Source organism: Miniopterus natalensis, chromosome 1, assembly GCF_054644295.1.
Source record: "Miniopterus natalensis isolate mMinNat1 chromosome 1, mMinNat1.hap1, whole genome shotgun sequence".
Classification (NCBI taxonomy): domain Eukaryota; kingdom Metazoa; phylum Chordata; class Mammalia; order Chiroptera; family Miniopteridae; genus Miniopterus; species Miniopterus natalensis.
Window position 1 is genome coordinate 113,035,144 of NC_142081.1, and position 72,089 is coordinate 113,107,232.

Here is a 72,089-nt window from a genome sequence, read left to right on the forward strand (position 1 = left end):
TGCCTCCTGTTCGCCCCCGAATGGGACTGAGCCTGAAACCGGGGCATGTGCCCTGACTGGGAACCGAACCCCAATTGCCTGGATCCTAGGTCGACACTCAACCACTGAGCCATGCCCAGCCGTGCTTCACTAACTATTTTGAATGATAGCCTTGTGGGATAGAGTATTCTTGGTTTCAGATCCTTGTTTTGCATTACCTTGAATACCTGATGATATGGAGTTCAGAATACTGATTATAATGATGCTCAACAGCATGAAAAAAGATACAGAAACTATGAAGGAAATTAAGAATGACATAGTAGAAATAAAATAAAAAGACATTGGAAGGAATGAACAGCAGATTAGGGGAAGCTGAGGATCGGATCAGTGAATTAGACGACAGGGTGGAAAAAAAATCACTCAATTAGAGAACCAAAAAGAAAAACAATTGAAAAACAGGAATATAGTTTAAGAGAGCTGTGGAACAACATGAAACCTAAGAAAATTTGCATCATAGTGGTGGCAGAAGAGGTTGAACCTAAGCAAAGGTTAGAGAACCTGTTTGAAGAAATAATGGCAGAACCTGTCTCTAACCAATGAAAGAAAAAGTCATACAAGTTTAGGAGGCACAGAGAGTCCCAAGCAAGAAAAACCCAAAGGTGCCCACACCCAAACACATCATAATTAAAATGCCAAAAAGTCCAAGGCAAAGAGAGAATCTTAGAGGTGGCAAGAGAAAACAAGCTGTTACCTACAAAGGAGCTCTCTTCAGCTGATTTCTCATCATAAACTACAGGTCAGCAGGTTATTTCTTTTTAAAGGGGTATATTAAAGCCAGCTAGCCAGCTAGATACCATTAAATATGTGATGCACATACACCTCACTGAACTCACCAGAGAGACGGGCATTTTTTCTGCTGATACTTATTTAGTAAACTTACTGAACACCTAAAAGGAAATGAAAAGGAAGGAAAGGAAAAGAAAAAAACCCTCCTCTAACACTGCAGGCCTGTCTTAGAACTGGTCTCATAAAATGCCCCGAGATTGGGACTGTAATCACAGTGGACCTTTGGGGCTGAAACTGACCTGTCCAATAAACATTAATGCCCTGATGGTGTGGCAAACTAACACCCTTATTATTTTTTTAGAGCATCATATCAAATAAATTAAAATTCTCATGTCAATTGACTCACTTGGCAGAAAGAAACCTACATGCTGTGAGAAGAGGGAAGATGGGAGAAGAATTCAGAAGGCTTGGAAAGGGCCAGGTGGAAGAGGCACCGGACAGTTTACTGAAATGTGAATATCAACATCATCGAATGCCCTACTTCCTAACAAATCTGGATTATAATTTTCTGAAGTTGGGAAGGAGAGTTGTTCCCCATCAAATCAGGTATAGTAATTCTTAGCATTTTTGTTACGTATGCCTTTGAGAATATGACGATGATGATCAGCTCAGCTCAGGAAAAATATGCATATTACTTACACACAAAATCCTTTTCTGTAAGAACCACTCGTTATAATCCTCAGGCTGGACCCCTATTAGTCACAATACCCATGTTCTATGTAATCCTGATCACTTGACTGCGGGAAAATCTTTCTTCTATGTAACCTAGTTTCATTTTATAGCTTAAACCTCTCTCCGCTGTTCCTGTCCTGTTTGCTTCAGAAAAGATTATTACAGACCTGCTGGTATAAAATTTTCACTTATGCTTACAAAAGGCTATGAAATTTTATCATGATTATTCCTGAAGTTGAAACTTTTCTAATCTTTCCTTACATATTGTGGCATACAGGGCTAGCTACTTTCCAATAATCACTTTTCTCTTCTGTCTTACTTAGTGAGCTATATGATTACATTTTTCGAGCCTCTCTTGCAGCTAGGTGTGGCCATGTGACTAGTCTTTAAGGCAGTAATATGTAAGCACTGTGCCATGTGGATATTCTGAAAAAAATCTCCCTTATCATTTTGCCCTGCTGTCTGTAATGAAGACAGAATAGCTGGAGATCAATAGCCATCCTGAGCCATGAGTTTGTGGTGTGATGGGCAACACTGTGTGTTGACTCTTCTACTAGAAATAAATGTTATGCGAATAGGCACCTTGTTTATCTTGGTGAAAGCAACATCCCCAGCACCTAAAAATGCATGTAGGCTGTGGTAAAGGCTCAGGTATTGAATGGGTATTGAATGAATGAATGAATGAATGAATGAATGAATGAATGAATGAATGAATGAATGGAGTGAGTTCACACCAGACCATGTAAAACACTGATCATACAGTCCTCCCAGGGGATATTCAGCCATCAGGAGCAAAACCAAGGTCTCCGTTTCTGTCACAAAATCAAACTCTGCCCTAACTCAAATCATATCACTCCTATTCACTTCCCTTTGCTCTCCCTGGTTTGCTACTGTTATAGAAGTAGAGGATTTTTTCTTACTGCTCTGCAATGTTTTCTTTAAACAAAATGTTTTAAAATCTACTTTCCTAATAATTGTTTCTATTATTTTTTGGCTTAACAAGTTTAAAATTCTTTAATATTCAAGGTCATGCATTTCTTTTTGTGTGGATCTGTTGATAAATGCAGGCACTACTTGGTCACATAAACTTAGGCATCCATCAAGTGTACAAGAGTCATCCAGAATGGTATCTAATGACATTCCTAGGACGTTAGACAATAATATTATCACCATGGAATTCGTTCACTAGGTCCTAAGGATTTAACTCCATGTTGTTTACTGAAACTGAACTTCATCGAGCCCTTTCCCACTCACTGTGGTCTCTAAGTTTTAATACATCGCTTGTTCTTGTCACTAAACCTTACTTATATCTTTTAAACTATTAAATATTAATAATCTCTGCTTCTCTGATTTTTGAGCTGACCTTTCCCTCCTGCTGTCCTTTTAATAAAGGGGAACACTCCCTCTGCTCCTTTTTATTTTTTTGGCACATGTGTGATTAAAGGGCTTGTAAAAGTTCACACTTTTTTCAGTTACATGTCATTTTTGTCTTAAATTTTTCTCTACTCTTCTCCAAAAGTTGGTGCTATTCCTGTTAATTATTTGGGGAAATAATTAGCCTTCTCTTCTACTTCTGTGACATCTATTTATAGTAGAGCTACTTGGTTTTGCTCAAATTTCTTTTGAACCCACCCACCTTTGAGGAAAGATGATATTTGGGTTTTGTTGGGTACTTCCAGCTTTTCTGAAGTGCACACTTCTCGACACCTCACCCTCTCCCTCCGAGAGGCTTTCCCTGTAGGAGCCTATTAAAATAAAGACAGAGGTCATCCGACGAGCAATTCCTAAGTCTCCCCCTACCAAAAATGTCTCTGTGGCCGCACAGGTCCTGCTCCCTCCTGGCGTCTCTGTCCTTCCAGAGCTTGTACATCCCTGCTCTGAGTGTGTCCCTCCTGCTCACGGGGGCCTTGCTCCTGTCATTCTCCCGGCTCCTCTGACTTCTGTTTTTTTTTTGCATTGGCTCTTATGCTTTAACATATAAATATACATGTATTTTTCATCTAAGAATAAACATATCCTAGCAGTGTGTTTCCCTCTCACTACTGCCACATCTCTCTTCTCAGCCAAATGCTCAGGAAGAGAAGCCCTCAGTTGCTGTCTTCACTTTCTCGCTTCCTGTTTACTTCTTCACCCCAATGCCATAGCCGATGGCATTTGTAGCTTTCCTGCCCTCCTGACAACATTGGACTTGGTTAGGCAATTATGTATGGAAGCTGAGACCGGGCCAGGCCTGTGCACTTGGTAAGGGGGTGGAGTGGGTGCAGGGCAGGGCAGGGGCATCCTGAACCACTGCCTTCCCTGTAAGGTGGGGGCCTGGATGGAACTCTGGGCGGGATTGTTCCCTCGTAACCAGGTGACCGCGGAATGTGCTCTGGTTGGCTGGTGCCAACCAGGTGAACTGCCTTCAGTTGAGAAGCAGCTGTGGAAGGAGGAGGAGCTTCGGCTGTGCTCTCTTCTTGCGGTGGCTGTGATTCTCAGCAGTTGTCTGATCTCCACACCTTTGGAATAAGTCAGGCTGCTCGCCGTCCTCACAGACTAGTCAGCTCAGTGGAGGCGGTCACAGCTGACAGCAGGGGGGGCAGCAGCAGGGGCACAGCCAGGCCTTGAGCCCTGCCCGGGGCCTGGCAGCCCAGTGGCCCCTGTGCTGTACAGGGCTTTGGCACTGTTGGGAGTTGGGGGGTGGGACTGTTGAGTGAAGGCAGTGACAGCAGCAAGGAGTGAAGGGTCCTCATGGGGAACAAACTGTCCTGCTGCTGCCTGAAGCCCAATGCCAGCCCCAAGCTGGGCCAGCACTCTGGGGGGCGGCCTCGGGAATATGAGACTCCTGTGTATGGGGTGGGCTCCAGGAACTCAGTGGCAGAACCACCAGCCACGGCTGCCATGGAACTTGACAACTTGCATTCCCTGTTCTGTGATGGCCACCCTATCCTGCGCCTCAGTGACGTGGAAATGCCCGATGGTAAGGAGGTGGCAGGTGTTCACTGCTCTCAGGAGTACTTCTGTCCTGTGCTGACCCCAGGGTCCCCTAGCAGGGAGCCACCCCCTCAGGCTCCTTGCCTGGAGCCGGCTTTCCTGGAGCTGGCTCTTCCTGGCATCCCCACCCCTTATTCCCTTCCCGTCCTGTCTGGCCAGTTTCCTTCCCTGTTCAGTACCCAAACGCCCAGTTCTTACTCCCAACCCAGCCTGAGACACTCCACCTTGGCCCTTCCTGTTTATGGCTCTGTTTAATGTCTCGTGGGCCTCTGTGAAGACTTTTGGGTATATTTTCTCCTTTTTGTCAGTGAAAACTTGAATACCGCAATTTCAGAGTATCCATCCCATCTCCCTCTCCTTACTTATCCATAAGGTACTTAAATGAAGGAACCAGGTAGGGGCTGGGGATACCCTGGCTCCCACCTGTTAAGATAGTTGATACTCAGGACAGTTCAACTGCAAAGATGTTAGAGTTGATTATTTCAATTCAAAATAGACAACTGACATGGACTCTATGTGGTGGTCTTAAGTAGGCTGTGTTCAGTTGGCTGCCTAGAAGCTGCTTTATTCCTCCCAACTGTAATTTGAATACAGAGGGAAATGGTGGGAGAGGGACTTGAAATTACTGAGTGATGTGTAATGTGCTGCCAGTGCTACCGAGAATACTATTTTGGTTGGTTGTTGTTTTACACAAAGGAGAACCCTCTGAGTCTGATTAATTTATTTACTTTGATACAAATATATCTTCAGAACGTTCGTCTGCATGGCGCCCTCTAGGTCCCCTTCCCTCCTGCAGGGAGATTCCTGTCTAACTGTAGGAATGTTGAGGTAGAATTTCTGAAGACCAGGTGCCTAAAGGGGGGTGGGGGGGGAGAGGGAGGAGAGAGGGAGGGAGAAGAAGTACTTGCTGGAAAATAAGCCTGATGACAGTGTAGCTAATGAAGACTGTGGTTTTGAAGTAGAAAACATTCTTTCACAAAGATGTTAAAACCCCCTTGGTTCATTTGTTTGATGTAAATGCCAGAGATTATTTCATAGAGCAAATGTACTATAGCTCTTATTCTATTTAAACTCTAGTTGAGCTTTTAATTTCTTTAAATGTTAGAATAATTAGCCGTGTGAATTCACCCCGATGGTGCACATGGCTTTGTAACTGAAAAGTACTTGCTTTTCAGAATATTCAAATATTGTGAAATAAATGAACAAATTACATGAATTAAGTGTAACTTTAAACACAAGGCAAGTAAGTACCTGTGAAAACTTCTGCTCGCTCTGCTTGGCGCTGCCAGGTAAGCCTCTGAGTGATTTTATAAACCAGTTAATATGGGTAGTGTTGGATGAGAGGCTAAAGAGGACCTTGATTTAATTCTTTTAAGGTGTACAACTCACTTCCATGTGTATCTCCTTTGGCCCTTCTAACTGCAAATAAGGCCCGTGTATACTCTCCCTCCATTGCTGCCGAGGAAACCGAGACTTAGGCTGTGAAGTGACTGTGGCACAGCTGCTGAGCAGAAGAGGCTGACGTGCAGGTGGAAATGTGCCAAATTCAGTTTCTGTGGTGCTTACAAACTCTTTAGATTGCAGCTTATATTTCATATTTCTCCATAAAGCGAGCCTATTTTAACTTCCTCCCATCGTGATTACTCCCGTTTGAAATCACTGTATACAACTCAGAAGCAACGGCTGCTCCCCCTGTGTCTATAAACTCATCACAGTGGGTAAGAGTCAAAGCAGAAGTCACGGGGGAGCAGGAATTTCCCCGGGTGCGAGTTGCTGTGTTTTAGGGAGTGTGTTCCGACAGCCTCGGATGGAAGCCGACAGAGCTCCGGACGCAGAGGGACCTTGTGAGAAGCTGGTGAGAGGGCAGGTCAAGGACCAGGGCGTGAGCACAAACCTGTAGTGAGTAATGTAAAGCGGAAAAGCTGGAAAGACAGGGTTCAAAGTATAGAATTGCCTTTTATGTTTAATGTGATAGATTTTCTATTTCAACTTGTTTTTAATTTTGAAGACACATTCAATACCGTGATATGAGAAACCTCAATTTCAGCATTTGCCTGTTATTAAGTTTCCGTAGAAACAAGGTGAAAATGGTAAATGTAAAGTCCAAGGACACTGAAAATTTGCTTTTAATGTCTGTATTTCAGACAATTTTACATCAATTTCCCTGGAAATAGGAAATACCTACTTAGATGTAAAACATTCTGGCTTTTCTGTGCTGGAGAATTGAACCATGTGCCTCTTACACAGAATCACGCTTGAATGATGCTCTGCCTTGTTCTTCTGGAACAGAAGGTGGTTTCTTGAAGTCATTTCCAGGGGATATTCTTAAGAGCCTAGTACAGATTTCAGACAGACTTAAAAGAATTTGTGTAGCACCTTGCCTTTATCTAACAGTATATCGAATATAACCGATGGTGGCCTCAGTAACACAAAAAAGACACTAAGGTCCTGTCATGCAGTGTTGTTATTACTCACCAACTGCTCACATAGCCTTTCGTGTCCTGACCTCATGAGCTTTGCTAATTTGCTGGCTCAAGGTGCTCTCTCAGGGGATCCTTCCTCCCGCTGCCCCTGAGGGGTACGTAGGAAGGAACTGGCAATACTATGAGGAAAAACCTCTGGGCAGCAGATCTTCACTCTTTCCAGGAGCTATTTTAAACCCTCTTTTTTTGGTGACAATATTAATAAGCATTTGATGTAAAAGATTGGAAAATACAGAAAAGTCACTCGCTTATGCTGAGAACACCCAGAACGTTTATTAATATTTCGGTGTTTATTCTTCCTGAACCTTTTGTACACATATAAACATAACATGTGATTCTACAAAAATGAAATCATTGTTTGTATGCTGCTTTATAGCTCTTTGTTATAAAGAGAAGTAATGACATAAAGCCCCTGGACGTGTGCCTGACCCCTGGAGGGCACTCCAAGGGGTATTTCTATGCAACTGCGTGGAGCTCTGCTGCAGGCCTTTTCATAACTGTCCCTGTACCTTCAGATGGTTGGAGCATCACTCAGGTGCCCAGTCTTTAGGATGGGCCATTGTCCAAAGTGAAACCATACACACTCCCATTATAATGCTTTATTCTGGGACCCAGATAAAAACAGATGCATTATACTGACCTGTAGACTTCAGATGGTATGCTTTCTTATATCTTGATTGGGATGTCATTTTGCAGTTAAGGTATTTTAACAGTAAATATTCTTATCCCAAAGTAAAGTCACCATTGGTTTTTCACTGGACAGCAGAACTTCTCTTTTAGGTTTTTGGGGGATTTTGTGTCTCTAATTCTGAGTAAATACGCAAAGATCTGAAAGAAGTGCTGATCTTAGATGATAAATCAGAAGATTGCATTAGGTAAAATCTTAGGAGTTATAAGAGAATTGGGAGAAACTTAATTGACTTGGGGTACACTGAAATAGTTAGATATTTACTGGGCACCATTCCAGATGCAGGACAAACAGTGATACTCAAGGCCAGGCTCACACCCTAGCAAAGGTTTCTACATTCTAGAGGATCCTAGGGGCAGACAGCACATGGACAGTCAAGAAAGTCAGGGTTAAAGACGGCTGCTCCCTTTAGTGACACTGAGCCGGTCTGAAAATGAGGGAGCCCTGTGAACACGCTCCAGGCAGGTTCCTCAGGTGGGGGTGCGCAGAGTGCAGGCCACGAACAGCAGGCCCCGGGGGGGGGGGGGGGGTGTGTGCTGAGGAGACTGACGGGCGCCGGGAGGAGGAAGGCAGTGCGTTCAGAGCTGCATGCCCGTGGGCCTTGACAGAAAATACGAATTTTAGTCTAGTAATGGGAAGCCACTGGAGGATTATATGTAGGGAAATGATGCTAATTGTATAGAGAGAGAGAGGAACAGCGAGGGAGAGAGAGAGAAGCTCCCGGGTGAGAAGGGGGGATGCAGGGGTGTCAGGTAGACGGCGGGCAGAGTAGCGCAGGGGAGTCAACCGTGGATTGAACAGAAACTGTAAGGGCCTAAAATGGGCCGAGTTAAGGAAATTAAGTAAATCTAAATGTAGTGACACAATAGGAATGACAAGTCACAGAAAAATAAACTAGTACGTCCCCACAGTCGACTACTATGGAGCTATAAAAAATAAAATATCTCTTTCCTGCTGTGTGGTGATCTCCAGGATAAGTTACATGGAAAAGGAAGGAGAGGACATCCAGTGATGTACATGACAAAGCAGGGGAAATATGTATTTGCTTATTTTACAAAAATGCTGAAATTCCTGCTAATTGTGTGACTTTGGTTCCTTTCCCTTCAACGGGCAGCCAAGGCTCACATTTACTTAAGATGACGTGGGGGTGCTGGTTAATGAGCGGGCACTTCATACACTTCCTGTGAATGATACTAAATGTTCATATTTTGCTTTTGAATTAATTTATGAAAGCTTTTTTGTCATTTCTTGGTGCTCTATATATAGTACATAAATTCCTCTTGCATTTCATTTGACCCTTACAGTGTTTTGAGTTCAGTAATATAGGAATTTTATCTGCTTTACATGTGAGGAGACAGGCTCTGAGTGGTATAAATTGAGTTTTCCGAGGTTTGAACATCAGGTTGCTGGAGCAGGAATGTGAATTTCAGATGGATGGACACAGGGATGGGACTGATAGAGTGACATGTCATGTGATCACCTTTTTTCACACACCCTTTTTCCAGTGTATTAGAGTAATTAAACTTCAGGGTTAAAACAGTAACATTCCATAATTTGAGATGAAATTGAGGTAAATTGTTACTGAGGAATGTTCCTAAAAGTCCAAGACACTGAGCAAAGTACCTTTAAAAATACATAATGGAAGAAGGGTGTACTTCACTGTGGGAACTGTCCCGTCTCGGTCACAGTCACTGACACGTGTTGAGGACTCCAACAAGGCAGCCCTGAGATCCAAGGCGAGCCAGCTGCAGAGGGGGTTTGGAAGCCAGAGCTGGGAGGGGCAGAGGCTTCCTAGGAAGCAAGGCTCAAGGAGCAGCAGCCTGGGGGCCCCAGGAGCGCACCCTGTGCCCTTGGGTGGGGCAGCCAGCTCCAGGCCCTGGGGAAGGAGCCACCTGCCTGGGGGGAAGTGCAGACTCAGAGAGAGAAAATCATTAGTGTATAATCCACTTGTTAGAGTCTAAATTTCGTGTTATGGGTCAGGAAACCAATACAATGTATAGTAAACACAATGTGTAGTTTAGGGATAGAGCAGTCAGTACATGCAGGAACCTTAAGTGAACAGGTGCCCAGCAGCTGGCCTAGAAACTTCTGACATTTCTATTTCATTGGAATAAATTGAAATCAATGTCTTTCTGAAAAATGCTGCTTAAAACCATACTATAAAATAGTGATGCAGTATTTGTCGTTAGCAAAAAGTGGAAGTTATACATATATATAAAATTGTTGGAGGCTATAAACAGAAAATATTTTATGAAAGGCTCATGCAAATTAATAACCTTAGGGTTCTCGTGGGCACAATACATACAGTACCTGTAAACAAAAGGCTACTCACCAAGGTGGAAATAACACTGTTAACTGTGGTCAAACCATATAATCAAAGAAATGCAAATTAGAGACACTGTGAGGTTCCTCATTCACATAACTAGGATTTGTTTAAGTATTAAAGCTGGGGTAGAAGCTAAAACTAGTATGTTTGGAGGCATTATACACTAGTGTGCCCTCACCTGTTTTAGAAAGCAACTTAGTTGTATGCATTGAGCCATAAAAACAACCAAACCTTTCGGCCTGGTCATTTCGTTTTAAAAAGCTTTTCTAAGGAGATTTAAAAGTTTAAAACCACTGACTTGTATGACCAGAGTTCACAGAGTAAAAACCAAGGTACTCCTTGATTCAGGAATTAAATGAGCTTCTCAGAACTCGCGTCAGTTCTGCTCCTGTGGATTTCTCCTGAAAAGGCTTCCTCCTCATGCTGGTAAAGTCAGCGCCCAGAGCTCCAGAGGCCCTAAGGGTCCTAGAGGTCAGCTCTGCCTTTCTCTGAGGTTCCTGGGAGGTGCCAGACCAGCTGGGATTGATCGGCCAGCCCTGGGGCATGTGCCTGCCCTAGGACCGGGTGTAGGGTAGGGGAAGCTCCAGCTTTTTGTTTGTTACTTGAGCTAATTTTGTTTTTTTCTGCATATTGTCATTTCTTTCATTCCAGCCTTCTTGATTTTTATATTTAGAGCCATAGCAGCACATCTTGTTTTGTGTGTGTGTGTGTGTAAGCCTGCAGCTTCCTTGACTGAAGTACATACTTTTCTTGGGCTTTCCAATGAAATTATTAATTTAACTATATCATGGCATAGGCATCTATACAAACATGGCTACTTATGCAAATGTGTTATTTTTTATTCAAATTCAGTATATTTGCATTATTTTTGGTAGGAAATAGTCTTGAATTCTCTCAGCACCTGGAGCTTAGAGGCTGCTCTGATAGTCTCTGCCTCTCACTTTGTACACAACTGAGTTGGTTTATTTTTCCAAATAGCTCACATTGTCTCATTTTTCAAATATGTGGGGAAAATCCTTTAAAATAATTGTATGAGTTTTTTACAAAAAAATGTTGAATAGAATAGTGTCTTCAAAAGCAATTTAATAAACTTGAAATTCAGGGAAGGAGCTTCCTTGAAGCACAAGGCAATTGGCTCAGTTATTTAATTTCTCTGCTGGCGGGACTGTCAAAGCCGACAGCTCAGATGTCTGCTAAACCAGCCAGTCCCCAATGATGTTTGGGCAACATTCTAACTGTGTTACTCAGAGGGGAAAGTCTTCTAGGTAAATACATTTGGACATGATGTTAGACTTTATTCATTACTATAGTTTTAACATATCAGTGAGCATTTTGATTCTCCAAGAACCAGGGCTATAGTCTTTATATTTGACCTCCAAATGTCCTTTTAAAAACAGGCCCATTATTATGTGACGTGGGGAGTGTCGCCTGAACCATTATTCCGTCAGGACCTTGGTCCACTTTCTTACAAGTTTGGTTAAATGGTTTGAGATGGACATTGCTAAGGCCTATCATAGGGTTTGTTTTTTTTAAATGACAACTTTATAATTGCATATAGTGGGGAACTGTGTGTTATTAAAATTCAAGTACATGTTTGTTATTCTTGCCTAAGTAGAAGATTATCCCACCTCGGTGCAAGGTGCGCTGCAGGGGACCTACTTTATGTGTTCACAGCAGATTTCATGTTTGCAAGCAGCCCTGTGATCAGGCCGAGAAAGAATTCTTATTGAAGCCCCAAATTAATCATGGGGCATGGAAGGAAGAAGTCAGAGTTTAGCTTTGGAAATTGAGAGCAGAACTAAAAAATCACTTTGTCAAAAGTATAAAAAGTCACTGTCATGAAACTATTCCTGTAGATTAGAGCACTGAGCTCTTATGCTGTCCTTTAAAATGCGCCACGATGAACAGCCCCAAGTAAGCCTCAGCTGACTAAGTAAGTTCATTATCTGAATGGAGTTAGAATCAGCCTACGTGTGTAAAGAACATTTTCCAAAAGCAGCTCACTTGATTTGGGCCTATTTGATGTATTAGCTGGTATCTGATGCTAATTGGCCACAGTGTAACTTGTTTCTTGAGACTGTTTCTGGAATGAGCTAGTAATATCAGCATAAAAGAGAGTGACTATATTTCTAATTGATAAGTGGAAAGGGGAAAGCACATATATGATATCCCAATTTAAATTAGATTACTTATGTGCAAGTTTAAAAAAAGTCTAAGATATAGCCTGGGTTGATTCCTCATATCTAGAAAGATCTTGCAATTTTTAATAACCCCGGTAGAATTTTTATGTTGTTGACTTCACTAAAATTGTCTTGTTACCATTACTTAAAAACTTTTTTGCCTGGCCGGGCGTTGCTCAGCAGTTGAGCATCTAAATGGGATCCAGGCGATCAGGGTTCGATTCCCAGTCAAGGCACATGCCCAGGTTGCAGGCTCGATCAATGACTCTCTCTCATCATTGACGTTTCTATCTCTCTCTCTCCCTCTCCTTTCCTTCCTCTGAGATCAATAAAGATACATTTTTAAAAAATGGAAAAAAAAACACAAAAAACTCTTTCTAACTCCGTTTAAGTGATTAAAATGGATGTATAGCTATTTTTTAAATTTTGTATTTTTCTACTCAACTAAATCAGTATGCTTATTTCTCTTCTTCCTATACAGAGTGGTATTTACAGTTAATCCCTTCCGACCATCCCAGAGCAACAACAATTTTCCTAAAGAAATATCAAATGCATGGTAAGTCAAGATAGAATTTAGGTCACAGTTAGGTTTTTATTTGAACAAATCAAAAAAATCAGTTGTTCATGTGTGAGGATTGAATTTGTGATTTTGGCTTTATTTTACATAGCGCTCAACCAAATGCTCCATCCTCCCCACATCTAGAACTTTCCAGCTCCTCCCAGCTCCCTCACCTGCTGCAGGGCTGCCCGGGGGCATCAGAGCAGACAGGCCTGCGGGGCCCCAGAAGCTCAGCATCAGCAGGGAAACTAGTGTCAGCTTCCTGTGCCCTGTTTGTCTTAGGAAAAGAGTCAGAACTGTAGGATTTTATCACCCTGCTTGCCTGCTTATTTTCCTTAATGTTATGTTAAATCGTGTTTACTTGCTTAAAAAGGCTCACAGATCAAGCTTTCAGTTGATTAGACAGCAGAGGCAGGAGAAGGGCAGGCTCCAGTGGATCTGAATTAACGCAGCACAGTAACGGTGGGGCTTTTTAACATGCCTTTTCACGGTACGTGTGCATTTTGACTTTCTGGAGCTGATCGTTTTCGGTAGGATTGCTGTATTTCGGTTTCTTCTGGGACCATGGGCTGCTCTCATGTAGAGAGGGGGAGACAGTAAAGGAAAAGCTGCCTTCAGTCCTAGGAAGGTGCCTGTGATGCCCCCCCACCTTCCAGGAGGCAGCGGGGGGCACAAAGTGCAGCCCAGGACCCTCTTGGAGCTTTTGGGTTTTTTCATATCTTTTTGAGAGCAAAACAATTTTGTGTTGTAGGTGTTTAGTTAGGTTAGCCACACTCATTTTACAATTTAAACTATGGGATCCTTTGCAGGATATTCCAGGTGGTTACCAGTCAGTGGTGCAGGATGCTTCCAGGGGCCTGGCCAGAAACTGGTTCTTGGAGCCGTCAACTGCTAGATGCTGGTGACTCAAGTAAAGTGGGTGTAAATGCAGAATTAGGAACCGGGGCTGAGCAGTGGCTCAGAGATGCAGCAGTTAAACTTGTTCATTAGCTGACTCTCACCCGGCCTAATTAGCTTTGCCTTTTCTTCAGTACATGGAGCGGCTTTGATTTGTACCAATACAGAATATCTTAGGTCAGAACAGTCAAACTGAGTTTAAAGATTCTACTTTATGGAACTCATCTTGCCAGGTGATTTAAATTATAAATTTTGGGGAAGTGATAAAAGAAATGGAGCTTAATTTGTCTTATTTTACATGTTGATATCTGTCAGGGAATCATAACTGTTTCCCTGCGGCGTTTGTATCTGCATTGATCACTTATTCTTTTTATTCTTAGTGCAAGGAAAGAGGAGGAACAGCTCTTCACACCATGTAAGTAAACACTGGAAAAGTTAAGTAAGGAATTAATAATCTGAATTTAAAATTGTCTGCCACGATTTTTAAAAGTATATAATGGACCCAGTGTCATCAACATGGCCCTTTTTTGGTAGATTTTCTAAATCATTTCTGTTATCTTAATTATCAAACTTACATATTCAGGAAAGCTTTTGACTTAGTAATCCCCACTTTTTAAGAGGTTCTGACCTTTAAGTTAAATTTCAATAACTTGGTTGTGATATAAAGATCTGCCTTAAATTTTTTCCTTAACTTTTAGTCTTGTTTTTTACAAAATAAACAATATAATAGCTAAGTCACTTTTTAGCACCATCTATTGACTTATTGTCATAGCAGCTGAAAGCTTAGCTTTCTCAACTCCAGGGTGGCCTTCTTTCCCTCCCCCTTTCCTCTCAACATGTAACATGGTTGTTATTAAATCAGAATCAATGTTTACATTATTATATTATGTAAATATTTTTTTACTGCTGAGCCATGTAGATCTGTGGCTGTGCCTCTTTCTTGTATACCCTTCATTCTTTTTCTCAAATACACAGTGTCCCAAAAGATGTACATGCACTTTGAATGATTATCAAGTCAGTGTTTGGTAACATATAGTTCAGTTTCAGAATTTGAAAAAATCTATAGAAGTGAGTAATTTTTTGGTCACTGCTTGTTCTCAAACTGATGACCGTTCTGGTCCAGGCACAGATGATAAGGCAAAGCAATGGAATCGCAAACAGCAAGAATTATTTGGTTCAGTATTTTGGGCCCTCAATTTGTTGACTGTTGGCTGGTTTTGTACCGTAAACTTTATCTTGTATGAATCCCCATAGAAGAAAGTCTGGTGGGTCTTTAGGATAAGTTTTCTCTGCTCAAAGCTTAGCCTGTCTTCCCCCATTATTTCAAATCAGTTAAACCTGGAAAGGAGTGAAAATTGAGTGTGTTACCAGCTGTTACAGTGTGTATACAGTTTTGGGACCCCTATGTGACTGAAACTTGAGCACTTCTCCAGGACAATCCCAACCCCTTCTTCCTAGTCACCATGACCTCACACAGCCAGATGCAGCAAGTAGGCTGGTCTCCCTGCTTTCAAAATAAATTTTTTGTTCCTAACAATCTGGTAGTTTGGCAGAGAAAGATGGCTATCAGACAGAAATACTACGTTTATGCTACATTAACATAATACCTAGTAAGTTTTCACTTTTGTGTGTGTGGAATTAATTTTTTGACTATATTCACTTCTTGTTTTCTAACAAATATTTTTTCCCAAAATTCTGTAACATTTGTCACAGGCCTGTCAAAAATATTTTCCATTTCCTAAACAGAGTTCCATGTTTTATTGGAAGCAATCTCCCCCCTCTTGTTATCCTAGTCTAGCAGAGACTTGCTTTCCCTAGGCCTGCTCTGTGCCTGTTTTGTGGCATATTTCTTTAAAGTCACCTGGGAGCTCACATAACTGTTCTCTTGTGTGGGGTCCCCTATGTCTTAGATCAGTGATTTTCAACCTTTTCCATCTCACGGCACACATAAACTAATGACTAAAATTCTGTGGTCCAAGCAGTGTGCCTCAGTGGTTGAGCATCGACCTATGATCCTGAAGATCAGGGTTCGATTCCCGGTCAGGGCACATGCCTGGGTTTCGGGCTCGATCCCCAGTTGGGGGCCTGCAGCAGGCAGCTGATCAGTGACTCTCTCATCATGGATGTTTCTCTCTCTCTCTTCTTCTCCCTCTCCCTTCTTCTCTCTGAAGTCAATAAAGATATATTTTTTAAAAAATATATATAATTTTGTGGCACATCAAAAAATATATTTTTTGTTGATCTGACAAAAAAGGTAGTTATAATTTTGATTAAGTCACACTGGACATCTCTTGTTGTGTTGGCTGTTGTCATTGTTTTATTTGAGAATCTAAGGGAATAGTCAGGTATTGCATGTTTTAAGAATTCTTGTTGCGCCACAGTGTCCTGCCCTTACACTGGTTGAAAATCGCTGTCCTAGGTGGTATGTTTTCCCCTGTCTTCTTATACTCCCTTGTTTTACTGGAGCAATTTTTCCTGGGAAAGGATACATGGGCAGAAATTTTTTAGAGATCTAGCCTCTCTGAAATGCCTCCTGTTTAATAAAATATAGAATTCTGGGTTGAAATTAATTTTTTCCGTTCTAAAGACATTTCTACTGTTAATCACTACAGTTCTTAAGTCTGTTGACATTGGATGATACGTTATATATTACCAATTTTAGTAATTCCCCCACCCCTTTCTTCCCTGGAAACTTTTAGAACCTTCCCTATTCCTGATATTCTGGAATTTATAATATGTTTTGTTATGTACCTTTCCTTTTTATTGTGGCCATCAAGGCTGCAGGTCTGATCTGCTTTCAGGGAATTGTTTTTGATTCTTTCCTATATCCTCTATTCCTTCTTTTTTTTGGTATTCCCATTACTCAGAAGTTGGAACTCTCAGGCCAGGATTCCTGCATGAGTCTGTAAGTTCTTCTCCCTCTTATTTCCCATTTTGTCTTTTTCTATCTTCTGGAGATTTCCTTGCCTTTATGCCCCAGCCCTTTATAATTCTCTGTTTTGTCCATCTTGTCTTTAATGTACAGTGTCTCTTACATCCTGTCATTCTTTTATAAAGCATTTTGTTCTTTTACCAAGGACATTTTTTGCCTTTCTGAGGTTAAGAATAATTTTTTTACGTTTTCACTTGCTCCTGAATTTTATCACTCCCATTAATTTTCTTTTCTTTTATGCAGTAGTTTATTTTACATAGGACAACTCATTTGCTGATACCATAGGTTCTAAGTTGCTCTATTAAAGTAATCACTCAATAAAGTGATGTTCTTAGCATGTAGATTTTAGGAAATGTTTTCAACTTTTGTTTATGAGTTCAGATTTTTTTAGTTAAATTCATTGGGGGGACGTTGGTTAATCGGGTCACACAGGTTTCAAGTGTGCATGTCTGTGATACATGATCGGTATATTGCACTGTGTGCCCAGCCCCCAAAGCCAAGTCACCTTCCCTCAGCATATATCTGGGCCCCTTGCCCTTCACCACCCCCACACCCCTCCCCTCTGGCAGCCACCGTGCTGTTGTCTGTGTCTGTGGGTTTTCGTTTTATATCCCGCACGTGAGTGAAATCGTGGGGCTCTTCGCTTTCTCTGGCTGCCTCGTTTAGCTGAGCATCGTGATCCCCGTGTTGTCGCAGTGGCAGTGCTTCCCTCGGCTGGCGGCCGAGAGCTGTCCCGCTGTGTGTGCCCACAGCTGCTTCACCCAGACCTTCACTGGAGGACACTTTGTTTCCTCCCGTGCCTTGGCCACTGGGGATAATGCTGCAGTGAGCAAAGGGGCGCATATATTTCTGCAAATGAATGTTTTCAAATTTCTCAGGTATATAGCCAGAAGGGGGGTTGCTGGGTCATATGGTAGCTCTGTTCTTAATTTTTGAGGACACTCCCTACTGTTTTCCATGGTGGCTGTACCAGGCTATGTTTCCACCAGCAGCGAACGAGGGTTCCTTTGTCTCCACAGCCTCTCCCACACTTGCTGTTACCTGTCTTGTTCATAGTCACCATCTGTTTTGATCTGTCCTACTTGTTGGCGTCCCTCGGATGTGTGGTGGTCCCTGACCGCCTGTTGCTATCTAACTGGAAGCACTAGGAGTGAGCAGAAGTTTCGCAACTGACAGAGCTGCACTGCAAGAATTTGGGGCGGATTCTGAGCCTGCCTTGGGTTCTGTAAGACACACTGGCTTCCTGACCCCTGTTCTAGCCACTCTCTCTGGGCACCAAGGCTGTGCTTCCTCCCCTTTGTTCTTATAGTGTGTATGGCTTTTTTTATGCCTTTAATTCTCAGGACATGTCTCTGAAAGGAAGGGGAGTGGAAATAGATTTGTGGGGAGTTTACAAATCTCAAATGTATAGGTTCTAACTCAAACTTAGAACCTATATTTAAAGTGTAAATCAAAGTTTAAAGTTTTAATTCAAGAAAATTAATATTAATCCATAGAATATTTTTGTTTCTCCCTATAATTAGCATACTACGCTTTCCTCCTAAAGTCTTAGTTAAGAATTCTATTCAGATCATGCACTTTGCAGTATTGTCCCATTTATGTGCAACGTAGATGGAGCAGCTTTCATTAATGCATAAAGTGCTAGAAATTTTCAAGTTAACTAAAAGTCATTAATTCTTACTATCCAAAACGTGTCTTGTGAAAAAGTACAGAGAAAACAGTAAACTTCAGCTTTATTTTTTAATGGGTTAAGATGAGACAGTGGGCACAATGGGCGGGGGCAGGATTTCAACAAGTACTTGACTTGATAGTAAGGTTGGGGTTGTCACTCCTTAAACTTCTAGGCTGGTTATTTGTCTAGTCTTTGCTATTGCACTTTAAGTCTACTAAGTAACCCCTTCCCTTTCTTGCAAAGATTGTAAAAGTCCATCCGTTCTGCCGTTTGTGCCGAGTGAAGGAAGATACAGCAGGATTTTTGTCTCTGTCCATTCTAGTGACCCACCAGGGGTTCAGATACCTGTGAACACTAAGTTTTCCGTAGTATTTTTGTATTTGCATTTTTTTGTATTTGCATTTTTTATCTTTATGTTTGTCACTGTAGTTTATTGTGGTTGTAAGCCATCAATAGTAAGGTTTTAACCACAAAGAACAATTGTTTTAAATTTTCAAGGAAGATGAGGGGAAAGTAACCTGCAGCCAGTATACCCAGGCTTTGCCAGGAGGCTTAATTGCGCCCCCTCTGGGGGATGCTAGATACTCGATCCTGGGAAGTCTGAATAGTTGGGAGGAGGCCTGGACTGATGGCAGAGTGTTGAGTGTTCCTTTGGTTGGATGAGGCCAGTAGACTGTAAGTTGTTGATTTACTAAATGAACCCCATGGAGCTTTGAGCCCATGCCTAATTAAAAATTTTCCATGTTTTAGCACGAATATTTTCAAATACAAAGCAATATACATTTATAGTAGAAAAAAATTTTAACTACAGGAAAAGGAGAGGAAATATCACCTAAAGTTTTACCAGCTAGTCTATATCTTGGCACATTTTTTTCCTGTTCTTCTCTCCCCTCCCCATATATAGGTTTTTGGTCATAATTGACTTTATTAAGGTGTTTTATATGCCATATTACACTTGTATAGCAGTGCTCTTAAAAGATAACCTTCCATTTAGAATAAAAGTATTCGAATGAGTTTTCACATTTTATGCTGTATTTGTCTTTTTGAGATCCCAAAAGTAAATTACAGGTTAACTGCATAGATTAAGGAACATATCAGAGTTTTAGCTATAGTTAGAATATTTGTAGCTTGAAAGAATTTATTCCTCCAAAGAGTGAGTCTTTTCAAATTATGCCCTCTGGAACTTTTGGCTAATGAGGAATAAGTGGCTTTGAAGTAAGACATCTGAAACTGGCAAAATTGTGTTTTAGATAATATAAAGATATTTCTGATTTTTGGCTACTGGCAGTTTTTAAATGCTCTGTATTTTAAAAGATATCAGCTAGGTGTTCTTCCTGTCCTGTCTTTGTGTATTTGTGGGAGATCCTGATGGGAAAGTGTGACCGCATGCTGAAAGCTGCTTTATAATAATATGAGAAAGGAAGGCTCATCTGAATTAGTTTATAAAAATTCAGCAGCACCGATACAGTAGGCAGTTAGGCAGAGATGAACAGAGCGGAGCGACAGGCCAGGTTTGTCACCAGGGTAGAACGCTTTTGTTCCTGAGATGGGGACCTCGCCCCAGGGTGACCTTTCCTGCCCTAGCATATCACAGGTCATGCTGTTTACACCCCCTGAGCTTTCATGTTTGATATTTTAACCAAGAAAAAGCATACTTTTCTTAACTTACTGTGATGTTTTCTTCTATTCCCCTTCCCCTTCAGGTATTTCCAGATCACCTTAGAGAAAAATATAGCTCATGCTCAACAATATTTTTAGACAACAGCACAATTTGCCAGCCCGAGACGAGAATCAGTGTGCAATGGTGAGTAAAATAGGCTGCCCGGGCTCAGTGACAGACACCTTATGCTACAGGCGCCCTACCCATGTGTGAGCTCATTTGATTGTTCTTTTCCATGATCAGGTTAAGAAACTGGTATCAGTTATTGTTGATTTCAATTTCCATTTCAATCTGAGAACATGGAAGACGGGAAAGCCAGTGAGCAAATATAAATTTCCCCCCAAAAGTATTCATCTTTACCTGAGGAAATACTGTGGCTGAGACGTTGTTGAACAAAATGCAAGGCGAGGTGCTTCTCATTGACTCTTTCTAGAGAAAAGTGTTTCTTTATGAGATAAAGGCCTAAAACCACATGTGCTACTCTGGAAGCTGCTCTTGGCAGGAGGACCAGCTCGGCCCCCACTGGCCCAGGGCATCTGCCTTTACATTTAGTTGGATTTGCTCAGATTTCCCCTGTTCTCTTTTTCCTGCAGTATTTCGGTATTAAAATTCACTTCTCCCAGGAAAAATGCACCAAACCAGGGTTAAGGAACAACTTCTCAAGGCTGATTTCTTCGTGAATAAAATTTGTTCATCTGAGGTTTTAATTTTATAGATGTTTTAAATTTAGTTATATATGTATATAGATATATAAATACACCTCTGAGACACTGTATTGATCCATATATAAGAAAATAAAAGCAGAAAAAAGTTACTTTGGTGAAGTTTTGGAAACGCAGCCACAGTTAGGTGTATACTTAAGCAAACATAACAGTGTCATGATGCTGCGGAAAATTATTCAGTAAGTTCTGCGAGCACCACATAGTCCACAATTGCAGATGCACTTTAAAAACACCCTAAGATGAAATTTTGAAGCTGCTTAAGAGTGAAATAAAACCAAAATAGGGTGTAGAGCTTCCTGAACCCTTTGGGGTTGTCCAAGGAGCATTATCAGTGTCTCCTTGGGATATGAGAGCTGATTTTCCAGAACAGTTTGGGGAATGCTACCTGAAATATTAGTACCATCATTCCTAATTTTATTTTTCAGCCCTAAAAACATAATTTGTTCATAAACTTAATTTTGTTTCTATTGTACCAGCCTTTTTACTAATTCTCAGTAACTTCTACTTTAATTAAAAACAGCAAGTTCACAATCATAATACTGTAACTTTCTTCTCTCACTTATAACAGTAGTTGAGGTCAAATTGTGTCTCATCAAAAATTGAGCCCCATCCCTCTCTAAAGTCCTGAGCTTTGGCACCTATGGCATAATCATTTAATCTTTTTATCCAGGCAGGACACAGATCCATCCAGGAGTAAGAAAACAACTCCACTCTGGCTGCATTCCATAGGTTCTTTTGAATCCCAGGTTCTGATGTTACAGTATATAAATCAAAAGTAGTTGTAAAGACTAACCTTGCTCAGACAAGTAGGTGTTATGCTTTTTTTCATCAAATTAGTCTAATTTTTGGAAGTACAGTAGGCTTTAATTTGCTCTCATCAGGTTTTGAAAATGATCAGTACATTTACTATTTGTAAAATAAAGGTTTTCTGAGAAAATTATTAGGAATGGTTTTGAAAAGATGTTTATTATGGGGCAGTAGCGCATTGTTCCCAATGGGGTGGGGAAGCCTTATTAGAATCACGGATGCAGCTTTTTTCAAAATGTGTGTCTCTAAACACACGCAGCCCCTGTCCCCTCCCCCAGCACACTCCCTCTCACAAGCCTTTGATGAGCTGAGGAAGGATGGGGGGCATCATTATATGGAGAAAAGCATCCAGGGTGATCCTGATTTCAACCCTAATCCATGTGTTCACATTGCAATCACCTGAGAAGCTTTCAAAGCAACCCAGAGTCACACCCAGTGCCGGTTAAGTCAGAGCATCTCAGGGCGGAGCCAGGCGGTTTTCAAAGCCCCTCTGAGGATCCCAATTACAGCCAAGCTTGGGCAGCACACTGCCTGGTGAGAGGGCAGGAGGGAGAGTCTGCCGCTCACCATTGCCGGGACCTTGAGCAAGTCAGTTTTCACCTTGGTTACCTTACCTGTAAAATGGGTTGTTGAATTAAATGTCATCACAACTTCCTTGGTTCTTTTCAGCTTATATGCTTCAAATTCTCTGATTTTAAAATCAATTTGAACATGAAACTGTTTGAAGCCCTATAGAAGTACCCATTAGATACTAACAATGTTACAGGCCTTTTTACAAGTGCGCATATTCTATAGACCTAGTTATAAAATTCAATTTTGCTTTCCCTTAGTTATTTTGAGCTTCATTTTAGAAACTGAGAGCAAAGAGGAAAAGCATATAACTTAATCTACAGTACTCCTTTGTTTCATATTACACGGAATCTGCGAATACCTTAGGAATACAGTACCTTACACAGTACCCGAGGACGTACATCTGCTCATTAAGATTGCACTTAAACTAATTTGGAAATAAATGTTATTAATATTACACTATAAAACTAATTTGGAAATAAATGTTATTAATATTACACTGTATACTGTTATGCTGTGTTGTTGGCACTGCTTGTTTTAGGAGAACTAGACCTGTTGATTTTGTAGGTTCTTAAATGATTTGGTTTGGTATAGAGAATTTTATTTACCTTTAGGGAAATGATGGAAGATGGGTGGGTGGAAAAACTACTGTATGGCTTAAATTTAAGCATGTGTACAAACAGGTCTATCTTGTACAGGATCAAAGATTCTATGGTGAAGGGGAAATGACAGGAGAAGTGTGTAATAACTTACATATTAAAATAACCAACCACAACATGTCTTCTAACAGCATATCCCCTAGCATTTTGGTTTTCCTAATTTTGCTCAAAGCCAGAGAACTGCAACAAGGTAAAACGTGCCCATGAGAAACTGTTCTGAATGAGGATTTCATGGCCACTGGGCCCTGGGAAGGCCCTTCCCCACCACAGTCCCTTTTAAGACATGCCTTCAGACCTAACATGGACTCAGTTCTTCCATTTTTTTCTCTCCACAGCCTGGTATTAGCAATATATTACCACATCAAGAAAAGGTGAGTTTTAAAACCTGTCTTGTTATTCTAGCTAATAAACTTACAAGATATAAAGTTTAGTATTAGTTAATAAATATAGTCATTATTGGAGTAAGCTGTAGAGTGCTTTTATTACATTATTAAAGTGAATCATTTTTGTCTTAGGACTCAACCCTTAAGCTATTGATCCCAAAGGATATTTGTTTATGTGGGCTGTACTGATATTTACTGTATTCGAAATTAGAAATTAAAATTGAGAATTTAGAAGTAACTCCCTTGTATGTTGAACCATGGTTTTTTGTAGCACTGTTGAAATGTTGAGCTGGATAATACTTTTTCCTGGGGGCTGCCTTGTGCGCTGTAGGCTGTTTGGCAGCATCCCTGCCTGTCCTCACTAGATGCCAGCAGCACACTCTCCCCGCGCCACACGGGGACAACAGAGCATGTCTCCAGCCGGGGCGGGATGCTTCCTGGGGACAAAACACCCCTGATTGGGAACCATAGTATTAACATAATTTTGTGTAAAAGAAAATTACTTTGCACAACAAAAACGTTGAGTGGAAATTGTGTCATTTACTTACATTTTTGCAAGTCTCCGTATGTCTGGTAATAGAAGGCAGCTGATCTCATGTATACCCTGTCTTCAGTCATTTGTGATTACTTCAGTCATCTCGATAATTTGTTTTGAAGAAACAATGTGAAGACCATGCCTCATGTAGCTGTATGGCTAGAAAAGGGTGTATTTTTAAAGCCTTCAGATAATTGTGCATATTCTTTGATACTATACCCAAAGTTCACAAATGCTGGTTTCTTAAAGTATTTTCAATGAAATTTTAAATCATATCCATGAACTTGCAGTAAGGTCTCTATTAAATTAATATCCATTCAGATATCTTATATGCTGAATGAATCTTTTTATTGTAAATAATTTTATGATAATATAATACATTGGTCATTTGGAAAGTATTGGTTCACATTTCTTTACACAGCATTAAAACTCACTGTTGTTAGTTAGCATCATATCACCACCAGTCTTCCCTGAAAATCCTTTAAGTATTGAAAAGCTGTCAGGCTCACACAAAAAAGATACAGGTTTTCCCCAGCCTTGATTTTTAGCTTGATAGCTTGAATTGTGTCACTGGCAGCATATATACAAGTTACTTTCCTTGAAGTGACATGCTCACTCTTCAGTTTTGAGAGACTGACAGTTGTACTGTCAAATAAACAAGTTATTCCATGAAAAAGTCACTTGTTCAGCTCACAACTAAGTCACAACTGCTCTTCCTTAACAACCACATTTCGGTATGCAGAAGTGCTTAATGCATACTTTCCCCCTTGCTCAGATAGAAATAAGAATCAGCGTTTAATAACACCATCCTTACTGCTTTGTCAAGGATGTTCTCCAGTGAAGCAGAATTTGTTTTTCCACCAGTGGCCGTGAGGAATAGAGTGACTCCTAGCACAGGGCGGTGCCCCTGCCTGGACGCAGGCTCAGAAGCCAGTTTTACTGACTTTTCTTTTATACAGTCATTGCAGTGTCAGTGTAGACACAGGCAATGCCTTAGGATTTCTATAAAAACAGTTTTGGCCTCATGTGTCTCCTGAAAGTGGTCTAGGGGAACCCCAGAGGCCTGCAAGACACATTTGGGGAACCACTGTGTGGAAAATTAAACTTAAAAGACTAGTTTTCCTGGCCAGTGCAGCTCAGTTGGAGCATCGCCCCAAGGGGGCAGGTTCCATTCCCAGTCAGGGCCCATGCCCAGGTTGTGGGTTCGGTTCCATCAGGCCACGTTCCTGGGTTTCAGGTTCGATCCCCAGTTCGGCGTGTGCAGGAGGCAGCCTTTCCATGTGCATTTTTCCCCTCACTCCCCCTTCCTCTCTAAAACCAGTAACTGGTCATTTTAAAAATAAAAAGTCAAGTTTTTAACTCAAACTATTTAAAAGAGACAAGAAGAAACACATAATAATAATATAGGAAACTAACAAGAGAAGCGAAACTGGGAAACATGAGTCTCGTATTCACACGAATGGCCCGGCTCCTGCTCGGTGACGCGCTCCTGTGTGGCCCAGGGCGAGGCAGCGGATCGCGTCTGTCTGGGTGACCAGCGTCGCCTGTCAGGGAGGGTCAGCGCCTGGAGGGGCAGCTCTGGCTGCTCACTGTGGAGGAGATTTCACAGAATTGGATGTGCTGGGTAAAAAGAGGCCAGAAACTTCTTACGGAATCTAAGAATTAGTAGGACTCTGTAGAAGGTTAAGCTTCTCCCTCCACCTCTCTCTCTATTCCCAGCAGATGTGTTACTAAAATATTAGCAATTCCTGGATTTGTTTTTAAAATCACCTTCTTATTTTATAGAGATGGAGACAGATCCAAGGACATTTTTGATGAGAGGCTGCACCCGCTGACAGTAAGTATCAGTTGTACTGAGGCTGTATTCTTTCTCATACAATTGTGTTTATTCATGATGATTTGCTTTGAAATTAATCACTAGAAGAAAATTACTCTCTCCAGCTTGAAGTCAAAATTATCTTCCTTTGGTTTTCTTCCTCATCTCATGTTCTACCTAATTATTTTGCAAAAAGAATGTTGTATAGGAAATATGTCAGTAAGAACTGAGCTTCAGCTTTGTACAGGTGGTGAGCTAAGGTGAGTAAACATGCCCCCTCCAGAAAAGTATTTCGTTTTAAAAGATAGTTTTCGGTAGCATCAAACAATATGAACATTTGTAAATAAACCTAACAGATATGTGAAGGTCTTTATGAAGAAAATTAAACAACTATTTAAATTTTGAATTAATTAGAATGACAAGAAAATTTCCAGTTCCCATCTTCTGATGCCCTAGAGCAATATGTGACTGCTGCCTGCTGTTTAGCACGGCACAGCCTTAGGGCCCTGTGGGTACAGGAAACTGGAAACACATTTTCAGAGTTGGTTGCAGAGAAGTAGGACATGAGGGTGAACAAGTCCTTTGAGCCTAAAGATAGTTTCCATTTAGATAGAATTCTGTATGGGGAAGGTGAAAAGGAACATGTAACTTTTCTGAGGTTGTGCCTGCATTCATCTTAAATGAGTGTAGGTATTGAATCACTATTGTTTTTTTAGGTCTCATTGTTTATATTTAAAAGACTAAAAGACATGTCACCCAATCAAAATTATTTTCAGGGGCACGTGGGCACAGGTAGGAGATAGGTCTCCTGAAAGCACTTCATGTTTATCTTCAGTGGATACTTACATTGCATTTTTCCTTCTTTCAGCAGGAAGCGGTTCCAGAGGAAAACTTTGATGATAATCCTGATCCCCAATCTATTTATACATTCATTCGGCCTTTTTTCAATGCCCTAAAGCTAACAGCTGAATTTTCAATAACAACTTTGGTAAGAGTTCTTTCAGAACTTTGATAAGGGAAACCTATCAAAGGAATTGAAATACACACATTTAAGCTTAATAATCATTATAATTTCAAATCCCCTTGCTTTTGTCATCCCAAAAGAATTGCTATTAAAGGCAGCAGGAGAGGTTTCCGGTTTCTCCCTCCACACCTCGAGACGTGCACATGCAGTGCACATATGTGCACACCTACAAGGTGTGCTGATGGGGCAGGATGTTGGCAATAACAAAACTTTGTGGGCCCCAGGCAGTGACCGAATCACTGTAGGCCTAAGCTGAGTCCCAGGCTGTATTCCCCAGGCAGTCCTAATGTGTGTCCTCATTGGAAACTAGAGCTCTAAATTATCTGTTCTTTGGATGATGGGTGTTCATCCATCCTTGCTGTCCTCTTGTGCCTGCCCATGAAGTTGCCCAGGATTCTAGTTGCCTGCTAAGCTGCAGCTGTGTGAGGACCTTTGTGTCATTCATACAGAATTCCTATGGTCAGATTGTATCATCTGGAATAGGTGGTCCTATTCTAGTGAGAAGTAATGGGATTGTACTAATTCCTGCTCCAGCAAACCTAAAGGGGAAAGCCTACTGCTTGGTCTGGAGGGAAAGATTCCTTAGGTCAGTGCCGCCTCCTTCAGTATTCAGTTCAAATCTTGGAGAGGCAGTGCGTGCTTCTAAATAGAGACCCCTGAATGGGCAATGGGTCAGATGCAGGACTTTTCATGGAGCTACCAGCCACTGGGAGTGCTTAGCACATGCTGGAGAAAGGCAGGAGTGGGGCTCCCATGAGGGGAGCAAGTGATACAGGAGGGAGAACATCTGGGTTGGAGGAGGCGAGTCCTTTGTAGACGAGTTAAGCTCGATGCACCTGGGAGACAGCAGAGTGGAGGTCTCTAGAAATCACTCCAATGCATGGAATTAGAGCATGGATCTGAGCTAGAGGTAGGGAATTAGGATTAGCTGTTCAAATGCAGAGAAAGAATGTGAATAAAAAGTGTATAGAAGACAGAAGAGTGACATGAGTAGATATTCAGTGGACATTTATGGAATGAGCAACTTCTTGGCAGCATTTAGCATTTTCACCACACTCTCTTGAACCTCACTTATCTTGACTTCTATTTATTATTTTCTCCTTTTGCCACCACTCTAAGCCAGTCCTGGGGCCTTCTCCCTTTAGTGTGATAGTCCTTATAGATCTAAGTGCTGAGGATGGAGAGACCTCACTGGACTGGGAAGATGAGGAGCTCTGGCCTTACAGGCAGAGGGGACAAGTGCAAGATTCTGAGATGAGTATGTGTTTTTTGTGATTGAGGAACAGTGAGGTATGGCCATTGTGCTCTGAGTGGAATGAAGGAAAGAATGTAGGACATGAGGCCATAGAAGGGCAAGTCCTATATTACAGGGCTTTGTAGCTTGCAAGCCATGGGAAGAAGTTACATTTTTATTTGTTTGATGGGAATCCTTTGGCTGATATTGAGCAGGGGAGAGAAGTGCTCTTAGTTAGAGGCCATCCTGGCTGCTATGGGGAGAAGAGACTGTAGCTGGGAGTCCAAGTGGAGGCCAAGAAGTCAGCAAACAATAACAGTGACTCAGGTGAGACGTGAAAAGTAGGAGAAAGCAGTCTGATTTCCAATGACAGGTGGAGATGACAAGAATTGCTAATCGATTTGAGCAGGGTAACTTTATTGGCGGGTTTTGGCCAAACACTTAGGTGACAGTGCCCTATATGATGTTAGGGAGTGCTTGGGGAGGGGGGATGAAGAGCTCTGGTTTGTATGCCAAAGGCATCGATGGCCTTAGCAATAGTAGCTTCAGTAGAGTGTCAGTGCCAGGGGCAGACTAAAGTGGGTTGAGGAGAGAATGGGAGATGAGAAGGAGCATCAGGGCATTTGCTGTGAGCAACGTGAGGAAGCAGTCTTGGGGCTGCGGGGGGTGGGAGGGGAACAACATAAACATTCACATTGGGGGCAATCTCTGGAAGACAGAGGATTCTTCAGAGAGAGGCAATTGTGGGAGGTGTTCTTCAGGAGTGGGACGAGATCGGCTTCACTGATAGAAGAGTTTCAGTGAGAAGAGAAATCTCAATTCCACTGACACGGGGGGGCAAGTGGTATAAATGAATGAATAGTGCCACATAGCACATCTGCCAGTGAAGGTGATGAGAAGCTGAGAGGTTACCAACATTGTATAAGTGCCTCTAATTATTCCCATAAAGTAGAAAGTCGAACTTTGTAAGGAGGTTCATTCTTAGAATACCTGACAGCGCTGAATTTTGGGAGATTGTCAGAAACTTTCACTAACAAATAATGTTCAATAGCCACTTGTGTTTTAAAATACTGTTGAGTTTGAAGACCTTTGGTAAATCTGAGCTGTCAATCTGATAACCTCAGACAGTAAAGATACTCTTCAAAATGGGACTTTCTTTTTTTTGTCCGATGGCACACATGCTCTACTGCAAAGCACCTTTTGAGGTAACAAGTCACCGCTTGCCTCTATAGCCTTTCTTTAGCTGTTAACTTCACCCAGTTCTTTGCAGAATAGACATCCACTATGTGAAAGAAATCACGAAACCTCACCAGCTACCTGGCAGGTTTAGAGGAGGACCAGGGATAGACGCTGGCAGCTCTGTTACCACCTGAAACCAATAGAATTGACTCAGCTTCTGGTTGTGTGAGACAGAGATGAATTTCATGAAATGATAATGGAGATGTGAAGCTTGGGGGATATAACAGGACTGTTCTTTGTGTGCGTGTGTGTTTCTTTCAAGGACACTAAGTCCAGGAATACTTGACAGCTGCTCGGACCTGCCTCAGGCACTCCTGTCTGTCCTGCCTGTCCTGCTGCACCCACAGCAGCCACTGGGGGTTTCTCTTGACAACAAGGTTTTTCCTTCAGCTTGTGCCACAAAAGGACTAGTCACTGTGTAAAGAAGATACAAATGTGCTCAGTATTTCCAGGGATTTACATACTCAAGTGCTCTGTAAAATCGCCCCATAACTACCAGCCAGGTATGAAGCAGCGCGCATGGCAGGCACTCAGGCATCTGCGCCGGGCCTGGGTGTGCTGCCCTTTACCAGCGGGATGGTAATAACATTCCTGCAGGGAGCCCTTTGCCAAGGTGTCCATTCATTCCTGTGACCGAAAAGTGGGCTGGGAATTCACATGGGCAAAGTAAGCAACCAAAGTATTTGGTTTGCAGCTGTGACTTGGCCTCTGGCGTTGGCTGGCCCAGCAGCCTCTGTAGAACCTAAGAGTAAAAGGCGTGTCAGAAACAGATGAAATCTGTCATTCCTAACAGTTCTTATCGCAGCAGCTAAACTGAACTAGAATCAAAGACCAGTGTTCTGCTTTTGCAGATTTACTTAGAACGACTTACAGTGTATGCTGAGATCGACATTTGCCCCACGAACTGGAGGAGAATTGTTCTGGGAGCCATTCTTCTTGCTGCCAAGTATTTGAAAGACCGGGCTGTATGGAATTTGCACTTCTGCCGAATCCACCGGGGCATCACACTCAAGGACATGTGAGTTGGAAAGGTTTTGGTGAACTTTCTAACCATTTTCCAATACCTCAGTTGCCCCCATAAAGTTTACATATTAAGAAATATTTTTAAAGGTTCCATTGTGCAGAGAACTGAATGAGGCATACAAGTACATTCAATTTTGATATACTTCACTAATCAGTAGGCCTTCATATGTTATTGTTGTAGTAATCTCTGTGATAATTTGAAATGTATTTCTCTGATGGTTATTGGCAAACATTTTCGAAGCTCACATCCTAAAAGAATAGTACTATTAATATCTTCATGGCTTTCTGAAAGCTGTCTGCCAGTTCCAGTCCTTTTTCCCCCTCTTCTTTATTATTTACTTCCTATTTTTTCCAATAAAACTTTACATTCAATATTATTTTGTATTATTCTCAGGTGTGCAGCATAATGGTTAGAAAATCATACGCTTTGCAAAATGAAATCATGTGGTATTTGTATTTCTCTGACTGACTCATTCCACTTAGCATAATCCCCTCTAGGTCCAGCCATGCTCTCTCACACATGGTAAGATTTCACTCTATGCTAAGATTTCTTTTTATGACTGAGGAATATGCCATTGCTTTTTCATCCACTCATCTATTGATGGGCACTTGAGTTGCTTCCATAGCTTGAGGATTGTAAATAATACCGCAGTGAACACAGAGGTGCATAGATTGTTTTGAATTCGAGTTTTGGGTTTCCTCAGACACATACCTAGAAGTGGAATCACTGAGTCATAAGGCAGTGCCCTTTGTAATTTCTTGAAGAAACTCTATAATGTTTTCCAAAATGACCGCACCAATCTGCCTTCCCACCAAAAGTGCAAAAGTGTTCCCTTTTCCCAAATCCTTCTCAACACTTCCTGCTTGTTGATTTATTGGTGATGGACATTCTGACAGGTGTGAGGGGAAATCTCATTGTGGTTTAATTTGCATCTCTCTGATGATTAGTGATGTTAAGCATCTTTTCATATGTCTGTTGTCCATCAGTGTGTCCTCTTTAGAGAAGTGTCTGTTCAGGTCCTCTGTCCATTTTTAATGGGATAGTTTGTACTTTTGGTTTTGAGTTATATTCGTTTTTTATAAATTTTGAATAATAACCCCCTTACCAGATATATTATTGTCAAATATGTTTTCCCATCAGTGTGTTGTCTTTTTATTTTGTTCATATTTTTCTTTGCTGTGTTAAAACTTTGTAGTTTGATGTAGTCCCATTTGTTTATTTTTTTGTCTTTGCCATGTTCAGGTGATCTATCAGCAAAAAAATATTACTAAGAGAAATGTTTCAGGTTTTATTGCCTCTTTTCTTCTAGGAGTTTTATGGTTTTGAATCTTACATTTAAGTTAATAATCCATTTTGAGTTTATTCTTGTATATGTTGTAAGAAGGTGGTCTACTTTCATTTTTTGGAAGTATCTGTGGAATTTACCCAACACCATTTATTGAATACACTGTCTTTACTCCACTGACTGATCTCTCCTCCTTTGTCAAATATTAATGTACCATATAGGTGTTGATTTCTTTCTGGACGTTCTATTCTGTTCCATTGATCTATAGCTTTGTTTTTATGCCGTTACCATGCTGTTTTGATTGCTATAGGCTTGTGGTATAGTTTGAAATCAGGTTACGTGATACCTCCAACCTTGTTTGTTTTTCTCTCAATTGCTGTGACTATTCAGGGTCTTTTGTGGTTCCATATAAAATTTTGGCTTATTTGTTCTACTTCTGTAAAACACCATTGGTATCTTGATAGGAATTACGTTGAATTATAGATCGCTTTGGGTAGTATGGATATTTTAAAGATGTTAATTCTTCCTATCCATGAGCATGGTATATGCTTCCATTTATTTGTATCTTCTTCAGTTTCTTTCTTCAGTGTCTTGTAATTTTCCAAGCGCAGGTCTTTTACCTCTTTGGTTACATTTATTCTTAGGTAGTTTTTGATTCAATTATATGTGGGATTGTTTTGTAGTTTGCCTTTCTGATAGTTCATTATTGGCACATAAAAGTGCAACTGATTTCTGGATATTTATCATATGCCTGGCTACTTTACTGAATTCATTTGTCAGTTCTAGTAGTTTTTTGGTGGAATCTTTAGGGTTGTCTTTACACAGTAACTTGTCATCAGCAAATACTGACAGTTTTACTTCTTCCTTTGCAATTTGGTTACCTTTCACTTTTTCTTACTGCCTGATGGCTGTGGCTAGGACTTCCAGTACTGTGTTGAATAAGAGTGGTGAAGGTGGACATCCCTGTCTTGTTCCTGATCTTAAGGGAAACTATAGCAATTTTTCTTCATTGAGTATGATGTTAGCTGTGTGTTTGTCATATGTGGCCTTTATTATGTTGTGATATGTTCCATCTGTTCTTACTTTGCTGAAAGTTTTTATCTTGAGTGGGTTATGGATTGTGTCAAATTTTTTTCTGCATCTCTTCATATGATCATATAGTTGTATCTTTCATTTTGTTTATGTTTTTGTGTGTCAGGTAAATGAATTTGCGGATATTGGACCAACCTTGTATCCCAGGAATAAAGTTCACTTAATCATCATGTATGACCTTTTTAATGTATTGCTGAATTCAGTTCGCTAATATTTTGTTGAAGATTTCTGTATCTATGTTCATCAGGGATATTGTTGTATAGTTTTCTTTCTTTTTAGTCTATTTATCTGGTTTTGAAATTAGGGTAATGTTGTCCTCATAAAATAAGTTTGGGAGTCTTCCATCCTCTTAAATTTTTTGGAATAGTTTGAGAAGGATTACCTTCAGTTCTTCTTTGAATATTTGGTAAAATTTATCTGTGCCATCATGTTCAGGACTTTTGTTTGTTGGAAGCTTTTTTTTTTTTAATTATTAAAACTTCTATTTCATTAGCTGTAATCAGTCTATTCAGATTTCCTATTTCTTTTTGTACACTTTTAGAAGATTGTGTATTTCTAGAAATTTATCGATCTCTTCCAGATTATCTAATTTGTTGAAATATAGTTGTTTATAATCTTTTCTGATAATCCCTTGTATTTCTTTGGTGTCAGTTGTTCCTACTCTTTCATTCCTGCTTTTATGTATTTGAGTCCTCTTTATCTTGATGAATCTGGTTAAAGGTTTATCAATCTTGTTTATTTTTTCAAAGAACCAGATCTAGGTTTATTGATCTTTTGTATTATTCTTTTAATTTTTATTTTGTTTATTTCCACTATGGTCTTATTATTTTCTTCCTTCTACTCGATTTGGGCATTGTTTGTTTATTTTCTCATTCCTTTAGGCATAAGGTTAGATAGTTTATTAGAACTTTTTCTTATTTTTTGAGGAACACTGGTATATGAATTTCCATCTTAGGACTGCTTTTGGTGTATTTAGTAGATTTTGGGTTGTTGTGTTTGCATTTTCATTTGTCTCAAGGTACCTTTCAGTTTCTTTCTTGATCTAATTGTTAACCCGTTGATAGTTTAGTTAAATGCTACTTCATTTTTTAAAATCTTCATCTGAGGATACGTTTTCATTGCTTTTTTAGAGAGAGAGAGAGAGAGAGAGAAACATTCCTCAGCTGCCTCCCATATGTGCCCACACCAGGGATCGAACCTACAACCTAGGTATGTGTCCTGATAGGGAATCGAACCCTCACCCTTTTTGTGTACATGACTGTGCTCTAACAAAATGAGCAACCCAGCCAGCGCAGTTGGGTGTTATTCAGCCTCCATATGTTTGTGTGTTTTTCAGTTTATTTTGCGGTTAACTTTTAGTACTATACACTAAAAAAGTTAATTTAGTGTATAATACTAAAAGATAATCTGAGAAAATTCTGGATATGATTTCAGTTTCCATAAATTTATTGAAACTTGTTTTGTGCTCCAACATTCCATTTATTGTAGAAAATATTCTCTGTGCACTTGAAGTATATTTGCTTCTTTGAGGATAAATGCTCTGAAAATATCAATTCAATCCATACGGTTTAGTGTGTCATTTAATATGGGTGTCTCCTTGTTGATTTTCTTTCTGGAAGATCTATCCACTTATGTGAATTGGGGTGTTAAAATCTCCACCTGTGACTGCATTGCTGTGGATTCTCCCTTTATATCCATCAAGATCTGCTTTATGTATTTAGGAACTCCTATGTTTGTGAATAAATGTTTGCAAGGGTTATATCCTCTCATTGGGTTGATCCCTTTATCACTATGTAGTGTCCCTTTTGCCTCATATTATAGCCTTTGTTTTAAAGTCGATTATGTCAGATACAAGTATTGCTACCCCAGCTTTTTTTCCCGTGTGCATGAACTATCTTTTACCATCCGTTTACTGTCAGTCTCCATATTTCTTTCAATCCTAGCTGGGTCTCATGTAGACAGTATATATATAAGTCTTGTGTTGTTATTCAATCAGCTACCCTTTGTCTTTTAATTCAAGCATTCAAGTCATTTACACTTAAAGTGATTATTGATCGATATATATTTAATACCATTTCATTCCTTATAACTGTATGCCTGTTTTTCCTTTCATATTGTTTTTTTTAAATTTATTTTATTTTTGTTTAAAATATTACAAATGTCCCTTTTTCTCCCCAATGACCCCTTCCACCCTGTCCCATCCCCCTCCCCAGTCCCTCTCCCCACCATTGTCCCTGTCCTTGGGTTGTGCATATATGCATATAAATTCTTTGGTTACTCTCTCCCCCTCCACGCACCCGCCCTCCTCCATCCCTCTGACATTTGTCAGTCTCATCTATGCTTCCATGTCATTGAATCTATTCTGTTCATCAGTTTCTTAAGTTCTTTAGATTCCATGTATAAGGGAGATCATGTGATGTTTGTCTTTTGCTGCCTGGCTTATTTCACTTAGCATAATATTCTCCAGGTCCATCCATACTGTCCCAAAGTTATAAGATTCTTCTTTACAGCTGTGTAGTATTCCATGGTGTAAATGTCCCACAGCTTTTTTATACACTCATCTACTAATGGGCACTTGGGCTGTTTCCAAATCTTGGCTATTGTAAACTGTGCTGCTATGAACATCAGGGTACATATATTCTTACTGATTAATGTTTCAGGATTCTTAGAATACATTCCTAGGAGTGGAATCACTGGGTCCATCAGGCAGTTCCATTTCCAATTTTTTGAGGAACCTCCCTACTGTTTTCCATAGTGGCTGCACCAGTCTGCATTCCCACCAGCAGTGGACTAGGTTTCCCCTTTCTCCACACCCTCGCCAGCAGAAGTCGTTTGTTGATTTGTTGATGGCAGCCATTCTGAAGGTGTGACGTGGTACCTCATTGTGTGTTTTTTGTTTTTTTATATATATATTTATTGACTTCAGAGAGAGGAAAAGAGAGGGAGAGAGAGAAAGAAACATCAATGACTCATCATTGATCCAGCCCACAACCCGGGCATGTGCCCTGACTGGGAATCGAACCCTAGTCGCCTGGATCCTAGGTTGATGCTCAAATGCTGAGCCACACCTGGCCTGGCTCATTGTGGTTTTAATTTCCATCTCTCTGATGATTATGGACATTGAGCATTTGTTCATATGTCTCTTGGCCATCTGTGTGTCCTCTTTGGATAAGTGTCTATTCAGGTCTTTTGCCCATTTCTTAACTGGGTTGTTTGTCTTCCTCTTGCTGAGTGCTATGAGTTCTTTGTACACTTTGGAAATTAGCCCCTTATCAGATACATCCTTGGCAAATATGTTTTCCCAGACCGTGGGTTTCCTTTGTATTTTGAGGCTGTTTTCTTTTGCTGTGCAGAAGCTTTTTAGTTTGATGTAGTCCCATATGTTTATTTTTTCTTTTGTTTGTCTTGCCCTAGGAGATGTATCAGTGAAAATTCCACTATGTGGGATGTCTGTGACTTCACTGCCTATGTTTCCTTCCAGGATTTTTATGGTTTTGTGACTTACATTTAAGTCTTTTATCCATTTTGAGTTTATTTTTGTGTATGGTGAAAGTTGCTGGTCTAGCTTCATTCTTTTGCATGTATCTGTCCAATTTTCCCAGCACCACTTATTGAAGAGACTGTCCTTACTCCATTGGATACTCTTGCCTTCTTTGTCAAATATTAACTGACTATAATGGCGTGGGTCTATTTTGGGGACTCTGTTGTGTTCCATTGATCTGTATGCCTGTTGTTGTACCAGTACCGGGCTGTTTTGATTACAGTGGCTTTGTAATACAGTTTGAGTCTGGTAATGTGATCCCTCCCACTTTGTTCTTTTTTCTCAAGATGGTTGCAGCTATTTGGGGTCCTTTTTGGTTCCATATAAATTTTTGAAATGTTTGTTCTAGGTCTGTGAAATATGCTGTCAGTATTTTAATAGGAATTGCATTGAATTTATAAATTGCTTTGGGTAGTGTGGACATTTTAATGGTATTAATTCTTCCAGTCCATGAGCATGGTATATTCTTCCACTTGTTTAAATCTTCCTCTATTTCTTTTTTCAGTGTCATGTACTTTTCCGAGTACTGGTCTTTTACATCCTTGGTTAAGTTTATTCCTAGGTATCTTATCTTTTTAGCTGCAATTGTAAATGCTACTGTTTTTGTAGTTTCTCTCTCTGAAAGTTCATTGTTGGTGTATAAAATTGCCATTGATTTCCGGATGTTGATTTTGTATCCAACTACCTTTCCAAATTCATTTATCAAATCTAGTAATACTTTGATGGAGTCTTTAGAGTTTTCTATGTACAATATCATGTCATCTGCAAATAATGACAGTTTTACTTCCTCCTTTCCAATTTGGATACATTTTATGTTTTCTTTTTGTTTGATGGCTATGGCAAGGACTTCCAGTACTATGTTGAATAAGAGTGGTGAAAGTGGACATCTCTGTCTTGTTCCTGTTTTTAAGGGAAATGGTTTTAGTTTTTGCCCATTGAATATGATGTTGGCTGTAGGTCTGTCATAAATGGCCTTTATTATGTTGAGGTATGATCCCTCTATTCCCGCTTTGTTGGGAATTTTTATCAAAAATGTGTGCTGGGTTTTGTCAAATGCTTTTTCTGCATCTGTTGATATGATCATATGATTTTTGTCCTTCATTTTGTTTATGTGATGTATCACATTTATTGATTTGCAAATGTTGTACCAACCTCGCATCCCCGGAATAATTTCCACTTGGTCATGATGTATGATCTTTTTAATATATTGCTGGATTCGGTTTGCTAGTATTTTAGCAAATAGACGGATCATACCTCAATATAAAAAAGGCCATTTATGACAGACCTACAGCCAACATCATACTCTATGGGCAAAAACTAAAACCATTTCGATTAAAAACCTGAATATATTAGCATCTATGTTCATCAGGGATATTGGCTTGTAATTTTCTTTCTTTGTAGTATCTTTATCTGGTTTTTGGATTAGGATGATGTTGGCCTCATAAAAAGAGTTTGGGAGTTTTCCCTCCTCTTGAATTTTCTGGGAGAGTTTGAATAGAATAGGTGTTAATTCTTCTTTGAATGTTTGATAAAACTCACCTGTAAATCCATCTGGTTCAGGACTTTTGTTTGCTGTGAGTTTTTTTTATTACTGCTTCAATTTCATTAGTTGTTATCAGCCTCTTCAGGTTTTCTGCCTCTTCTTGATTCAGCTTTGGAAGGTTGTATGCTTCTAGGAATTTGTCCATTTCCCCCATGTTGTCCAATTTGTTGGCATATAGTTGCTCATAATATTTTCTTACAATCCTTTGTATTTCTGTTGGGTCAGTTGTTATATTGCCTCTTTCATTTCTGATTTTACTTATTTGGGTTCTCTCTTTGTTTCATGGTGAGTCTGGCTAAACGTGCATCAATCTTATTTACCTTTTCAAAGAACCAGCTCTTGGTTTCATTGATTTTTCGTATTGTTTTTTTAGTCTGTATGTCATTAATCTCTGCTCTGATTTTTATTATTTCCTTCCTTCTGCTTCCTCAGGGCTTTACTTGCTGTTTTTGTTCTAGTTCTTTTAGTTGTTGTGTTAGATAGGTCATCACATCTTTTTCTTGTTTCTTGAGATAGGTCTGTAATGCTATGAATTTTCCTCTCAGGACTGCTTTCGCTCTGTCCCATAGGTTTTGGGTTGTTGTCTGTTCATTTTTGTTGTTCTCCATGAAGTGTTTGATTTCTTTCTTGATCTCCTTGGTAACCCATTCATTGTTTAATAACATGCTGTTTAGCCTCCATGTGTTTGAATATTTTTGAGTTTTTTTATAGTGGTTGATTTCTAGTTTCATGGCATTGTGATCCGAGAAGATGCTTGATATGATTTCAATCTTCTTATATTTTTAGAGACTTGCCTTGTGCCCTAACATGTTGTCTATTTTTGAGAATATTCCATGTGCACTTGAGAAGAATGTGTATTCTGCTGCTTTGGGGTGAAATGTTCTATAAATGTCAATTAAATCCATTAGGTCTAGTGGTTCATTTAAGGTCTGCATTTCCCTGTTGATTTTTTGTCTTCCTTTCATATTCTTAAAGAAAATACTTTACTTTTCTTGTAATTCTGTTTTGGTATTAGCTTTTTCTTGTTTAGGAAGCTCATTATTTCTTTTTCAATTTTAAATGATAATCTTGGTGGTTAGAGTAGTCTTGGCTGTAGATCCTCTGTTTTAATGTCTTTGAATATGTCCTGCCTGTGCCTGTGGCCTGAAATGTTTGTTGAGAAATCAGTTACCATGATGATCACTTCCTAGATATTAGCATAGGCCCTGCACAAGGATGACATGCAAATTTGTGCAGTGTTCCATATTTTTAGACAGTGAAGTATGCAGCAGACTGACGTATATCAAAAGAAAAGGCTGAGTTGGGAAGAGATTAAGCAAAGAACTTATAGGCATATATGCACAACGCATGGACACAGAAAATAGTACAATAAAAGCCTGGGAACAGGGTGGCAGTAGAGTGGAATGGATCTAGGGAGAGGAAGGAGACATCTGTAATACTTTCAACAACAAAATAAAATTAAAAGATAAAAAGGAAGGCTTTAAAAGTAAAAAAAAACAACAAAGAAATCAGTTACAGTCCTTTGGGAGCTCCCTTTTAGGTAACTAACTGCTTTTCTCTTGCTTCTTTTAAGATTTTCTCTTTGTCTTTAATCTTTGCCACTTTAATTATGATTTATCTTGTTGTGGGCCTCTTTGGGCTCGTCTTGTTTGGGACTCTCTGCACTTCCTGGACTTCTGTGTCTTTTTCCTTCATCAGGTTAGGGAAATTTTCAGTCATTATTTCTTCAAATAAGTTCTTAATTACATGCCCACATGCTCTCTCTCTTTTCCTTCTGGCATCCTTATGATATTGATATTGTTACCGTTTATGTTGTCCAGATGTCCCTTAAACTATCCTCATTTTTTACAATTTTCTTTTCTTTTTGTTCTCCTGATTGTTTTCTGCTGCTTTGTTTCCAAATCACTGATTCAGTCCTCTGCTTCATCTAAACTATTATTTATTTTTTCAAGCGTACTTTTCATTTCAGATATTGTATTCTTTTTGACTTTTTTTTTTCTGTTGTCGTCACCTGAGGATATTTATCCATTGCTTTTCAGAGAGAGTGGAAGGGTGGGAGGCAGGGAAGGAGGGAGAAAGGTGGAGAGAGTGAGGATTATTGAAGTGAGGTAGACACATCGACTGGTTGCCTCCTGCACGTACCCAGACTTGGGACAGGGAGTGAACCAGCAACCCAGGTATGTGCCTTTGACTGGGAATCAAACCCATGACCCTTTGGTCCTCATGGTGATGCTCTAAACACTGAGCAACACTGGGCAGGGCCTGACTGGTTCTATTTTATGATTTCTAGGTTCTTTTTCATGCTGTTGAAGTTCTCACTAAGTTTTTTCAGCATCCTTATAACCACTGTTTTGAACTCTGTATCTGGTAGATTGCTTGCATTCATTTTCTTTAATTATTTTTCTGGGACTTCTTCTGTTTTTTCATTTGAGGCATGTTTCTTTGTCTCCCCATTTTGACTGCCTCTCTATGTTTGTTTCTGTGTATTAAGTCATTCTGCTATGTGTCTCTGTCGTGGTGGTGTGGCCTTATGTAGTAGGTATCCTGTGGGACCCTTGGCACACTATGTGATCACATTTACTGGTGCTCCAGGAATGGTTCTTGTGTGAGATATGTAAAGCCTTCTGTTGTATTTTAGTTATGATTGCTGTTGGCCCATCTATGTGTGGAGCTGGCCCTCATGCTGGTTGACTGTGGAGATTGACCTTGACCACGGTGTATGAGCTGCTGTGCAGGAGCTTCCACATGAAGCAGAATTCACCTCAGCGGGGTCTTTGCTTCCTGAGATCTCCCTTTGAATGTGCTGCTTATGGAGCTAATTGAGTCCTGCTGTGATGTTGTCTGAAGCTTGCCACTGGGTGTGTTGGTTTTTACGCCTTTTGGGATTGACTCATGCAAGTCAGTGTCTGACTCTACCTGTGACTGGCCCTGGGCAATCATCTTGGAGCTATAAAGCGAGTCACAGTTTGCTGCTGCCCTTGCTTTGACTGGGAGTGCATGGGAAGGGCCAAGCTGCTCATCAAGGCCGCCTCCCACCAGCAGTGAGCTTTAGTGCAGGTCAGCAAAAGGCCCAAGGCGATTCGCAATGCACCTTTACCTGCCTCCACTTGTAGGCTGCCTGTTAAGTTGGGTCACTGAAAGAGCCTCTGGCAGCACCAAGTTAGGTGAGTTACGTTCTCAGTGAGTCATCAGGTAGGAGCCAGTGGTGTTCACCAGGCTGATACATATTCAAACTTGGTGTCCGTGCCGAGTCTCAGGCCACTCAGAAAAAAGTTCCCAAAGTACATCAAATCCAGTTGTCAAATGCTGGGTGCCCACAGACTTTTTGGTAGAGCAGTGTCTCAGGGAGTCATCTGGGGTCAACCAACAGAGTTTATCAGGCCCAAACAGACCAAGATTTGGTGATGTGAAGAGACGGTTCTAGACCAGTTGAATATTCGAGGGAAAATTGACCCCTGACTTGAAGCTACACAATTCAGCCTTCCTTGATTTAGCTGAGAGCTCCTGGAGACCCCAAGTCCAGTAGGGCAGGGCTCTTAGGATTCCAGACGGTGGAACTAGTGGATCTCTTAGGGGGGTGGGGTGGGACTTGTTAAGTTCTAAGGAAGGGGGTGGGGAGAAAAGGCCCCTGACCCAAAGCCACACAACTCAGTCTCTGACACACCCTGAGTCTGCCCAGACCTCCACACCCTCGGCCCAGGTAGCTGAATTTTCTGTCGGATATGAGCTCTGCAGGTTGAGAGGACAGGGATTGGAAGGGTGAGATTATGCTTTCCCTCAGTGTGATATCATAGGAGAAGAGTCTTCAACCCAAGAAAGATGATGTCTGTGGGCAGTGGGCTAGAGGGACTCAGCACAGAGATCCTGGCAGCTGTCCCTTAGCTCTCTGCTCAGAGCCACACATCCCAGTTTCTTTTCACTAGTGTGCACTGAGCCACCCTCCTTTTGTTTGTGCTTAGGGTAAGTGACCATAAACAAGATTTTGTGTGCTGGCTCTTGAGGACGGGACCTGGGTTTCTATGAGACTCCTGTCTCTCCCTGGAAGATAGATCCCTGATGATTTTCATAGCCAGCTGTTATGTGGGCTCCTTTTCCTGGCTCTGGTGCTCTGGGCTGGGGAGCTGGGCGTGGGGCTGAGACCCTGTGCTTTTAAGAGGAGACCTTTGTAGCTGAGATAGCCCTCTGGGTGCTTGGCCAGTGCACGTGGGAGCCGGGGCCAGCCCTTTTCAAGTCTCTACCCTTCCTACCAGAAGCCTCTCGATGTGGCTTCTTCATAAATCCTTGGTTATAAGACTTCTACTCAGCTAGTCTTCTATTGGTTATTCAACTTGATGGTTCTATATTTTAGTCCTAATTCCAGTTTTGTCCTGGGAGGAGTGAGGGTAACTTTTACCTACTCTACCACCCATTTGGATCCCAGTCAACATTTTTCTGTTGTCTCCATTCCGTTTTTAAGGGGCATACATTTGGCTTTTTAAATAATTTTTTGGCCACTGTTATGGCCTTAGCGCCACTAGACTGTTGAGTGGGTTACAGCTCAAACCTGAGTCACACATTGTATATTTGCATTTACTGTTTTTTTCCTCCTTTTATCTAAAGTTGTGTTGTTAAAGAAACCATGATAGAAGATTAGCCACATATACAGGTTTCAGATTCTTGTGCTCTCTCCTGCTCTTTAATGAGCATTTCACATGTTTAAAAATAGGTCTGTTGATTTAGGAAGGTCCTACCTCTCAGGCAGTTAGAGAAACATCACTGGCCTCTTCCAGTGCCCACCCCATTTGAGAATTTTCAGGGGCACTCAGCAACCACAGCATTGCTTTGTGGGAAGCTATAGGTTACCCATGAGGGTGCTCCTCAGAGCTGGCATGCAGAGATGGGAGTGGAACACCAAACATCACAAGGAGTTTTGATCGGGCCACATTAACTGCTGTGAAGGGCCCTGAGGGTGGTAGGCAGGATGAGCCCAAAAGGTATTTCCAGTAGACAAAGTGCCTACCTGACAGTGAAAATGTCTTTGTGTAACGGGGGTCCAATATCTGGTGATGAAAAAAGATTTGACTTTGGGTGGTCTGCACAGAATGCCATATACAGATGATATATCAGAGAACTGTATGCTGGAAACCTATATAATTTCATTAAGCAGTATCACCCCAATAAATTTAATAACGATTTTCAAAAATGTCTTTGTGGGTGGCATTTAAGAAAATGTGGGAAGACCCCCCTAGATTATATTTGACAGCATAGGAAATTGAGATGATGGTGGGCAGTAGCCAGAATTGGTTTCTGTTACCTTTTCTCATTACTCTAGATAAATGCCCTTTCAGAATGACCAAAATGCATATTGAGAACTAACATGAGGATACTTGTGATGAAGAGAAGGGTCCAGGGATTATCAGTAGCTCAAAATGGCTTTTGATAGAAAAGGACACTTTGATAATCATGTAAAATGAGTAGTCAGAGTGACCTTGCTGGTAATAATCTTAGCAAACATTATGACAGCAAATAATAAAATTGAAACCAATGGAATTAGTTTTCTGCAGGAAGTTGCAGAAGCTAAACTGACTTTGACACCACTGTCATCAGTCTTCAAACTTGTCTCTGGAGGGAAGGATAATTTGTGCTCATGAACAGTAGCCCCACTGTGGTGGCAGCTGAAGCTTTCTCAACACCTGCAGCTCACCCTGTGGGCCTCTGGCTCTCGTTATAACATCAGAGAACGTGCAGGAAGCTGTGTGACGTGTCATCGATGAGAGCTTCAGGGGAAATGGCGGCAGTGTCTAGGTATAGATTTGTTGTAGAGAATGCTCTTTGAGTATGAACAGAGAAACCCCAGGAGCTATGTTTATAATAGGCTGCTTTTGTTAATGATCTGTGGAAACTGGAAGGCACTATAACCGTGTTTCATGTACATTGGTATCATCCACCTGCTGTTGTCTCCTATTGGTAGTGATCTCCTTGGAGTCTAAGCTGGAAAATTGGTGTCTATCAGCTTTTTCTTAAAAATTTCCAACATCTATGTGTCTTTTGAGAATATGATTTCCCTTCAAAAGAATAAGGTAAACTGAACAGCCTGCTACTCAGAAAATTTGCTGTGCCCTAAATGGTCTGCCATCCAGCCATGTAGCCACTGAAAAACTAAAAAAACAACAGAGAATAAACCAGACGCTGCATGATCGGTAGGCATCACGCTTTGCTTCATGATTAATCCCTGTGAAGGGAAGTGGTGACCCTAGGAAGGTGCTGGATGTCACAGTTAACATGCAGTTGTGATGAAATTGTAAAAGGGACAGTAAAGTGCATCTATTCCTGTTGTAAGTCCTGTTTAGCTGGTTATCAGAACTTTATCTGATTTACATTTCTGTAGATTTATGGCCAATGGACAGGAAATTAATTTTGGAAGTAGGTTCAGTTAGGTTTAAAGTGTAACAAGTGAGGAAAACCTCATCTCTGCTCATATTCTGACTGTTCTCCATACCGGAGAACGTCAAGCTTTTGCTGACCTATCCAATGGATAAAATATTAAAGCTTTAAAACTAGGAAAGCAAATATGTTTGAAAAGCTTCTCTTATGTTTGTTGAGGTATTTATCATTTTATTAATGACTATCAAGGGATGACTGTGAAGTAGTACAATTTACTGTAATTTTATATTTATTGAACTTCTTGGCAAGTGACAGCACTATGGTCACATAGCAAAGGGACTGCTCCCAAATTTCCTTTCCTCCTTTATTGAACACACCTCACCTGGGAATGTCCCCCTGCTGTTCTGGGAAGGGGCAGGGCAGGCTGAACATTTCGGGATCTCATCCCCAGCGTGGGGAACACTGTTTGAGTTTGACTCTAGTGCTCGCTCAGAAGCCATATCATAAGGTGGGCTTAGTCCAGCCAAGACATCGATCTGTAATCTTCTGCCTTCCAAAGTTTTAAAAGTGTGTCCAGGTCTGTGAAAGTGACAGTTTCTCTCCCCAGTAAGGTTCAGGTGAACAGAAACTTGCATGTGCCCTTTGACATTAGCCCCGTGCACTGGGGGCGGGGAGGGTTCCCCTTTCCCCCTGAGCGTGGCATCTTTATTTATTTATTTACTAGAGGTGATTCCTTGTTGCCTCAAGACTTGTCCCTCTAAGATAATAGTGGCAGCTCTCAGTGGCCCCATTTGCTGCCGTGGCGATGTGCCCGCTCCTGTGTTGGCACATCTCTCCTTTCATGAGCCCCTTCCTGGCACAGGCCTGGTGAGGAAGCCCGCAGGGTCTCAGCTGAGAAACAGCCCCGCAGCTCCTGCCGCCCGCACCGCAGCGGGGCCTGTGCGCGGGGAGGAGCGGGAGCCTCCAGCTGCGCCGCCGGGACTCTGGGGAACGAGCCCGGGCCAGCAGCACAGGGCTCGGGGACGTCCCCTGCTCCCCCTTGTCCCGAACTCAAAGTGCTGGGGTGCGGAAGGGCCCCCGCCCTGCGCCCTGGGCGCTGTCTGAGCGTTAGCGCAGCAGCGCAGCGGGGCCTCTGCGGTCTCGTAACTAAGTCAGAGCAGCCTCGGGCTGAGCCGGGCCTGCGGGCGCCCGGGACTGACGCGCCCGTGTGGGTTTTGTGTTTTCCTTCTTCCTCAGAAATGAGCTGGAGACGCAGTATTTATTTCTACTCCGGTTTCGTCTGCACGTCTCTGCCAGTGTCTATGCCAAATATTATTTTGACCTTCGGTCCCTAGCAAGTGACCGCAAATTGCCTAATGAGTTTGCTTGTCTGCGAAAAGAAAGAGCACAGGCCCTGGAGGTAAGGCTGCGGAGTCACAGAGTGGGGTTTCCACCAGACACCAGACACCATCTGTGGGTAACTCAGATTATGTAGGACAATGAAAAGCTTTTTAAACTACCAGGGTGAAGAAGACTTACTAACTCTTTCACATATTTCCGGTATCTCTTATGGTTGATAGGAAGAATCCCACATTATAAGAAAATTGTCTTTTCTGTGACCATGATTCAGAGTATTTTAAATCAAATTTAATCTTTGATGGTTTTTTTGAAACTGTTCTTTTTTGTAACCATACATGAATAATTTCTTACAATTGAATCACTAATCATATCTACAAACATAACCTACTTACCACCTTAACTCACTTTGCAAGTTCATGCCTTTTCTGTATGTGTCACAGTTCAGTCCTGTGAGTTTGTTAGACAAGCTCACCTGAGGGACCTGTATTAATTGTGGAATGTGCGTTTCAAATACTCACAGTAGAAAGTACACGGGCTTTTAATGGAAATGGTAAAGTACATGGAACAGCCATATTTATGGCTTATGACCTTTGGTGATACAACAAAATTATTCACAACTGAAATGGACACTTTTAAAATGGACACTTTCTGTGGGACTTTGATCGCACTTTAGGAAACGGCGTGTTTCTACCATAATTAACTTGCAAGTGAAACAGTACCTTGTGGTGCTTCAATCATTAGATCTTTCCTACCTTTCAGGAAAGTACAGCAGAAGCCTGTCTCATTTAAATTTGCTTAGAGCAGATAATAGCTAATAAAGACTGGGTAGAATTTAAATAGCTGAGTAACACTGATTTTGCCCCCGTGTGTTTATTATATTTAAGGGACCAAGTGCGCAGGCAACAGGTGATAGTGTTGTTAGGAGCCTGTCACGCCTTAGACACCGTTGAGAAAACCCAAACTTTAAAATAAACCCTCCGTCCCCCTTTCCTCTGGCCGTCTAATCACAGCCCCTAAGAGACTCGCCTCAGTGAATTAGCTTAAAGGAGAAGCCCAAGGGCTCGGCAGGGAGCCCGCAGCTGCCCACGGGCAGGAGCCGTCACCCGCCTGAGGAAGCGGCATGTGCGGCTCAGCGGTGGTGCTTTCTGTGCTCAGGCTGCAGCCCTGTGATTTCTAACGTGTCTGTGCTCTCTTTGATTCCTGCTCCTAGGCCATTTCCAGATATTGTGAAAACAAAAACCTGTGCAGGGCGGCTGTAAGAAAATCCCGCAGCTGCGATAACTTTAGTGCTGCGCAGCGGGCCAGTGCCATCTTATCTTAAGTGAGGAGTGAGGGGCTGGGACATGGTGAGCCCCTCATGTGCCACGAATGGAGAAATGTCACCGCTCCTGCTCAGACCCAGCTAAGTGATTTCCTTTTAGGGGAGAAATGAGGGGAATTAACATGGTCAGCTTCTCATCTACAGTAACAAGGGCTGTGGAAATACAAGGTTCCTCTTCCAGCAAGTTTAGTATTTCCTCTTAAAACAGAAATGAAGATTTTCAACATCATGAGGAACTCTTTTAGCCTAAGCTTAATTCATGAGCCTTAGTATTTTTCATTTCCCTTTTGATTATTTTAATTACTAGAGGATATTACATTTGTTTATTTTTGCTTTCATTTTTGGAGAAAAGGGAAATGTGTATCTTAAACTTTTCTAAAGTTCTAGTTAACCACCTACATAACATTCTCTTTTGAGCCTTCATGCTCTCATTTAGAAAGCTTAAAGTACCTATTTCTATATACTATAGTTTTAAATGTTTTAATGTTTACTTTGATATTGGGAGGGAGGGCCTTTTTGGACATCAGAAATTTCTTAAATATTTTTTGTTGCTCCCTAGTTCAAAATGGGCACTTTTTTCCCCATTATGTGTCATTTCCTTTCCTCCTGAACTTTTTAGACATTGTTACTGTATAAGAATTATTTTAAAGTAATTTTATTTATGAGTTTTAATTTGAGTTTTTCAGACTTTGAAGAGTTCACTTTTTTTTAAATGGATATTAGAGAGGGAGGTAAGGAGAAGGAGAGAGAGAAACGTAGATGTGGGAGAGAAATGTCTACTGGTTGCCTCCCTTACAGGCCCGGAGACCAGGGATCAAACCCAAACCCGGGTATGTGCCGTGATCAGGATCTGAACCTGCGACACTCCAACAACTGAGCCACCTGGCCAAGGGAAAGATCCTCTTTAAAAGAGATTAAGTAACAACTCCTCTCATTATGAAAATCACATATTCTGTGGCCTTTATCCTTTGAATATTCTTATGTCATTGGTCTAAAAGCTGCCAGAATGAACTAGTAAAATGGAGATTTCTGGTGGTACAGAAGCTAGAGGAAAAGAGTGGCTGTTCTCTTTTTCTTTTTAGGAACTATCTTGCTAGCAGGTGGCCTTTGGTAATCGGTAGTTCCAAGGGCTTATATTGAATAAGTGACTTATTCTACCTATAATGCATTCCATCGACTATCATCTCTGGAAATTAGTTTTAAAGAAATTAGCCAACTGATTTCTAGAAAGTGAATTCTGACTGTCTGTGATATCCATCTCGCTTTCCCCGTGGGACTGTCTATGATGCCCTATTTCCTCCTTGAGCTAAAATGTGTCTGTGTCGTCAGAATCTCCTCTCCTGCTCTGCAGTTACAGTGGCAAATTGTAGGAGCAGCACATTGGCAAGGAAGAATTTATAAAATTAGAATAGTTCTATCACATCTCTTTTTCAGGCTTTTCAAGTATAAGCTTTCAGAAAATTTACCATTTTTAGAGTTGGTAATACAGTAGAAGAAAATGAGTAGAAAATATTCACAAGGATGATAGTAAAAAATGTCACTAATATTGTTTTAAATATTTTCTAGGTTTTACTGGGTTGCATGTAAGTATGTTTACTAGTTCACTAAGATTATCAAACTTTTGGCAGGAATAGTTGAACAAATTAAAATTTCTTTTAAAGATTAGGTGCTTAAAGCCAGTCTGTATTAAAATGTAAGGAAATAGTTAGATTTTTCTGTAACATTTTTTATTTGTATCTTGGAATATACTGCGGACTGACTGTAGACTGTGCTGTACATTCCGTCATGATAGGTTCCATGGCCTCGTAATACCTTAACTTTGGTTCTCCTGTAATTGGTGGGCATACTCTATTGAATTCCCCTCCAAAATATATACCTTAGTAATTTTCCAATTTACTTGGCCTTATTTTAAAAGTGGATATGAATAATACCATATTTTAAGTTTGTGTTTTATAATTGTATAAATTTGAAAAGTTTTCTTAGCTGAAAATGTGAGAATTTACCTTACATGTTGACAAGTTAAATTAACTTACATTGAAATTTTTTTCCAGGTAACAATCTATTTGACCTCTTTTTCCCTCTTTCCCAACTGTGTTCTTTTTTCTCATGTTTTATATGTTCCAGCATCCTGCCTGCCAAGCTTTTTATTTAGGTTCCCTCCTTTCTCTAAATTACTATATTTATGTCAACTTTTGTAGTGTATGCCAGTAAAATTATTTAATTAATCAGGCACAGAAAAACTAGTATAACTTGTGAAAGGTTAGATAGAATTTTTATTTGATCCTGAAGTTTTCCCCATTGTGAATACTACATTCTGCACAAACACTCATTTCATTGGCTTGTGTGGTGTGTATGGTTTTGGCTTCCAGTAATGCACTTGTTTGCAGTAATGAATCCTCAAGTTCAATTTCAGATTGTTTCCCACACAAAATTAAAACTAGACTTTGAAAGTCTAGAGTACTGTGACCTTTTAAATTGTAAATCAAAAAATTTTAACTTTTAATGCTTACTGAATCATTTTCTTTCCCTAGTGAGAGTTAATATTTGAAAGTAGTAAGATTTGCTTTACAAATGTATATAAACACCTATGAAATTGTTTGTGGTGATAAATTGGAGTAGGTATTTTGATTTATCATTAAAGACTAACTTTGGGAGCCACCACTCTCTGGGTTGAAATCTCAGCTCTATTTATTGCTGTGTGCACTTGACAGGATTCTTCTCTGTGCCTCAGTTTCCTCTTGTGCAGAATGAGGACTGACAGGGTGGTTATGAGGATTAAGTGAGGTGAGACCTGTAGAGCACTTGGGAAGGGGCCTGGCACTTGGAGAAGTGCTAACTAAGCATTACCTTTGACTTAAATGCTCTTTGATTTACTTGGACTTTTTTCAAATTTATAATTGTACCATATTAATAAACATAATCTAAATAAGTTACTGAAAACTTCTCAACAGTTATATGATTTACTGAGTCAACAAAGCTGTCATTGAACCCATGCAGTTTCAAAGCGCTATGCCTTTTTATACACATTTGTTGAATAATTAAACATTAAACCTAAAGATTTATATTACAAAGAGAAAGATTAGGTATAATGATTTTACTTGGATCTATGGCTTGAAAGATTATTTAAAAGTGCAGGACACATTACAATAATGTGTGAAGCTCCATGATTGCCAGTATTTTCTCATATTTTATAAAATTTCGAAGCATAAGTGAATTGACAAGAAGTGTTTGTTATTAAATCGCCCGGCAATACTCTCAGTATTCTGTTCATTTAATTATAATCCTCCTAAGTAAGATGTTGAAATATAAATTTATATTATAATAAAATTGAAAGTAAAGTGAGGATTTTAAGGGAATAAGAAAAGAGGGAAAATTTTGATTGCTTAAAGGTGTTTGCAGCCTGCCGTGTGTATCTTGTGTCACTTATTTGCCATGTGTGCTGCTAAAAAGTGTCCTTTATATAAAGCTGACTTGGCTGTGGAAGAGCTTGTGTTTCAGTGATTTCATGGAATAATTTAGTAAGTAACATTGAAACCCTGAAAATACTTACCTTGTGGACACATTGCCGTTTAAATCTCTTCATAGTGGGGAAAGGTGTTTACATTTCTATGCCTGAGTTTTAATCTGTTTTCAAATTAAAAAAATAATTTGTAAATGTGTACTTAAATCATTTAAATTCCTAAATTAACTATCAAACTACACTTTGTATAACAATAAAAGCTTTTTCATCATTATAGTGAAAAATAATCTTAGCTTAATGTTTCTCTGTCCTGAGTGAGTGTAAAGGTTTCTAGTGGACGTGACATTAGGTTGTAGAGAGTCGGAAAACAGGTCCTGTTGCCCTTTTCAATGCCATGGTAATGAATTTGGATTTTATATTAGCTGTAGTGAGGAGCTCTTGAAAGATTAGGCAGAGAAGAAAGAAGATCACTTAATATTATTTTACATGTAATTATCAAAATGTGATCAAAGGTAAAAAAATAAAGTCCATATTATTTTATGCATAACAACTTCTGAAATGTGATTGGTAAACACAGAGGTGCTAGATGTTAGCAATTTGGGGAAAATGTTGTAGGATTTTAAACTGAACAGTTACTGTTTATTGAGGACCTGTTTCCATGAAGCAACCAGGTATGTTCTTTACACTTATCTTCACAGAAATTTTCTTGAAAGGATGGCATTATTTTCCCTCTTTTATAGTGGAGAAAATTTTAGACACAAGGAAAAATGAACTAGGGTCACAGAGTTAGGATTCAAAACCATGTCTGCTTGGCTTCATTTTCCCAAGGTGTTTTCCATTATGGCTCTTTTCAGGGGGGAGGCGAGAGGGGGGAGGCTGAAAATTAGGAAAGGAAAGCAATCTTCTAATCCACTGAGGGGCTGGGCTGCGCAGCCTGACTTCTGTCTTCCATGGGCTCATTTGTGGTAGTTCCTTAAGCGTGTTGACATCCCAGAGACCCGGCCTACACGTGGAAGATTTGATCGAGGCCTTGGAAGGTGCAGGGGCCCAGGATACATCTTTTTCTTAGGAAATTCACATCTGGTTTTTCTTTCTAGATCTGAAATCAGTTTTCAGTAATTCCAGCCTGCTTTGCAAACTCATATCCCTAAGCCCAGTCAGTTATGAATAATTACTGTGCAAAATGTTTTGACAGAATCTGCTCCACATTTTACCATTGTTTTGGCCATAAGAGCAGCTGGCATGGTGGGGAGACCTGTGTAACAGAATATGGGGAGCGCTGGCTTACAAGCCCATGAGCAGAACCGAGGGAAAAACTGAAATTCCTGTAGTTCAAGAAATGTAAAGTGAGCAAGGAGGGGGTCGGGCACATCAAAGCAGCTGATGCCACTAGAAGGGAAGCACCCAACTCACCTTCACTTGCATTCGCGCTTTTATTCAGATACTTGGACACGATGAGCAGGAAATTACACCAACCTGAGCTCCCAGCAGAGGAGCAGCGGCCACTGTGGATGGACAGAGAAGACAGACGACAGCGGGAGACACAGGGAGGAAACAGTCTTCGTAGCAAAACTGAAGAGGTGAGAGGGACATTCCTTGGCTGGAATTGAACCCGGGACCCTTTAGTCCACAGGCTGACACTGAGCCAAGCTGGCCAGGGTGATACATTTAAAATATAAAGAGAAAAATTGTGAGCAGTGTTTAATTTGTAAATAATTTTAGCTGTCTGTCATAGTTCTTGATGTCATTTCAGGTGTAAATAATTTACCCACACTAATCTTTCTTCACAGCTATAATATACAAGTTGTTACATAAAATACTGAGACTCATACCACAAACTGTATGTATGAGCCAGTGTCTGCTCTTAAGGAGACGATTGTGAAAGTTATAGACACCACTTAACCCCCCCAGCCCTCAGTGTGAGGTGGAGACTTTTTCAGTTTAGGTTTAGTAAAAATCACCCTGCCAGAGAGAACCAGGCTGCATCCCCAGTCGGAGGGCAGGAGGGAGCCGCCCGTCCGAAAGCCAGGGCGACTCATTACCCGGGACCTGGCTTCTGTCGGGCTCCTGACTTGCTCTGACCTGCTTGGTGGTGGAAACACTGCAGAGGCTTCTTGTAAACACCAGTGACAGTGACACTGTGCTCTCTAGGGATGGACGGCACGAGATGCTGCTTCTGGCAAAGGCCACAGAAGATGCTGAAGGAGAAGCTGGGACAGAGGGACAGCGGCGCAGAAGCGGAGGAGAGGGCGCCGAGAAGGTAGGTTTCCCTTCGCCTCTGATCTCGGCTGTTAGAGAAGCTTCTGCTGGTTTTGATTTTTGAAAGTACACTGCACAGGACGACGACGGATCAGCTTCCCCAAAGATCTGCGTTATACGAAGCTGAAAGTTAGGGAAATTTTTACTATAGATCTGTCATTATTATATTTTGACTATAATATAAAAAGTATTGCACTATTATTTGATGTAACTACTTTTGAATTTTTCTCACACCATAAACTATACTTCCAATCCCTGTCGAAAAATAAATTATATAACTGACTTTTTCTTACAATCAGAATTTCTTGGGAAAAGTTCTCAATTGTTACCACCAGTTAATTTTGGAGTAAGTGCTTTGAATTTTCAATAATATATAATATTTTATGATTTAGAGTCTCAATCTGTTTTTTTGTATTTGTTTTTGTTTTTTTATAAAATATATTTGCATTGATTTCAGAAAGAGGAAAAAGAGGGAGAGAGAAATAGAAACATCAATGATGAGAGAGTCACTGATCGGCTGCCTCCTGCAGGCCCCTTACTTGGGATCGTGGCTGCAACACAGGCATGTGCCCTGAAGGAGAAGGAACCCCGATCTCATGGATCCTAGGTCAATGCTCAACCGCTGAGCCACCCCGGCCATGCTAGAGTCTAAATCTGTTTAAGAGAAAAATAGCTTGTAATTCCAGTGTCACCCTATTTACTGGTATACACACACACACACACACACACACACACACACACACACACACAATATTTCTCTGAATGTTCATGTATTCCAATAAATAAATAAGCTCATGTTGTTATGCCTCAGAGGCTGTTTTGTAGATTGCTTTTTTTTAATCCTCACCTGAGGATATTTTTTCCATTTCTTTTGAGAGAGCGTGGAAGGGGAGAGAGAGGGGGAAGAAACATTGATGTTGGAGAGACACATTGATCGGTTGCCTCCCACACACACCCCGACAGGGCCAGGGACTGAGCCTCACCCAAGGAACGTGCCCTTGGCCGGAATCGAACCCGGAACCCTTCAGTCCTTGAGCCAGTGCTCTGACCACTGAACCAAACTGGCTAGGGCTGTTCTTCTTTTAAGTTGTTATTCCTAATCTAAGCCCTTTAACATAGACATACAAATTTTAGAATCGGCTTGTCAATTTCTAACAGGAAATCTTCCCGACAGTTTCACTGGAAATGTGTTGACTCAGTAGATTAGTTTGGAATCAGTTGATCTCTTGAGAATACTGAGTTTTCCAACTCCTGAACCAAATATGTCTCTCCATGTATTTAGGTATCCTTAACTTTTCTTATCGATGTTATGAGTTTGTAGTGTACAAGTCTTACACATCTTTTTGATGTAATCATCCCTAGGTATTTCATAATTTTCACTATTATTATTTGTATTTTTTCCAAATTAGATGTTATAGAAAACCAATATTATATTCATCTTATATTCTGGGTTATTAGAAATATTTATTTAGTTCTAGTAGTCTTTTTTCAGATAACAATTGATATTCTACACAAGTGATCATATTGTCTGTAAACAGAGGTAGCTTTATTTTTTCTTTTCAAATTCTCATCTTTTTTGTATTTCTTTTCTTGCCTGATAGTGGACTAGAACCTCCAGTATAGTGTAGAATAGAAGCTGTGATAATAAACATTATCAAATACGTCTTTGTCCCTCCTGTCTACAGACACATGAGGCTGCTTGATGCTGTCCCCCATCTCCCTGAGACTCTCTTCCTTTTGTAATTTTTTACTTTTTCTCTTTTTCTTTTAGATGGTTTCTGTTCCTCAACAAACATTAATTAGTTTCTTCTTTTGAATTGTCTACTAGGCTGTTAATGTATCCATTGTATTACTGTCTCACACATTTAAAAATTTATTTAGGTCCTTTTTATATCTTTTATGTCTCTTCTTTGACTTGCGAATATGTGGGATATGAATATGTTATCTAAGTTAATGTTCTTTTCTTTAATTCTAACATTTGTGTTATTTCTGGGTCATTTTGGATGAATTTACTCATTTTATGGGTCATATTTCCCTGCTTCTTGATATGCTTAGTAGTCTTTGATTGGCTGCCAGGTACCATGTATTTTACTTTTTGGGTGCTGAGTATTTTTATGTTTTATAAATGTCTTTAGCTTTTCCCTTGGATGTAGATAATTTATTTAGAAACAGTTTGATTGTTATAGGTCTTGCCTTTTAAAACCTGTTAGATGGAGCCAGAAGCATGTTCAATCTGGGGCTCCTTATTCCCGGCCCTGAGGCAAGGCCCATTTACTGCTCTGCCCAGTGCACTGTGAGTGGCATTTCCCAGAGTGGCTGTTGAGAATGGACATGATAGGTGGGGGAGGGGCGCTGTTCTCCCTGATCCTCTCGGATGGTCCTGTCCGTGGCCTTGGGTAGTTTTTTTCACACGCATGCACTGATCCATTCTCTTGCTGAGTACACTGGGGATCCCTCTGAGGAGTTCTGGGGTTCTTGCTCTGTGCAAATTACATCCTTTCTGATGCATCGAAGATCAGTATTAGTCCAGAGATTCACAGACAGAAGTCACATTTCATGTATTATATTATGTTTACTCAGAAATCCTCCGGTTGAAGATGATTTAGAAATTCCCTTGGCTTCCCAGGACAGCTGTGGATTAAGAGACCCTTTCTCATCTGAAACTGGACTAGTTCCCCAAATATGTGCAGTGAAGTAAATTGTGTTACTACATGTTAAATATATGTATTCATCAAGTTTGACCATAATTGGGATTTATCCCTTACTTACTGCTCTCCCAAATTTGTACTCAGAGTAACCTTACAAGTCACAAGACAGGAAATACTGGTCATTTCCAATGTACTCTCATATTATAAATATTTGTTTTGCATTTCTAAGTAGTAATTTGATGTTAACCAATATATTTTCTTTAATGTTTTAGAAACAACCCCTTTTAGAAAAGAAGGAACTCTCACAAGAAACTGGCTTCAAAAGAGAAGAGATGGGACAATATACATCTGATGACAGAGGACAAGATGGAAGAAGACACTGTGAACCCAAGAACATGAAGCGTTGATGTGATTCTGTACAAACTGTTTTCCATGTATTTACATTATATTTTGTAAAACTTTACTTACACTTGTTGTACTTGCTTTGTACCGGGCACTGCTCTAAGCATTTCTCTATTTCAGTTCAAGGTGATAAGCAGACATATATGCAAAACACAAACAACGGTTCTTGCCAAGTGTTTCTGTGGACAGGCCTGCCGGTACTGCAGTTGTGGGCAATTTCCCTGTACTGAAAATAATGCATTTTTTGCTACTGAAACTTGAAAAAGTTGTGTGTAAGATAATGGCTATTATATATCACTATAGTTTTCTGCTGTGTTGCCAGCCAGAAAGAATAATAGACAGAAGCAGAGAAAAACAAAGGGAAGAAGGGAGGAGGGGGAGGGTCCCAGGAGGGAGGGAGGGAGGAGGGGGAGGGAGGGAGGAGGGGGAGGGAGGGAGGAGGGGAGAAAGAATGGAAGGAAAAAAGAAGGAAATGAAGAAAGTTTCAAGGAGGAACAGTCAGGACTTTGCTGATCTCTACCAGCTTCCTTTTATTTATAATATTATAAAATATAGGGGATTTTGTCAAGTCAGTTTAATTAATAATATTAATTAAAATTTCATGGCCTGAATGCAAAAAATGTAGACGTGTCTTAATTATCTGTGACGATGTTGTTTCTGGAAGAACATGCTCACCCTCCCTGCGGCTGCCATCAGAGCGTCCCCAGTCCCCTCTGTCCCACTGACCCTGTGTCAGGTGAGAGCCTGCCGGGGCCACTCCAGCCAATTACTGACTCGCCTCCACTGGCTCTTAATTTAACCTTCAGATCCATTTTGTAAACTGCTACCTATTGATACTTTTTTAAACTGTCTTCAAATTCTTTCTTTTCCTGACCTCAAAACTTAAAGATCCCCATGACTTTCAAATGAAGCTGAGACGTCTTAGGCCGCCATTCATCATGGTCACCGCCATCTAGAGTCCACACCAAACCTAACTTTCACTTTATTTCACACATTTCCTTGGAGGCAGCTCTGATCTAATCATTATACAGTCAGGCTCTTGAGCCAAACTGCTGGAGTCCAAGTCCTGCTTTACCATTTTCTAACCAGGTAAATAGCTTGGAAAATTACCTCTCCAAGCCAGTTTCCTCCTAAATAATTCCTATAAAGTGTTTAAAAGATGGAGCCTTACGAAGCGCTCAATTTATTTCATTGTCCAATCAAAGGGGACTACTGACCATTCCTCAAACACAAATTACCTTTCATAGTTTCTGTGCCTCTTTTCCAGTTTTCTCAGCCTGGACTGACGTGCTCACCGACCATCTCTCCAGTCCTACAATTCTTTAAGCTCCGCTGTGAATGAAACTCCAGAAAGTCTTTGGTAATAAACCGAATCGGAACACCCCCTCCTCCGAGTCCCTATAGAACTTTGCATCATTCTTTTTTATTTTTTATATATTCAAAGCCCGCTGTTCTTTTACTTATTTTGATTGATCTTAGAGAGAGGAAGGGAGGGAGGAAGAGGGAAACATCAATCAGTGGCCTCCAGTATTTGCCCCGATTGGGGATGGAACCCACAGCCCAGGTTTGTGCCCTGAGCAGGAATCAAACCCGCCGCCTTCTGATGTGCAGGGCGACACTCCGACCAGCTGAGCCACACCAGCCAGGCCTGCTCTGTGTCATTCCTGACACACTCCCACCCTTCCCGTGGCCTGAGTCGCCCGCAGTGCTGTGGCCTCTGTCCTCGGGGCGCCTGGTGCCGTGGGAATCAGGGTCAGTGTAGACTGAGGCGGGTTTGCTGAGTGAACTGCCTCGGGCTGCTCAGCCCCGAGGGGTGACAGCGGTGTCAGGCCCCGGGAGGCCCGTCAGTGACTGGACATGCCTTACTCTTGTCAACTTTGTCACTTAATAGGAAAAAGTTCCAGCAGACATTTTAAACACCTGTTACCTCAAATCCCCTTCTTTTGAAGAAGGAGAATATAAATAATTTCACATATTATCGAGGTGACAGAGGCTCAGAGCACTTGCTTCACAAGTGAAATGAAGTTGTCCCCCTGCAGGGAGGCTGTCATCCTCCACACAGCAGACGGCTTCAGAGGGACGCGGAGAGAATGGGACAGGAGGGGACACCGTGCGAATCTGCCCCAGGGGGGACGATCGCGCCCCGTGTCCTGTCTCCTTCGGCTCAATGTAATGCACAGGGACCCGCAGTGACCGACAGCCACCAGCTCTGTGCGGTGAGCGGTGCGGCTCATGCCCGCGGAGCGGGACAGACACACGGACAACAAATCTCACCGCGCCGGTCTCGTCATGTTTAAATTACGGAACCTTCACTCTGCAGGAGCCACATAAATCCACTTGTAAAGAATTAAATACAAAATCTTCTGTAATGAAAACTGAGAGCTGTACAACTAATGGAAATGACAATAAAGAACAATAAAGAACTCTGCTACGTCAGCATCAGGGAAAAGAGTCTGGAAGTCACATAAAAGAACATGTGAAGGGACATTTTTAAAAATCCTGGTATATAAGTAGAAGTCTGGAGGTGCTGTGGGAAATTGAAACAGTGCTATTAGCTCTGAGTAACATTCTTTTTTTCTTTCATAAAATATTATTGAGGTTTAAATTGGTAAAATTAAATACCTTGTAGAATTCAAATATTCATTTTTTATTATTTGTTTTAATATGAATTTTTCACATTAAATATCATTTATATCTCAGAGTCACAGATTTTCAAGCACTTTTAACCACAGAAATGCTTTGAACAATGGTAAATTTAGCAATGTTAGAATAGGAATTATATAAAAGCCCGTATTACAAGCCACCTTTCTTTTACTACATTACATGTGTTTGGGGTAGGGAAGTTCTGAAACATGAATTTCGTTTTACTTTTTTGGTTTCCAGGGAAGCGCTTAGTCTCTCAGTTGCATAACCCCTCACTACAGTAGATTATATAATCACATGATGTGAAAAAATCATGAGATTCTTTTACACATTTCCAGATTTCCAGTCAGGGTTTTGTCAATTCCCTTTTTAGTAAACACTAGAAAAGAAAATAATTTTTAATTGTCCCAGAAATATCCATTGAGTAGTCTAGATATGCTCCTCCAACAATCACATTGCAAACATATTTGGGAATTGCTTAATGCTATGCTGCTATGTTATGTTTTGGATAAGCTGGCAGTGCATGTTTAGTTATTAATAAAACATATCAGGTAATAAGTGCATTGTTCTCATGACTATCATAGCACCATAATCAATATAGTTTGCTCATTTACACAAAATGAATTAACTTATTATTGCATTTCACAGAAAGTAAGATGATTAATATTTTTTGTTTTTTGTTTTTTAACCATAAATTTACTTTAATTTTAATTTTGCTTAAAATATTACAGATGTCCCTTTTTCTCCCCAATGATCCGTCCCACCCCTCCCTTCCCCTCCCCAGTCCCTCTCCCCCTCCACCCCCCCGCCCTCCTGCATCCCTCTGACATTCGTCAGTCTCCTCTATGCTTCCATGTCATTGAATCTATTCTCTTCATCAGTTTATTAAGTTCTTTAGATTCCACGTGTAAGCGAGATCAAGATGATTCATATTTAAACAAAATGAATTTTTATATAAGAACAAAAGGTCGTTGTCTATCCTCAATGTCAATCACTTTACAGGTACAGGTCATGTTTGAAAACCCTTTTCTAATGAATTCCTAGTGGATAAGCGGAGGCAGCCCGTTCCCAGACCCTGTAACAATTCCCTGATCAGCGTGAGATGTGTGAGCAGCAGGTCCTCACCCAGCTCGTCAAATGTTCCATGAATTGGGCACCATCTGACTGGAGAATGCGACCTGTTATACAACAATTGTTTTTAAATGGTGACTTTTAAAATCTATGAATTCACTCAAAAGACATTACAAGATACCTATTCTGGAACTTTTTCTAATGTGAGAAATAAAAAATAACTTAATATATGTGTTTTTATCAAACCAAAACATTAATTCAAACAAATGATATTATTCCATTATGACTGGGACTAGAAAAACAACAGTAAAATATGTACAAAAACCTATATGTCACAAATGCAGGTGAAAGTAGATCCTTTTACAAAGAGTATTCACAGAGACTTTTTATAACGCTGCATATGAAACGCACGGAACAGCCGCGCTGGCCGCACGCTCCGCGCCTTCGGGGTTCGCCCCGAGCGCCCGCTTCTCTGCCCCGCGGGGCGGGCGGCGGCGCCCGGGCCACTCGCGCCTCCGGGGCGAGGTTCAGGGTCAGCGCCCCGAGGTGGCGGCGCGGGGGAGGGAGGGGGCGACCGGGGGGTAAACTTGACTGTCCCCTTCCCCCGCGGCCGCTGCTGACCCAGCGCCAGGCCGGGCGGAGGCGGGCTCAGGGGCCAGGGGGCGCAGAGGTCTTGAAATCCAATCGAGGGAACCGGGGACCCCGAAAACGGAAACGCAGGGCGACCGGAGAAGCGTTTGAAAAGCTCCTTCCAGACCCCCTGGTCCTGCTTCTGGAGCATCTGTGGGAGCAGAAGCCCCCGAGCCCTAGGACTCTGCAAAGCCTCGGAAGGACACGCCACCTCCCCCAGCAGGGCGCAGAGGTTCCCTGGGTGGGGTGAGCTCATTGTGAAGCACAAATACACAAAAGCGCACAGAAACGGGGGGAAGCTCCTTCGGGGGTCGGGCCCTGGGCATCCACCTCCCCGGGAGCTGGTGGGGAGCGAGGGCACCGGGCGGCACAGCTCGCCCGGGCTGCTTGGAGCTGACCAAGGAGCAGATGGATCGATGCTGAGCCCAGGTGGTGGCCGAGCTGTTGTTTTAAAGGTAGTTTCCTGTCACTCCTGCCCCATTGTTTGTCCCTTAGGAGCCAAATGACTAACTGTGAGCCCAGAGCACCTGCGGCATCAGGCCTCTGCTCCGGCTGGCAGCCTGCAGGCGAGTGGGCACCAGGGGCACAGCTGGCCATCCAGGCAGCACAGCTCTCCTTGGCGAAGACATAAAAGTTAAAAAAAAAGAAACACATAGAACAAAAGTGAAGGAAAAAGAATCCAAATACAAGGCGAAATGAGCTTTGGGAGAATGTTTCCTTGTAACTGGGGACCAGCCACTGTAGTATTACCCAGGATAAAGGACATAAGAGACCATGAAAAAGTGGGAACTTCTTTACTTGGAGCTACATTTGCCACCACCATGGTGTAAGAGTAGTAAGATATTGGATGAAGCCGCCTGACATGTCGGGCAGTAGAAAAAACAAGATGGATTGGTATCACAAAATTTATACTGAAATTTATTCCATAAGCACATCCCCATGGTAAAGTAAGAATGAACATCAACTCTTAGTTCACATAATACACAAAAACTCATTCCAAATGCATCATAGATCTAAATGTAAAAGCTACAACTATAAAATTTCTGGGAAAAAATATCAGATAAATTCTTTGCCATTTAGTGTAAGAAAAGATTTCTTTAGAAATAAGCAAAATATTTTAACGGACACTTTACAAAAAAAAAAAACCACGGGTGGTCAATAAGCACATGATAAGATGCTCAGCAAATAACTAGGTTAAAGGTGATGGTCCACCTACACGATGGGATACAGCTCTGCAATGAAAAGAAAGTGAACAGCTGACACATGCGCACCCTGGATGAATCTAAAAATAATGTTCCTCTGTGAACTGAAATAGACATTAAAAGGTGTATATTACATGACTCCACTTATATAAAATTCCAGAAAATTGAAACATACAGTGATAAGGGGCAGATCGCCGCTTGTCTGCAGCCAGGGGCAGGTGAAGGGATGGGCCACAAAGGTGCATAAGGAATCTTTCTGCCATGTTGGATTTGGTCTTTTTCTTAATTGTGGTAATGATTCCACAAGTATATTATTGCTCAGAATTCACAGAATCATATACTTTCAGCCCGGCCGGGCGTGGCTCAGTGGCTGAGCACTGACCTAGGATCCAGGAGATCGAAGTTCGATTCCCGGTCAGGGCACATGCCCGGGGCTGGGGGCTCGATCCCCAGTGGGGGTGAGCAGGAGGCAGCCGATCAATGACTCTCATCATTGGCGTTTCTATTTTTTGCTCCCTCTCCCTTCCTCTCCCTGAAATCAGTGAGGATATATTTTAAAAAAATGAATCATACACTTTCAGTGGATTATATGTACAAATTGTAACAAGAATTAGATAAAACAAATATATAAAAGGGTTTTGAACAAAGATGTGCATTGTGCTACAATTTTAAATAGAAAAAATTAAAACATGGTTAATTTTCAATGTGAGTTTAGTCCAGTTGCCTAAAACAGTTCCACTAAAACCAGAACTTGTTCCTCATGTTCAAAGAGGCATTATCATAACTAAAGTTTATTAGACTGCCAAAATATCTTGGCCCAAGAGATCAGACTGCGTCTTTATGTTTTTAGAATTTGGTTTTGTAAATATTTAGAACAATTACATCAACCTTCCTTTTTTTATTATTGACATTAACCATCTACTGCTGTGTATTCCTTCTGTTACGAAGCGCATGTCCCGATACATGGCTTTTGGTTGATTCATTCTGAGCATTACAACCTGGTGGAGTCCACAGAGCTGGGACACAAGTACACCTGGGGCACAGTCACGCTCTGTCATCCTCTAGCTATTTTACCTTCGACGGGCTACTTACTCTCGCTGTGAAATGAGGCACTAAGAATTCTTATTTCAGAGAGATGTTGTGGAGAATTATTGAGACATGCCAATGATGCTCAGTAATTGTTCTTCTAACTTTCAATTATTACCAACTACTGCTCCTGTTTAGCTATTTCATTTTACAGATGAGAAAACTGAGATCTAGAAAAGTTAATAGGCTGATCCAAGGTCATAGATTGTTGAGTTTAAAGCCTGGTTTACAACCGTTTATTCTAATTACAGTTACTTTGCTACACAACATGTTGACAGACTAGCTGAATTCACCATTCCATCAATTGTTTAATCAAACTAATGAATTAAGACATATAATTAACTCATGGATAATTTTCATTCAGATCAAAAACGCTCAGCCCCATAATTTAGAACAATGCCTTAATGCTTCTCCACAGGCCAGAAATACTCCACTGTTGAGTCTTGTGCAGAGAGATGTTCTTTACTCTATAGAAACATGAGAAGGTGAAAATCTCACTGACCCCCACTCTACACTCAGAAACCCTTCTTGCCCTGCAGTGAGAAAAGGGTTTCCAGGTAATCATTTGGGAAAATTCACAGGACTCACCTTGTCGTTTTTTTAAAGTATCACAGATTTATACTGCATTTTGCCCAATGTCAGAGAACAATTATTTCATGTATTTCTTTTTGAAACACCTTTAGAGTTTGTTTTTGCATAAAGGAAAGAGGGGGTAATCCAGTTCATTACTTTGTTGTGGATAAAAAGGGAAGTGACTGTTTTATTTTTATTCTGATTATTTTTTAATTATTTTATTAGCATACCATTAGGTAATTTTAGTTGGAAACTTTCTACCAGGTATATTAAAATATTGGATGGGTTTTTCCACTGCACGCATTTCATATACTAGGGTTTTAACATTCGGTCATGATCAAGAGGGTTGTTCATACTTTCCCTTTGCGCACATGAGTTCCCTCTGAGCTTGAACCACCAGCTCTAAATATACTTGACTCTAGAAAGCAACTAAGAGTAGTTTAGTTTTTTATCGACTTTAGAAGTGCAGTTTAAATAAATTTTTGATGTTCTAAGCTGATTCATCATATTCAGCAACAATTAATTACATTTTGTGTTTTGAAGTTTCCCTTTGTTAATATGTGCCAGGCTCTGTTATAATTAAATATATTTACAAAATTTTACATCTGATCATCTTCTGTAGATGATTATACAAAGTGTTCCATGCCGGAGCCCGCCGGCAGAGTCAAACGGTCCTGAGGAAGGGGTGAGGATGGAGAAAAGACAGACACAAAAAAGATGGGATCGGGAGGGCTGCAGCTCGTGACGGCTGCAGCCCCGAGTTTATTTTCCAAGCTCAGTTTATACCGGCGCTGTTGATTTTGCTGAATAGCACCCCTCCCCGCATTCCTTCCCCTTGCCTGATACAAAGTAATTCCTTTAAGGCCCTATGAATGTTCTTCTGGAGTAAACATCTTGCCTCCTGCAGGAGCTCAGACCTTGGTAACTATCTTTGTCTCGGCTTCTAATGGGAACTTTTTGGGGAGAATTGAGTCCTTGGCTTGGTATGTGGCTTGACTGTCCCTTAACCTTTCAGGCCCGGGCCACCTTCCTAATAAGCCTTCCTAAAATTTATGGCCGCAAGCTAAATTAGTATCTCCTTGGTGCCTCAAGGTCTGGGTCAGGGAACAGGAGAGCACATCTGCAGCTCACCCAGGCAGCTCCTCTGTGCCTGGGGCCACAGCAGCTCACCCACATCTCCCAGGGAGCAGGGGAGCACATCTGCAGCTCAGCCGGGCACTGTGCCTGGGGCCACAGCAGCTCACCCACATCTCCCTGGGAGCAGGGGGGCACATCTGCAGCTCACCCAGGCAGCTCCTCTGTGCCTGGGGCCACAACGTCTCCCCACATCTCCCCCCTATTTATTACTTTGAGACACCGGTTTCTATTGCCTGCAGGCGCAGCATGTGGAGATCACAGCAAATCTCTTTAATTCCTTTTATACCCAATTTTAGGAAGAGGGGTAAACATAACATTATTGTAAGGATTAAGAAAGCCAAGCAAGCCAGTCCTATAGCTAAATGTGTAGCGCTTCCCATGGCTGGCACTATGCTAAGGATTTTGTTAATGATGTTCTCTGCTGTTCTCCCTGAGTCTTCATCTCGCTGTGGAGCATTACGAATATCTACGATCTCCTTGTGTAAACTCTGGGTATCTAAGGACACATTGCTGTCATGCCAAACCCCTGGGAGATGGCGTTGGATTTTTTCCCAGGGGTGCTCAGTTTTGTTATATTCCTTCTGGGTGACACAGATCCATTTATATCTAGCATGGCGGGTAAAGGAAGTTCTCATTTTTAATGCCTGCACCTCATCCCCTAGATAATTAACTACATCACATAAGGCGTTAATTCTGTCATTTACCTTGATAGCAGTGGCCTCCTGCGTTCCTAGGCCGTGCTCACGGGTTTAGACAGCTGACTGACCCACGGGCCGTCTGCGCCTCTGTCGTGAGGGCCGCGGCCGCGCTGGCAGCCGTGGCCATGAGGGAGGCGAGGGCGGCGATGCCCGCTGTCAGGAGACCGATGAACCGGCGCCTCCGTGGCGCTGAACATGCTCCACCTCTCCCCACAGCTGGAGCCCCGCGTCATGACACCACGGCCTGACACACTGACAGGCGACATCATCAAGGCGGGCTGCTGCACCACTAAGACCTGAGTCCCCGAGGCCACCCCCCTTACGCAGTTGGCAAGAGTACAGCTGTTGCAGGTCCCATTATAGCCCCAGCCACTTTGGGTAATGTTTACAGTCCCGACGACAAGCCCCCAAGGGTGTGGCGCGCAGGCCTGAGCCCATTGATTCCGCTCAGCTGAGAGGCCGCCAACCTGGATGTGGCCTCGTTCGTCATGTGTGATGGAAATATTAGGTCTCATGGCTGCAGCCAACCTCCACAGCTGTGTTTGTGGCCTTCCCCGGGGACTGTCCAAAGGCCCTCAACAGTCCACCGATGAGTGGATCCAGGCTCAGTCAGGTTGGCCCTGTAGGGGCTCCAGTCCTGCAAGGTCTCACTGACCCCGGTTATGCTCCACACCGTGGCCTTGACCTTCCTGCAGGCAGCCCATACAGGCCCCCGGTACGGTTCCTAGTGTCCGGCTCACACAGAGGGACATCGGCTCCCCCACTGTCCTGTTTTGGAGCCCCATTTTTTGTAGTCCCATGAGGGTTACCTCTACCGGGTATAATTTCCTGCTCTTATCCTGTAGGTGGAGTTATTAATAGTCACATCAAGGTACCACTGAGGCGTCCATGTCTGGTGGGTGGTTGTGTCAATGGTGACACACCCTGTGGCCTCAGTGATGGCAGAGAGAAAAATGGGCAGCTCTCCAGTAGTCCCTGCAAACCTGAAATTGGACTGACCGAAGGCAGCTATGTGGCCGATGCTGAGCCCCCCAAGCCCCCATGTGTAGTTGGTATAAACAGGAATGGACCTAGGGCCCCATTCCGCAGCGTGGAGCATCGGGGGATCAGGCACATAAGCCCAGTATAATATACTTTGGCCCGTGCCGCAGGAGCTTGGCTCATCAAGAGCGCTACCATGGCCAAGATGGTCGTGGCAGGAGGCGTCCCTCCTTGCCCAGGAACCATGTCCTCATAAGATGGTTTTTAACCCTATCCTACCCCCATTCAGAGTGATTATATTATTTCTTAGTAACACAAATCCATCGAAACTGAGCATGACATAGCAGTGACATTCTAACCTTCACACTTTGAATTTGATCTCCTGTAAGTAACACAGCTTCTTCCAAGGCATTCAACTTATCCTCTAATTTCTTATCAATTCTTTCTGGAGTTCCCAAAGCATTAGATACATTTTTTGCTAACCCACTAATGAAACTCGCTGTATGTATTTCTTGAGTAAGAGCAATAACAGCAATAACAGCAGGAGCGATAATAGAAACTAAAGCAGCAATACCGGCTGTCAACAGTCCCAAGAACCTTTTAGGTCTCTCCAACAGTTCATTAACTCTTGCAACACTTCACGTCCTTCATTAGCATACCAGCGTCCTTGCATCTTAACCAGAAGCATTACAAACGGAGGTTGGTGCGATACCAACAAATCTAAGTCTGCGTCTCGCTGCACCCCGTTGGTCAGTCGCCTGGTTCCCCGCGAACCGCACCAGCCTCTCCGGGAGCCACCGTGCCGCCTCGGATCCTGTGGGAAAACACAAAGATGCCCTCGCCCCCAAGTGAGCACTGGATGGGGACCCGGCCACTGCCCCGGGGGCGGATCTTCCCACCACACCAGGGCGTAGGTAGACCGAGACTTGGCCTGCCAAAAGCGCTGTGCTGCAGAGGCCCTGGCGGTCCAGAGTTAAAAAATTAAGGATAAATAAAGTGTGGTTAAGGTAGTTCACTGGACTCAGGGGGTACAGCTCCCCCCTTTTTATTTTTTGCACCTGCACCTTGAGCGTCCCGTGGGCTCGTTCTACTATTCCCTGTCCCTGGGGACTGTAAGGTGTGCCCGTGATATGCTTGATCTGTAATTGCTGGCAGAATGTCTGGAACTTTTGGCTGCTGTGTCCTGTACCATTGTCAGGGTTGATAGACTCTGGAAGGCCCATGGTGGCAAAGCATCGGACGCAGTGGCAAGAACGTGTTTAGCAGCTTCTGCGGCCTGAGCTGTTGCAACCATAAATCCTGAATAAGTGTCTACTGTTACGTGGGCGTATTTAAGCCTTCCAAAGCATGGGATATGGGTGACGCGCATTTGCCAGAGGCGATTTGCCATCAGCCCACGCGGGTTAACCCCATGGTGGGGAACAAGTAAGGCGGTCGGGCACTGCTGACATTGTGTTAGTCTGTCGGGCCGCTTCCCTGGTGATCTTAAATTGCTGCCTGAGACCGTTGCTGCTTTGATGGTGTAGTTTATGGGATTGCTGAGCAAGCTGTTCCTGGGTAACCATGACTTGACGCGTGGCAGCCTCAGCTAGCTCACTGCCCAGAGGTAAGGGCCAGGTAAGTTAGTATGGGCCCGAACGTGGCCAAAGAAACAAGGGTGTTGGCGACCACGAGTAACCTGCTGTGTAGTTCTGAATAAGGTTTGTACCTCACTATTTTGGGTCCCTATAAAGGGAACGGTCTCAATCTGCAGCGTGGCTCTATAAATGTACTGACTGTCTGTATATATATTGAGGGCTTGAGTTTGGCATTCCTGCAGCACGGCCTCTACGGCTTTCAATTCCACTACTGGCGCTGATGTGGAGCCCGTTGCCCAACTGACTGTGGTTCCGTTGACATAATAAGCGGTGGTCCCATTGGAGGACCCATCAGTATAAACAGTCAGCGCATGCGGGATAGGGGCAGTAACTACCCGTTTCGGGAACACAAATTCATGTAGTGCCACAAATTGAAGTAGCTTATCAGATGGCCCATGATTGTCAACTTGTCCAGAATAGCCAGCTAACGCCGCCCCCCAGGCATCACTATTCTGCAATAACCAATCTACTTGCTGCTTCGTAAAAGGGACAAAGATGGTTGGGGTTCATTGCCTGTTACCTTCCTGGATTCCAACCTGGTCATTTGCATTAAGGTAGCTACGGTGTCATGGTTGGGCATGAGAACCCGGGCTGGAGACACAGGCAGGTGCAGCCGCAACAAAGGAGCCTTCTGGTAAACGACCGCATAGGGGTGTGCCGGGTGGGCAAGATGGAAGCCTCCCAGGTGGCATGATAGTCGAAATAAGGGGTCTTCCGTTGACTAAGAGCTTCCTCGACCTTGGCCAACGCAGCCCTCCCCTCAGGGGTCAAGTGCCCCTCAGATGTAGGGTCGGCATTCCCCTTCAGGATGTCAAATCAGGGCTTAAGCTCTCCTGTTGTAATTTTTAAATGCGGCCTGATCCAGTTGATGTCCCCAAGCAGTTTCTGGAAGTCCTTGAGTGTTTTAAGGTTGTCCTTCCATAACTCCAGCTTTTGGGGACTAAAGTAATGAGGCTCTAGATGGTAGCCCAAATATTCATAAGGTGCCTGCTTTTGCACTTTCTTGGGGGCGATTACAAGGCCCTTAGCAGTCAACTGGTGTTGCAACTCAGCCTAAGCCGCATGCAAGACCCCTTCCTGGGTATGGGCAATAAGAATGTCATCCATGTGATGAACCATATAGACCTCAGGATATTTCTCTCTGGTCTGGGCTAAGGCACTAGCAACACATTTCTGGCACAGGGTAGGACTGTTAGCCATGCCCTGGGGGAGCAGAAGCCAATGGTATCTTTTCATGGGCTCTTTGAAGTTGACTGAGGGCACACTGAATGCAAATCTTTTGCAGTCGGCTGGATCTAAAGGGATAGTATAAAAACAGTCTTTGAGATCTAAAATGATCTTGTAGGTATTCTTTGGAATGGCCATGGGTGAGGGCAATCCAGGCTGTAGAGCCCCCATAAACTCCATGGTCTCATTGACTCGCCTTAAATCTTGTAACAACCTCCATTTCCCTGATTTCTTCCTAATAACAAAAATGGGTGAGTCCAAGGGGAGCTTGAGGGGGCAATGTGCCCCCTCTCCAGCTGTTCCTGCACCAGCTGCTCTGCGGCCTTTATTTTTTCTTCTGTTAGGGGCCATTGATCAACCCACACAGGCTCCTCAGACTTCCAAGTGATGGGATCTGCGTGGATTGCAGGACGACCAATGACCCCCGCTAAAAATACCCTAACCCTGCTCTGTCAGGCCTCTTAGAAACCGCTATCACATGTTTCATCCCTTGGTTACATTTTCCCATCCCCTGAGAGGCAGTAGCCCCTGATCAAGCATCTGCTGAGTAACTATGGCGTCAGGGCTAAAAAGATAGACCCCCATTTGAGCCAGCACATCTCGTCCCCATAGGTTAGTGGGAATGGTAGGGAGCACACAAGGTTGGAACGTTCCTGGTGCCCTTCATCATCCGTCCAAGTCAACAGGTCCGTGCTTTGCTCTGGGCTGCGGACCTGTCCTATGCTTGCAGCTGAGTGATAGCTTCCTGAGTAGGCCATTCAGGAGGCCACTGTTCCCTAGAAATCACAGAAACATCAGCCCCTGTGTCTAGGAGCCCTATGATTTTTCGGCCTTGCATACTTAATATCAACTCAGGCCATTCTAGTCCAATTTCTTGAAGCCAGTAAACATCTGAGGATCCAAAGCCTCGGCTTCCTCTCTGCCTCCGGGACTTGGTTCGCCCCTGTACTACTCGGGGGAGTAATATCAGCTGGGCTAGCGGCTGCCCTGACTGTACTACTGAAATGGTGGAGGGGGAGTGAGCCATGACCTTAATCTCTCCTGTATAATCCTCGTCAGTGACTCCAGGGGCTACTAATAGCCCTTCCATGGTGCTACTGCTGCGACCCAGCAAGAGTCCCACCGTCCCTGGGGTGGCAGGGGCCCATACACCCCAGTGGGCAGGGCCTGCATCCCCATTTCAGTGTCAATACTGTGTAGGCGGTGGAACAGAGGTCCAATCCGGAGCTGCCTGGGGTGGCTCGGTAGAGCAGTTGAATGGATTGGTGTCCCGGAGGGTCCCTTCGGGGAGGAAATTCTGGAGTGCCCCATAACATTGTTGCGGGGCCTGGGGCTGGCCCCTCCTCCCATTTCCCGGCAGGGGGGCTTCCTTGGGCATCTTTCTTGGACCTACATTCATTAACGCAGTGACTCCCCCTCTTACACCGAGGGCATAGTCCTGGCTCCCTTACTTCCTTTCCCCACCCCTTCTGGGAGTTCGCGGCGTGCCTTAGGGCAGTCACGCATTAAATGGCCCAGCTGTCCTCAGCTAAAACAGCTGCGGGGGACCGGATGTTCTTTTTTTCTGCCCACCCCCCCCACCCCCACCCCCCACTGCTGTGGGAACAGGATTTCTTTCAAGGGTTTTCCTTGCAGGGCAGCAGCCAGGGTGGCCCCTTGGATATAAGAAGGCCCTATATCTGAGCAAAGCCTGATGTAATCAGAAAGGTTCCCTTTCTTTCTCCAGGGTCTTAGCGCGGCCTGGCAAGCCGAGTTAGCATTCTCATAGGCCACTGCTTGACCACAATCATTGCAGCTTCACCGTCCCCAAACATTTTTCCTGCTGTCTGGAGCAACCTTGTGACCAAATCTTGGAACGGCTCATCTGGACCTTGCCGCACCTTAGAGAGGTCCTCAGTCTTTCTGCCTGTAGCGGGGAGCTTTTTCCAGGCCTCAGTGGCTGCATCGTTAATCTGGGCAGACGCCCCTTGGTCGTAGTTTAACTGATTTTGAGTGTCCCGGTACCGGCCTTCCCCCACCAGCATCTCATATGTAATGGGAATCCCTTGAGCCCTGTTCATCTCTGCAATGGTCTGGCACTGCTCGTAAAACTCTGACTTCCACAATGCATAATCTTCTCCGCTAAGGCAAGTCTTACAGACGCTTTTCCGATCATTGGGAGGCAGAGCGTCTGCCACCATCGCTTCAATCAGAGCCTCGGTGCATGAGGCGCTGGGGCCATATTGAGCACAAGCCTCTTTCAGTTCCTTCAGCTGCTGAAACGAGACGGGCTGGTGGACTCGCACCACCTGACCATTTTGCGTTTGTTCAAAAATGGGGAAGCCCTGGGGAAAGCCCTGTAAGTTCTCAGGCGCAGCGGCTGCTTGGCTCATGGTCAACTGGAGGGGGGAGAGACCTTGGCCCCCTGGCGGCCTACTGGCCGAGGGAGAGCAACCTGCAAAGGCCGAAGGCCCCCCTCCCCCAAGAGCGCCACCAGAGGTGGGTCTCGCGGCTCAGGACAAAGACCTGCCACTGCGGCCGGGGCAGGACTGGCCTGCGGCACGGCGGGCCACAAAGGCACGCTCTGCGCCTCTTGTAGACAGCTATGCAGTTTTTGCATCCATTCTTGTAGCCCTTGCATTAGCTGCTCTAGATGTCCCAGCCGCCCTCCAGACCCTTCCTCCTTGGGCTTTTCCTCCATTACCAGGAGCCATTCGTCCTCCTCGCGGCATCGAGCCGCGGCGTCCTCTGAGTCTGCCTTGTCCCACGGACGGAGCTCGTCGCCGTCCTCACTGCCCCCATCAACCCGCGCTAAGGCCTCTAAGGCCGGGGACAAGGATTCTCCGGCAGAGGCTTCTCTCTGTCCTCCGGAGCCGCAGCCCCGGGACCGCCGTCCTCTGTGGCCGTCTCCCACCGCTTGCCCTCTGGGTCATGATCTAGACAGTCCCCAGTCAGGGCCCAGAGGGAAAGTGTTTCTACCGGCACCTCCGAGGGCCCATGGGGCGAACAGTGCGTCTGCAGCTGTTTTCCAACCCGCTGCCACGTTTCCCTGTTAACTGTGCCCTTTCGGGAACCAGGGGCAGCTCTCCTCTACAAAGCTCAGAAGCTTCAATATCTGTGCACTAGTGACCTTAGTTCCCCTGGCTTTAAGCATGCTTTTCAACACCTGAACCAACAGTTCTATACTATTTCCCTGTCCCATGATTTATTACTCCCGACTGTAAATTGTCGCGCACCAACCTCTTACTTTTGTTCTGGGACCCGTCCCTCCTCGACGTCCTTCACGGGTTCCTTACTCTCAGGTCCTGTTCGGGCGCCACTTGCCGGAGCCCGTCTGCAGAGTCGAGGGGTCCTGAGGAAGGGGTGAGGATGGAGAAAAGACAGACACAAAAAGATGGGATCGGGAGGGCTGCAGCTCCTGACTGCCGCAGCCCCGAGTTTATTTTCCCAGCTCAATTTACACAGACACTGTTGATTTTGCTGAATAGCGCCCCGCCCCGCATTCCTTCCCCTGGCCCCATTCAGAGTAGTTCCTTCAAGGCCCTGTGAACGCTCTTTAGAGTAAACACCCTGCCTCCTGCAGGAGCTCAGACCTTGGTAACTGTCTGTATCTCGGCTTCTAATGGGAACTTTGGGGAGGATTGAGTCCTTGGCTGGTATGTGGCTTGACTGCCCTTTGATCCTTCAGGCCCAGACCAGCTTCCTGATAAGCCTTTCTGGAATTTCTGGCCGCAGGTTAAATTAGTATCGCCTTGGTGCCTCAAGGTCTGGGTCAGGGAGCAGGAGAGCAGCTCTGCAGCTCAGCCAGGCAGCTCCTCCGTGCCTGGGGCACAGCGGCTCCCCACAACTTAGATTCTCCCTTAAGGATTCGGAGCTGCCGTGACCTAATGCTGGACACGCTGCACACTGTGGGACAGATGAAAGGACCGCACTCATCTCAGCTTAAAATTAGGGGCACAGAGGGGTGGGCAAGTCCCAGCTGACAGATGCCAATGGGGGGCATTTTAAGAAGAAGAAATTATGACAAGACAGGAGTGACCGCAAACTGGGGACCATGCAGAAAGGAGTACGGTATTCCAAACTGCTACTATTT

General features: G+C 42.4%; 1 protein-coding gene and 1 pseudogene across 1 annotated transcript; both read left to right on the forward strand.

Moving 5' to 3' along the window:
• The first annotated feature begins 4,227 nt into the window (after positions 1-4,227).
• On the forward strand, positions 4,228-46,363 carry LOC148094329 (cyclin-Y-like protein 1). Its single transcript, XM_087817637.1, has 7 exons — positions 4,228-4,456; positions 6,255-6,325; positions 22,961-22,996; positions 26,228-26,347; positions 29,708-29,874; positions 44,941-45,103; positions 46,253-46,363. Exons 1-7 carry the CDS (start codon positions 4,228-4,230, stop codon positions 46,361-46,363), a joined length of 897 nt encoding a protein of 298 aa, XP_087673763.1.
• On the forward strand, positions 38,530-38,591 carry LOC148094330 (U6 spliceosomal RNA; annotated as a pseudogene).
• Positions 46,364-72,089: the final 25,726 nt, after the last annotated feature.

Excerpts from the sequence above, each read along its gene's own strand:
- LOC148094329 (XM_087817637.1), top strand. The coding sequence starts at position 4,228 with ATGGGGAACAAACTGTCCTGCTGCTGCCTGAAGCCCAATGCCAGCCCC. Across the intron at positions 29,875-44,940 it reads GGCATCACACTCAAGGACAT|AAATGAGCTGGAGACGCAGT; the intron begins GTGAGTTGGAAA and ends CTTCTTCCTCAG. Across the intron at positions 45,104-46,252 it reads AAAGAGCACAGGCCCTGGAG|GCCATTTCCAGATATTGTGA; the intron begins GTAAGGCTGCGG and ends TCCTGCTCCTAG.